The following is a 70,598-nucleotide window of genomic DNA, read 5'->3' as shown; positions in this document are numbered from 1 at the left end:
CCCTAATTCATCGATGATGCCCCTTGGCCAGATCAAGTTGTCAGTCACATTTGGCACGCCCGAAAACTTTCGCATAGAGAAGCTTACCTTCGACGTTGCGGATTTTGAGATATCATACAGTGTGATCCTAGGCCACCCAACGTTGGGTAAGTTCATGACTGTCGTGCACTATGCATACCAGGCAATTAAGATCCTGGACCCTAAAGGGGTCATCTGTCAAAGGACATCAACGAGCAGTAGTCAAGTGTGACAAGCAGAGCCTGAATATGGTCAAACACTTCAATCGATCGTCAATTACTTCAAAAGGTGTGGAGTTCAAGCGCCAGATGCATCAAGCCGCCTGTGACTCTAGGCTCGTAAGCCTTTGTAAAGAACCGTCCAAATAATATTCTAATTAATTATCAGGATGATTATTTACTTAATCACGATAACAATGATTAACCAGACTACCATCCCAGTAGTCCCGGAAAGTGTTTCGTGCCCAAAATTGGAACAGATGTATTTCCAACATATAGCATCACAACAAAGCTTAAGAAAGAGTGAGTAATTAAATTATATTACAAGTTCTTAAGCATTCAACTATTTACAATAATTTACAATGAAAGATTAGAGAAAGTACGTAGCGAAAAAGTAACACCTATCAACACCAAAAACTAGGTGAAGCCATATGCCCTTAGACTCCATCCAAAAGCACACCACATGAGTGTTTTGCACTACTCATTCGCGCCACCGATATCAGCCAGTGTGAAGTAGCCAAACACGAGTTTCTCCTCACTAGTAGAACCTGAAAGAGCAGCTTGAGTACGAAGGTACTCATAAGATTTAATCTATAATAGGTACATATAATAACCCGACTACAAGTATTATGCATTTAAGTCATTAGCAAAGAGTAGGCCACAAGGCTCCGGCGAGGCCTTTGACCATGAAGGGTATGAAAAATACTCTATGGAACTAGTGGAGTACTTCTAAAGTGATTTGGACAGAATTCATGGAGCTAAACTCAAAATACCATATGGATAAGCCCTAGGCTAGGTTGAACTTGGGTCTAAACGGTATGGGGATCGACTCGAGCTTGAGAATGATGAGAAAAGGGTAGAGGATCCCTCACCTTAGTGTAGGAAAACTTTCTATTGGAGGGGATCACTCAGGGGAAGCTTCGATTTGGAGATCAGGCTCCAGGGTGCTTTAAGGCTTGAGGTGGATAAACTCACGTGGAAACTTCACCGATGATGAGGGTGAAGGGGATGAGCTTGAGAAAGCCTTCGAGGAGCTTAAGGAAATCCTCTCCATCAATCTTTGGTCCTCGTGGATGTCGAGGTGGTCTCTCCCTCTCTCTTGGTGTGGGTGAAAGAGTGAGTGAGAGTGAGAGTGTGTGAGAGAGTGAGTGTGATAGAGTTGACCAATTTCCTTAAGTGGAGCCTCTGTACCGTGGCAGTTAGACCACGAGAAGTGTCGGTCAGACCACAGAAAGCTCACATGGAATCCTACATGGTTGCCCCTGGCGGACAGACCGTGGAGAATCTCGATCAGACCGCGAGGGCAGTCTTATGCTGAAAACTTGATTCTATTCCCCTTTTCTATTCTTCTTCATCTCCAAGGCATTTAGGGTTTTCCTAAAGGGTTCTAAACTATCTCCAAGTACTTTTGAAACAAGTTTAAACTCAAATTATCAAACGAATACGCATAAACATAGTGTCATGATGCTTATAAATGCTTAATCATATGATTAGCATTTTGGGACGTGACAACCTTGCTAGCACATCCTAGTCCGACGATGCCGCAAAGGAAGAGACCAATGACGGTGCCAAGGACAAAAGAACTAATGGTAGTGTCAAGGCAGTGCCCCTCGACCCATCTGAACCAGCCAAGATGGTGAAGGTCAGGGTTGGTCTCAACCCCAAATAGGAACTCAAGCTTGTTGCTTTTCTCCGGGCAAACCAAGATGTGTTTGCATAGCAACCGTCCGATATGTCCGAGGTCTCTAGGAAAATAATCGAGCACCGATTAGCTGTTAAATCCGACACCAAACATAAGGCGGGGACCAGACCTCCGAAAATAGACTCTTTTTCCAAAGGAACACAACTCATCTACAACTCGACGCAAGCACTAGAGCCATAGTAGATACTCGGCGACTTTGTTATTAGTCTAATTTAGATTTCAAATCTATTCTTTATAATAGAACTAGACATATTGTCTGTACTCGAGTAAATACAGATACATCATCAACCACGCAGAACATATGATATTACTCCAATTGAAGCTCTAAACTTGTATATATTGCGTGTGGTTCGTCTCTTATTCTATTCATGAATAACAAAGGTTATTTTTATTAGCATATTATCAGGAAAAAATCCTCGACAAAATTCACAAACTACCATGTCACTACGTTAGCATCATTTGTAAGAGGGACTCCGTTATCTTGAGGTTGTTAGATAGTACGGTTTCGTGTTGTCTGGCCATAGGACTGGAGTTGGTTTTTGGAATTTTGCAGTAACTGATCGAGCGTGTAATGTGGAGAGTTGAGACGGGGCTGCTTGCCGCCCCGTCCCCAAGAACTTGTCACTGCCGGCCGGCCGGCCGGCTAGGCTATCCCAGACCCTTCTTCGGCCACTCATTGCGGTGGCCAAGCGACGAAACCCAATGGCGCGGTGGGCGGCATCGACTAATTCCAGGCCAGAAATGCGGCGTGGCCGTGGTCCGTGGACCACGCATGTGATCAAAGGGCCAGTGACCCCCCCAGTGAGCTCCATGAACCTGGAGGGAAGATACCATTGCGGGCTAGAAAGCTTGGGGAAAGACGCGGCACGCGCAACGGCCTAGGCCCGCGACGCCGACGCCGATCCCCTGGCCCATCTCGTCACGGTCCGCGTTTGGCATCGCATGTGCACGCATGGGCCAAATAGAGCAGCTACAGTTCAGGGTTACAACTTTGCACCATCGTGCGCTAAGCTTGAGCTACGACCTTGGAGTGACACCCTTTAAGCCTCAGCTTTTGTTGTAGTACTTGGCAGAAGAGGAAGCAGGAAGGAAAGATGGCTGGGGCCCTGGGGGCAATCCTAGATGGCTGCTGCAAGAGGAGTAGCTCGGTGGTGGATTGGTGGTGTCATTTCTTGTCGCTTTTTGTCGGCAAAAAACTGGCGACCTACACAGCCATGCACGACGCGAAGGTCCCCCGAGGCAAAGCTTTACGAAAGCAGGAGCTGACCTCGAACCCATTGGCTCCGGTGCTGACTGTTAGCAGTCTTCCAAGACCCATTCTTCCTCAACTGCTACGACCTACGCATGGATCACAACTACCCTCGTGCACGTAGGATCTCCAACAGCTTCACCGTTGTACATAGCGCTACGTCGCTCATGTATAACACACACACACATATATAGATATATTTTTTTCATCAATGAATACGCAGCACGGTTGAATTCTTCACACTTTCACTGCCAATCGCCTTCCAGATCGCATAATCACCCATCATCATCCCTGTAAGCAGGACCAACGGACCCGTACGCTCAGGGTTTCGCTCTGATATAGTACACTCGCCACATGAGGAGACCAAATCGAGGGCTTTTTGTTGCAGGAGCAGGCCTGAGGAAATCTTGCGATCGGGGAACAAAATCTCCTTTTGTATGTTCGTGACGTCCAATCGTAGGTGAAGGCCACCCACGACAGGATGCGTACGGCCGGCCTCCTTTGTGCAGCGGCGTCAGGGGCGGCAGCAGAGGCAGAAAGAGTGCAAAAGACGGAGGAGGGGAGGGGCCCGGCCGCGTTGAGCCAACGCCACGCCGGTAGGGATGCAGGAGGGGTGGGTTGCGGTGGCTCGCCCCACATCTGCACTGACAAAGCGGGCTGCTGCAAGCCTATTTAAACTTCCCGTTGATATTTGGCGGGTTCCACTAAACTTATATACTGAATCTGGTCCGCTTCACCACCTCGTTCTCCGTGCATGGTGGTCGCCAGTGACTCCGCGCGCCTGGACGGCTGCCGCCTCCCTCCACGATGAGGCACTACAACAATTCCTCATGAGCAATCAAGAAAATGCATGGGAGACGGCTGTGGCGGAGGCAGCAGGAAGAGGACCGGGCAGAGGAGGCAGATGCGGTGGGGAAGACGCCGATTCAGGCAAGGAGTAGCATAATATGGTGCAAGGACACTGATTTGGGTGAGAAGGAGCTCGACTCCGGCAGCAAGCATGCCGATTTGGGCGTTAAATTCGTTTTTGACGAGGAACTCGATTGCAGGCTTGCGGCGCCGCTGGCTGATGCAGGTTACCCATGTACAACAGCTTCAGTTTTGTGGGTTGACTTGTGGCGCTATGTGGGCTTGCGACGCGGTCCTGCCCGGTGGTTTAGCGGCGTAGCCTGCGCGGTCCTGCCCGGTCACTTTGCATCCTTACACGCCGGGATGGAATATATATATATAGACACACACACACAAAACTATACATCAATTTCAAAAATTTGTAAGAATAGACTATCATCACTTGTTTATCAGGCGAGAGCAAGATCTAGCCTATTTAGAGCAAAATCTCATCTAATGAATGAGCGAGGCCTTATGGACCCTGGCGGTCAGGTAATTAAAAAACTGATGATTGTAATATGTCATTCATTCATTAGGCGATATCTTGCTATCGTCAGGTGAACGGGTGACACCTTTATCTCGCCCTTCAACGGGCGATAGCAAGGTGTCACCCTAGCTGTCGCCCGAGACAAATGTGTCACTCATTCACCCATCCGAAATAATTAAATTTGTGGTAGAATAGGTGCATGTGCGCTACAATTTATTTGTGTTGTTGAATTGGTGAGTGCTATTAGATTTTTGTGCAATATTTTGGATATCCAGATTTGACGAAAATGGAAATTTTAACACGGTGATTTTAATGGGAACACGACATCATACGCGGGCATTAGCATGTACGGTACATGATCATTATGACGTAAATAAGTATTGTGTCTAAACCTAACATGCATTAGGAAATTTAAACAACATGGTTAAAACATGTGGTCTACTTAGTGCGAAGTGGGTACTTCCATTCTTTGCCGCTTTGGGTCCTACGTCACGCGCGCGATGTGCCCTCTCATTCTTCCTTTCCCACTCCACCTCACGGACCTCTACCATCATACGGTTATTCTCCTCCCTCATCTTCTGCTGCTCCTCCTAAATACGCTTTTGAGTAGCCTCCCTCCTCTTGTAAGACGTCATAGAAGCGTCTCTAAGCAGCGCGGTGCTTAGTGTGAAGGAGGAATATATCTGCTTCCGACTGCTCAGTGTCCAACCACTGTAAGAAGTCACATAATGGTGGCAGCGACTGCAATGATGATCAAAATATTAAGTGGTAAATCTTAGTTATTTTTTAGTAGTTTGACAAAAAGTTATTACCAGGAGGCGAAAGCCAACATTGATGGTTTCCTAGGCTGGATCAAACTCGTAGTTGCGGCACATGAAGAACCTCTTTTCGTGCGTGTAGGAGAACTAAAAGGACTTCACCACCCTACAAATATCTCCACACTAACACATGGGTAATTCAACCTCATCAGGCGGAGTATTCGCCATGTATTTTTTTTTAGAAAGGATCGGACGCCATTTTCATTAGAATAGTGGAGGTTGAGGCTAGTGGTTTGATTCTAGATGTAAGCAGGAGATTATGTATTTATACAGTGGAATCGTGCTGATGCATGGACTAAGTTCACGGAAATTGGTCATGGAAAGCAGTTGATTCTGTGGTAAGGTGTGGTCATATCATCTAAAAAGGCTACTCCTGAAAATCCTACTTTTGAAAAGGCTACTTCTGAAAAGACTACTTTTGCAAAGCCTAAGTCTAAAAAAGGTTGCTGTGAAAAGACTACTAATGAGAAGACTAATTATGAAAATGCTAGTTTCAAAAAGAGTAGGTCTGAAAATGGAGTACATACTTACTAATGGGAAAAGTTGTAGTAGAAGCCGTCAATTTTGTTTTCACGATTGAATGTGCATGAGTAACGCAAAGTTGACGATAATATTACATTGATGCAGATAGGAAAAGACTTATACTGGGTGGACCGGGGATGTCTTCCCCTTCGTTAACATGCCGCTTCGCGCTCACCCTCTTCTTGTTGGCGCAAGAGTGCGTCACGCATTTGTAAGTGTTCCTCAGGCCTTTGAAGGTCGGCCTCCTGCCTCCTTAGAATATCATGTCGGAGACGATGTTCCTCCTCATGCCTCTGAAATTCCTCGCTTGTCGCTTTTGATCTTGTCCTCGGCATTGACGTGCCTGTTGGCACTCATGCCTTGCCTCCTACCGCAGTCGTGCTTCCTCCATCCTTTGTACTCACGTTTTAGCCTCTCTAATGTATCCCCCAGAGTATGGTGGTATAACATGGTCGATCCATTCCTTGAAATGATATGGCTTAGCCTAATAAACCTGGAGTTATAAGTGATATAGTCCAGGTATAATTAGGAGGTGGGGACGAATGCAAAGAAAGAGACACACCATGAAATCATCGTCAAGCTCCGGACACATAAAGAACCATGTACCAAAAGTCTAGACCTTGAAGGACATCAACATTCGAGTTCGATCACCACACCTGCAGAATGAACGCTCGTGCCATTGTGGCAGTCCCATAGGGTGGTTCCTCCAAGAATCCATGATGACCTATTTCGAGGTGGCAAGAAAAGATAATTGCTATCACGGTCTGAAAAGGCTAGGTCTGAAAATAGAGTATATGTTGTATTATCATGGTTGCATGTGTGTGGGTAGCATAAATTTGACAGTAATATTACGTTGTGGTAAAAGTATGTATGCTAGTACAACACATCTATAAAAGGCTCGTGTATCTAGAAACTGAAGCCACAGTGATCAATGGAGGGTAGGGCGGGAGGGGGCGAGGAAGAAGGGGGGCGGGGAGGCCAGCAGTGAGATGGGAGGGTTCGTTTGGTCCAATTGAGTATGAGGAGCCTCTCTACAACTTCCCTTTGCAGGATATGAGTGAATTTCGTCCTTCAAGTCACATAAGGATTTACAAGCACCCGAATGAGCCCTAGCCCAAGTGCTCCCGTGTCTACGATTGTGTCGTTCAGATGTACAATGAGAGCATTCATGGGGGGCGTCAATTCGTCTAATGTACTCTTGGTAGAGTGAGAACTATATCACCATGACTATCTATATCATTTTTTGAAAACATTATACATTGTGACCTTCACATTTCTGTAGGCCTCCGACAATGACCCCAACAACTACAAGTACATGAGATAGATCGATCCTCCTATTCTACAGCATATCCAAATTACGTCCACCACCTACAAGGCCAAATCTTCGACTTGCAGAGAGAGATGGAGAATATGCTAAGTCCTCATGTAATACACCTGGAGGACTCTTTTGTATGCATCGATCCATGGTGCACCTGCCCGTGCCACAATAGGGATCCTCCTCCTCCACCTCGTGCTCCTTATCCTCCTCCATCAACACAATATAGTGTTGGAGATTATTGGAACTCAGGAGCCTCTTCACAGTTCATTCTAAGTCGGTACTATTAGAACCACATGGGAGGTGAATTGTGTGCGTCTTGGGACACCACCTATTGACAAGGGCTGCAAGCAGGGTCCTATCGTAGTTAAACTGTGTGGCAGCCTCTGATCCCCCTACCAACGTGTCCACCTCAACCAGCCGACACAGTGGAAGTAACCCAACAGCACGCAACCTACAAACATAATACAGTTAGCAAGCAACACCAATAACAAGCCGTATAAAACATTATATTAAAATGGTACAAACCTTAGGATCCAGCGCACGTCAAGCCTAATGAGCTCATCTGGCACACGGGACCGTAGTACCAGAAGCTCCTCAGCCTGCACGGAGATGAGGTATGAATGGTGCCTAATGTCGAATTGAGGGTCTAGGAGATCTAGTTGCACCATACCTATATTTTCACAAGTTATTTACAATTACATAAGCAAAACATACAAAGAGTAACAAGTAATCGTGCAATATATAACATGAGAAAATAGATTATTCAAAGCGTGCACAAATATGAGATAATAGATTGTTTAAAGCGTCCACAAATATGTTAACAAATCACATCTTAGCACGGAACAACCTTGAACATAGTCACAGACTTAGTACGACAACAACAAACTACAATGTTGTGCACATGAATATCCATGATAGTACGAATTACAACATTAATCGAACACAATGAGTCAACGAAGCTGATGATTGACAAGGATGAGGATGTCTCCCTTCTGTAAAAGACCTAGAAGGACCTGCTTCTGTGGGGTTCACACTTGGAACACCAACGGAAAATTTCTTGTAAGTGTGCCATATTTCATTATATTGCTACGCCATTTCATGCGATGACCGGCTCCTACTTTGTCTATGTCATCACCGAGCCTCGTAGTCCTTCGTTGTTGCTTCTTCTGCTTCATCTTGTCGGGATCAAGGATGAACAAATAATTGGGCACAAGTTCCTTCATGAAAGAACCATAAAACCCAAAATCATAGACATCATGGTTCTAGGTGTTAAATAAAGCTTCCTTCTTGAAGTAGTTGGAGACATACCTCTGAGTCCTCATCCTCGCCACGCGACACATGACAATCATATGTGAGCATGGCTTGTGCAGCAGCATTGGCTTGTAGCAGATGCAAATGTAACTATCATCGAAGAGGGTGCACTCATGGATAACACTCTCACATTTGCCGCCCCCTCCATCCTTTGTCCATGCATAGAACTTCATATATGTGTTGTGCAGTTCCCATCTCCTTCACCTGGTGTATCTTTTACTTCTTTGTCTTGCCTTTTATGTACTTAGTCATCTTCGTCTCATAAATCAGATGAGCATTGTTTAGTGCCGGGTGCCCTATTGCATAGCACTCCCTAAAATACTTGTAGGTCCCTTAAAGTATGAACTCTACAATCCCCACCAGTGGTAACCCCTTCACATATTTCATCACTCAGTTGTAAACCCCTATTAAAATTGTAGGCATAATACCATACCTAGGCCCATTTGTCTCGTAGAGTAGAGCCCACTTTTCTTTTAGCTCATTCTCAATCCACTCGGTAAATGACCTATTAGATGATCCGGTCTTCCGTGTTATGCTAGCTTCATTGTCTGTTGGCAGGGACTCATGAGGTACTAGTTCGTCCTCTAGTTCCTTCACGGGCCTCCATGCACACTCATGTGTTTACTTCTTCTTAAGCTCATCTAGTGTCTTCCAAAGAGCATCAAACTTTCATTGTTGGTTTGACGGTACAACCTTTTAAACATGTTAATGAGGTTTTTATTCTTGAATTGGCAAAAGAAGTTTGCACCCAAATGACTCATGCACCACCTACTCATCCCTACATGTCGGTCATGTATAAGGAACATGTTCAGTCGAGCACCCACAATTATCATCCTGGCATAGTACAGGAACCAATACCAACTAATGGTGTTCTCACTCTCCTAAAATGCAAAGGCCAATAGTAGCACTTTGTTGTTACCATCAACCTCAATAGTAGTCAAGATATGTCCCTTGTACATGCCAGTAAGGTAAGTGTCGTCGATGCAGAGGATAGGGCAACGCTGCTTGAAAACTTTGATACATGGTCTTAATGCAAAGAAGCATCGCTTTAGGATATACTTGCCAGGTTGGGCAATAATAGGTACTTATAAATGTCGTAATATGTTATCGGGTTCCTTCGAGCAATGGTCTGTAGCAACTGTGAAAGATTATCCTACGACACTTCGTAGGCCCCGAACCTCATCTCAATTTCCTTCCTCTTCGCCCTCCATAACTTGTTGTAGTTGATAGTGTACTTGTAGTCCTCCTCAATTTGCCTGATTATGGACCCTGGTTTGTAGTTTCGGTTGTTCACAATCTGAGCATACATCACATTGGTTACCAATACTGAGGTAATGTTCCTATGGTTGGGCTCAAGTTTGTACATCGTGCAAGTGTGATCCACTACAATCGACACCTCCCAATACTCAACTCACTTCCTCTTGAAGCCGTGCACACACCATGGGCAACCCTTCTTCACATACTTCATATAATATTCCTTCTTACTTGACTTGACAACATAAAACTGTCGTCGAAGTGATGTCATCTATTGAGTCACAACATCCTTCATGTCCTGACTAGTAGGATACGTATCACACTCGATCACCTTATTCTACGTATACTCACAAGGCACTTGATTCCTTTCATTTTACCACATGGTTGTTAAAGTTGTAATTGTTTTAGTCCGTGGGAATAGGAGCATCGTTCTCATTATTTGATATGTCATACTCAGAAGATTCGTCAGCTTCAAGATTATTCCGCTCCATCTATTTAATTAGAGAATGGATTCGTTCCTCCTTGTCTGCCTCACTGGTCAGTTCAGTCGGATAATCCGATGAATGTGCACCATCTAGATCAATATCCTCATCATACTCTTCCTCATCACCCTCCTCCATCATGTACCCCCATCCTACATCTCTCTAACTGCATTCTTATTCTTTCATTGCACAAGCAACATAGGAGGCCAACCTCTTTGCACAACATCTATAGGTACATCATCCAGACTTGATCTTCACTGAGCGGGTACACCTCCTAGTATATACCATCTCTCAGTTGATTGTCTACAATACTAATAGTCATCTCTTGAACCTCGGGGTCTATTTTGAAACCCTGCATCAACCAGATGTGCGAGTGTCTGACACTTTTATTCATAGATCTGGAGTTACCCTTGTCCATTGACTTAAATACAGACAGTACTACCCCTTCAAAACCATATAATATTTCACGGTCCCATAAAAAATCTTATACTTCCACTGATCCGATATACCTGACAACTATCAACAAAAAATCCTAACATTATTGCAACTGAACATGCAAAATTACATAAAACTACATCTACAATAATGAAAAATTCATTAAAAACATGACCCAACAAGTAATCTATACTGTAACAAAATATTCCCAGGTCACTACATCAAACAATTCTAAATCCTATATCTAATATGTAACATATGTCTAAATACTATATCTAATTGCTAAAATATGTGTACAAACATGATCTAGTTCATAAACTATGTCTAACGCTAATTCTAAACCTATATCTACATTCTAACCTAAATCTAGTGACTATCCTATTATGTTTGTAAAAATATCCTATACTAACCTCTAACGTATGTCAAAATCTAGCATTAATGGCTATCCTACCAGGTTTGTAAAAAAACAGATAAAAAACATACATCTTCCGTTTGATAGGGCTTCACCTCCAATTTCTCCTCACTCCCTTCCCCTCTCCTCTCCTCCCTCTCCTCCCTCTCTCTCGGCTGGGTTGGAAGAAAATGACCGTCTGACCACTACTACAGAAATGAATTAGCGGGACGCCTCTGTACAGATGTCTATTCGGAGTCATCTGTGCAAATGATATCACAGACGGTTCCAAACTAGAACCGTTTGAAAAAATAATGAGAGTAGTTTCCGCATGGTGGAATGCTTTAGTTCAGATGGTTCTCATTTAGAAACCTTATGTACTAATAATACAGACGGTTTCAAATAAGAACCGTCTGAACTAATAATGCAGTACAAACATGTCTTAACTGGAGCGTCCCACACCACAATGGCCGATGCAATGCCCATGCCTTAGCTGTATATACCCAGAACCTTCTCCAACCACTGCAAACTCAGATTGAGGACCCCACTACCTCTCCGCCCCCTCCCTCCCCATCTCTGGCGGCCTCGCCATCAGGAGGGAGTGGGGGCCTCATCGCCAAGGGCATACCCCGTCGTCCCCCGTCACCCCCAATCTCCGCGATGGACCAAGGGAAAGGTCACCGACACTGGCGCCTTCGATCGGTCTCCGTCCACCTTTCGAAGCTCGGTGTCCACGATGCCTCTGGCCGGTTCCCCGTCGTGCCGAGGAGGTACCACCTCTACATCTCCTACGTGTGCCCCTGGCGTCCCTGTGCCTCGCTTTCCTAAAGTTCAAGGGGCTAGACAACACCATCGACGTCACGATAACTCACACTATCAGATGCCCTCTTATGTCTCATTTCATGGGTTTAGCCATCGATGGATTTCAATTTCTTGCTCGATTGCCTATTTGGTGTGTAGGAATCGTAGGCGGTGAAGCCCATCTTTGAGAGGACCAAGGAGACTGACGACCATCTGATGGCGCCAAGAGCGTCAAGGAGCTCTACAAAATTGCTAGCACAAATTATGCCAGGAAGCCAAGTGTTCCTGTGAGTCTGAACTCTGAAGACCCTCTTTTCATTTCCTCTACAACAATTGGGCTGATCAGATCTTGTTTCCAATCTCACTACAGGTCATGTGCGACAAGCATCTCAAGACCATGGTGAACAACGAGAGCTCGGAGATCATCCGGATGCTCAACACCGAGTTCAATGACATCGCCGGGAACCCCAGGCAGGATCTCTACCCGACTCATCTCCAAGCCTCTATCGATGAGATCAATGAGATGGTTTATGAAGGGGTAGAAATTTTTATCAATTTCAAGGGATTGATCTGCTGGACCTGCTCACAGGCTTGTTCGTGTTCTCGTGGGAGAATCGTTGCTTGCCGTGCTATCTTGTAATGCTCTGGTTGTGTTTTTTCTTGCAAGATTTACTGTCTACTCTATGCTACTTGATATGTTCTTAGTTCTTACTATTAAGCATGTGATTGTTAATGCAAAAGAAGTGTAGCAAGTAGCCGCGATGGGTGCTGAACCTGCAGCATGGAACAATTTTTTGTATTTTGTATTTTTTATTAGTGTAGACGGTTCTAAACTACGAGCTATATGTACTATTTCAAGTTCACAAATGGCTCAAAGTTTGGAGCCGTATGTGATTTTCCTTAGTACATACGGATTTATTTATGAGGCGTCTATATAAATATGTACAAACGGTTCAAAATCAGTCTGAACAAATCTGATTTGTATAGACTTTTTTTTTACAAACGGTTCAAAAAAGAGTCTCACACCAAGGTTACAAACCCTCTGTACAAATATATTCTCTAGTAGTGGACGTCGACAGAAACAATGTGGTCAATTTAAATATTCAAAATGTCTCACCCACTGTTTGGGCAACACATTTTTGGTGGGCTGCCCGACGTCGTTGCGAGCAAGATCTCGCCCGTATAATATTGTCTGATAGCCGGGGTGACATCCCACGACATCGTATTTAATACTGTTTGATAGCCAGGGCTCACAAGGACTTGCTCGTTTGAGATCTTGCTCTCGTTCGATAAACGTGCGATGATAATCTATTATTGTAATTTTTTGAAAGGGCTATATAATTTTATAAATATTAGATATGTATAAATAAATCCCGATCCATCTTGGAACCCTCTCGATCTGCACGCTGTGCTGCCCCCCAATCCCTATGCGGCTTCTCCCCGGCGTAGACACTGATGGCGTCGGGAGACCGGTTCGCTCGTCTCTACATGTGAGCACGTGGACAGTGGTGCAAGCGCCCCCACAGTCACTGCAGCATGTTGGGACGCTGGACAAACTGAAAGCGAGAGATAATTCACGCGATGATTGATTGATTTACCAGAGGTTACATATATAGGCCAAACCCTTCCATATCTTAACAACCGGCTTATGGAAACAATAACCGGGAAGATTAGGAGAGTGATCATGTCTAAATATAGTCTAACACCCCCCCCCCCCCCCCCCGCAGTCTGAGCGTCGAACCTAGCCACAGAGACGGACGTTCAGACTGGAGCGAAACTCGGTGAAGACGGATGAAGGCAATCCCTTGGTGAAGATGTCGGCGTACTGAGATGACGTCGGCACGTGAAGAACGCGGATGGCTCCGGCGGCGACCTTGTCACGGACGAAGTGCAGATCAATCTCAATATGCTTCGTGCGCTGATGCTGCACAGGATTGGAAGAGAGGTAGACTGCACTGATATTGTCATAATAGACAACTGTAGCACGCCGAACAGGATGATGAAGCTCCCCCAGTAACTGGTGCAACCATGTAGTCTCAGCAACAGCGTTGGCGACAGCCCGATACTCAGCCTCAGCACTAGAGCGAGAAACTGTGGCCTAACGTTTGGAGGACCAGGAGACAAGATTATTACCCAGAAAAACTGCATAGCCTGAAGTGGAGCGTCGAGTCTCAGGACAGCCGGCCCAGTCAGCATCAGAGTAAGCCACAAGATCAGCCGAAGGAGAGCGATGAATCCGAAGCCCATAATTTAGAGTGCCTTTGACATAGCGTAGAATGCGCTTGATCACGGCCAAATGCGGCTCGCGCGGATCGTGCATGAACAGACAGACCTGCTGGACGGTATAAGCAATGTCGGGACGGGTGAACGTGAGGTACTGCAAAGCACCAGCCAGGCCACGAAAATGAGTCGCATCAGCCACTGGAGTACCATCTGGAGACAACTTGGCACTAGTGTCAACAGGAGTCGTGCATGGTTTGCAGTTAGACATGCCGGCACGGTCAAGGATCTCAAGCATGTAGTGGCGCTGAGACTACTGTAAACCCTCTGCACTGCGTGTCACAGACATTCCTAGAAAATGATGTAAGGGTCCCAAGTCCTTCATAGAGAATTCAGCTGTGAGAGCTGCAATGATCTTCTGAAGAAGTGCTGTAGAAGAGGCAGTGAGAATAATATCATCCACATACAGCAATAAATAAACTGTGTCGGAGCCACGACGGAAGACAAATAGAGAAGTGTCAGACTTGGCACCAATGAAGCCCAGAGACTGAATATAAGTAGCAAACCGACTGTACCAAGCACACAGAGACTGCTTCAGACCATATAAAGATTTGTTCAGCCGACAAACATGATCAGGGCGAGAAGAGTCCACAAATCCAGATGGCTGTGCACAATAAACTGTCTCCGATAGGGTCCTGTGGAGAAACGCATTCTTCACATCAAGCTGGTGTATGGGCCAGTCCTGTGAAACAGCAAGCGACAGCACGGTACGAATAGTAGCTGGTTTGACAACTAGACTGAAAGTCTCACTGAAATCAATACCGGGTCGTTGTGTAAAACCACGAAGAACCCAGCGTGCTTTGTAGCGATCAAGAGTGCCGTCTGGGTGAAGCTTATGGCGATAGACCCATTTACCAGAGACAATATTGACACTAGGTGGAGGAGGCACAAGATCCCAAGTGTGATTTGCTTGAAGAGCGGAGAATTCCTCAATCATAGCGTCGCGCCAATTGGGATCCGAGAGGGCACCACGATATGTCTTCGGTATGGGCGACAGGGAGGTCGCCTGAAGATCAAACGCCTTTTTCGGCTGCCGGAAGCCATCTTTGCCGCGGGTGCACATCGAATGCGCATTGTCCACAGGAGGGACACGGACAGTACCAGCAGGGGGCACTGCAGCGCCCGTGGGTGGCGCGGAGAAGCCAGGTGGTGGTCCACGGGCCGCAGCCGATGGGGCCGCACCAGGCCCACATGGGGGTGAGGTGGCCGTGGGAGATGTCAGCCCAGCGACAGAGGACGAGGGAGCGACGCCAGGCTCAGGGGCCGGCGAGGCCGCCGGAGGTGCGGCGGGAAATGGTGGCCCGATGCTGGCAACAACCCGGGGCGAGCCGAGGGCAGCATCAGGCGTGGCGTCACCGGTGGCCGCTCGAGCCTCTCTGGCAGCAACCTGCGGGGAGGTAGGGGCAGCGGGGCTGACATGGGGAGGACCTGCAGGTGTACCTGAAGAAAAAGGGTGGCCAACTGGAGGAGGCCCGTTAGTTTCATCAGAATCGAGAAACTCAAAGGGGGTCCCTCCGGATCCCCGCTTGAGGAGTTCACCCTCCAACAGATGGCACGCCAGGTAGAGGGGTTGCATCCCTGAATCTGTTTTGTTTTCCTGTAGAAAAGATGGTAGATGGACATCGTCTCCAATGCACCGGCTCCAGCTCCAACGAAGAAGTGGAGCCCGTCGCTCAGGAGGCCCCGTTTTTTGCTGCTCCTCAACAGCAGCAGCCATGGTTCGCCCGTACGGCGCTCCCCTCTCATGGGGACAATGGCGCTGGGCCCAGCAGGGCTGCCGCCACTGTTGCAGGTGAGCCACATAACCCTCAGCAGGTGGCAGACACTCCTGCAGCGAGATCCACGTCCGGACAGCGCCAGGCACCGTTACAGCGCAGGCTCGCCTTCTGCGACGCCAGTCCTGGGAGCGCGCTGCTTGCAACGCAAGCGCTCCTCAGGCACCCGCCTGTCCGGGCGGCGGGGGAAACCTCAGAAGGCCGCTGGCTTCAGGAGGTGGATGCTCTGGTGGGCACAGCTCACAAGCAGGTGCTGGCCGAAAGCTCCCGTGCTACCTCCCATCGCGGCGCCACCAAGCCCCGCCCATCCTCAGGTTGCGACCGAACCGGTCAGAGGGCCTCCAGGCGGAGCGCTGCCCCCCCTAGCCACAACCGGAGCTCAGGACCTCCGCTTGCACCTAAACGAGCGGAGGGCTACCGAAGATGTGCGCGTCACCCTCGAGCGCCATCGGGAGTCCCAGCACGAGGCCGAGGCAGAGGACCAGGCTTCCTCTATGCCAGCCCATGACCGCCGGGGTTCCCCAGCGCGTCAGGGTTCACCTCCCAAGTTCGCTGCCTGCGCTGCAGGGTACGGCACAGGCTGCCGCGTCTTCACCAGCGAGCTCCGCTGGGTCAACTGGCCCACGAAGTTCAGGCCAGAATTGCCGGAGAAGTACGACGGGTCCATCGACCCCGTCGAATTCCTCCAGATTTACACCACCGCTGTCCAAGCGGCGGGCGACAGTGAAAAGGTGATGGCCAATTATTTCCATATAGCCTTGAGGAGCTCTGCCCGTTCTTGGCTTATGAACTTACCCCCAGGATCTATTAGTTCCTAGAATGATCTCTTCCACCAGTTCGTGGCTAACTTTCAGGGCACGTTCACGCACCCTGACCTGGAGTGCGACCTCCACGCCGAAAAGCACCAGGAGGGGGAGACGCTGTGGTGCTTCATACAGCATTTTAGTCAGGTCTGTAACACCATCCCGTGGATAACCCCCCATGCCATCATCCTCACATTCCGCAGAGCATCCGCGATGAGCGGATGCTCGAGAAGCTAGGGACGCACGAGGTCGAAACCACCGCGGAGCTTTTCGCGTTGGCCGACAAGTGCGCAAAGGCGGCGGAGGCTCGAGCGTGGCATGTCCCGCGCCCTGAGCAACCCGCTGCCGACCAACCAGGTTGTTCCCGCTTTGATAGGCGGGAAAAGAAAAAGAGAAGAAGGCGCGATGCTGCCCCGGTGGTGCCGGCTGAGGCCCCTGCCCGTAGGCCGGCGAGGGCCCTGACCGCAGGCCGGCGCGCCGGGTGGCCACCGACATAAGGCCCGCGCCCGCAAGGGCTCTCGCTCCCGCAAGGCCCGATCCAGGAAAGTGGTGTGAGATCCACCAGACTGAGTGGCACGACCTCACAGAGTGCCGCTCGGTCAAAGGACTGGTCGAGCGACGCCAGAAGGAGCGTGAGGAGCGCCACAGGGGCAGCGACGACAGAGCCACCCCCAAAAACCAAGAGCTCGGGTTCCAAGAGCCTGAGCACACCGTCACCTTCATCGATGGTGGCGCGTACACGCCCTCCTCCCGCCGCTGCATCAAAACCATGCGGCGCGAGGTCTACTCGGCGACGCCGAGCACTGAGGCCGCGAGGCCCCTGAAGCAGTCGGACACTCCGATCACGTTTAGCCTGGCGGACCACCCCGCGAGTACTGCAGGCATGGGGCGACTACCCCTAGTAGTGTCCCCCACCATCTGCAACGTAAAAGTCAGCAGAGTGCTGATCGACGGGGGTGCAAGCCTAAACCTCCTCTCCCAGGAGGCCTTCGAGAAGCAGCAGGTGCCTTCCAGGCGCCTAAAGCCGTCGCTCCCCTTCTACGGGGTGACACCAGGGCACACCCTGCCCCTCGGGCAGGTCGAGCTGCCCGTAACATTCGGGAGCCGGGACAATTTCCGGACGGAGAATGTCATCTTCGATGTCGCGAAAGTCTCTCTCCCCTACAACGCCATCCTCGGGCGCCCAGTGCTCGCTCGGTTCATGGTGGTCACGCACTATGCCGACCTCACGGTTAAGATGCCGGGCCCTGCCGGGCCCATCTCCGTGCCCACCGAGATCAGCAGCGCCGTCTCCTGCGCCGAGCAACTCTACTCGGCCTTGGTCTCTGCTCGGCCGAGGTCGAAGGACACCCAGAGGCCCCGGGACCCTCTTCATCCAAACCCCGACTCACTGCCAACGCCTCCGTTCCTACGAAGGAGGTCGTGGTGGGCGAAGACGCTTCCCAGGTCATCCGGATCGGTGGTGACCTGGGCGGCAAATAGGAAAGCGCGCTCGTCGCCTTCCGTCGGGCTAACGTCGACGTGTTTGCATGGCAGCCATCCGATATACCCGGGATCCCTAGGGTGGTGATCGAGCACCACCTTGCTGTGCGCCCCGACGCACGGCCGGTGAGGCAGAAGGTTCGGCGGCAGGCACCTGAGCACCAGGAATTCATCCGGGAGCAAGTCAGCAAGCTCCTTGACGCCAACTTCATCCAAGAGGTCTTCCACCCAGAGTGGCTGGCAAAACCAATCATCATCCCGAAGGCCAATGGCAAGCTCCGCATGTGTGTCGATTACACCGACTTAAACAACGCTTGTCCGAAAGACCCTTTTCCTTTACCCCGCATAGATCAAATTGTAGATTCTACTGCGGGGTGCGATCTTTTATGTTTTTTAGATGCAAATTCGGGTTACCACCAAATCCGCATGGCCAGACAGGACGAGGAAAAAACATCTTTTACCACTCCGGTGGTGACTTATTGTTATGTGTCATTACCATTTGGTTTGCGCAATGCTGGGTCATCTTTCCAGCGCACCGTGCGCATTACCCTTGATTCGCAGGTTGGCCGCAACATCGAGGCTTACATCGACGATCTCGTGGTCAAGTTCCGAGATCACGCCACCTTGCTGGAAGATTTGGCTGAGACTTTCAACAGTCTCCGCACTACCCGCTTAAAGCTCAACCCTGAGAGTGCATCTTCGGGGTGCCCGCGGGCAAGCTCCTCGGTTTCTTGATCTCTAGCCGAGGAATCGAGGTCAACCCAGAGAAGATCTGGGCCATCAAACAGATGCGTCCCCTGGCTTGACTCAAGGAAGTTCAGCGTCTCGCTGGCTGCATGGAGGCCCTGGGGTGCTTTATCTTCAAGCTCGGGGAGCGAGGGCTCCCTCTCTTCAAACTCCTGAAGAAGACCGGTCACTTTGACTGAACACCAGACGCCGAGCAGGCCTTCCAAGACTTGAAGAAGTACCTCACCTCGCCACCCGTACTAGTGGCCCCCTCCGAGGGCAAGCCTTTATTGCTCTACGTCTCGGCCACTCCCCAGGTCATGAGCATGGTGCTGGTGGCGGAGCGTGACAAGTGCTCGGGGCAAGGTGCTGGGTCCCAGCTCCCGGCCGCCCCCGAGCAGCCTTCAGTTCTCGGGGCTCCTCCCGAGTAGGGAGTCGAGCCCGAGCACGCAGTTCCTCCCGACCAGGGAGTCGAGCCCGCGCACTCGGTTCCTCCCGACCAGGGAGTCGAGCCCAAGCACTCGGCTGGCCCCAACCACTACGCCGAGCTCAGGGGCTGTGACAAGCCCTCGGGTGAAGCCACTGTCCGGGCCCGCCGCTTACAGCGACCAGTGTACTTCATCAGTGAAGTTCTTCGAGAAGCCAAAACAAGGTATCCCCAAGCCCAGAAGCTTCTCTATACCGTGCTCGTCGCTTCCAGGAAGCTGGGCCACTACTTCCAGGCGCATAAGGTGATGAGGACATCCCAACCATGCAGACCTCGGCGACCTCCTCGCAGACCTCACCGACCTCTACTCCGACATCACCGACCTCCACACCGACCATGCCGAGCACAACTACACCAGCCCAAGTCTTTAAAGGACCAATTACACGTAGTCAGGCAAAGGAACTACAACAAGAGGTGAACGCGCTACTTTGTGAAGCTCATTTAAATATTAATGAGAATTATATACTGCCTAAGTCGAGTACATTGCTATTACTCAGGTTTACCAAGGAGGATGATAAGAACACACAAGGCGATGAATACAAAGAAGAACCACGTTCGAATTCGTCCAGTCCTGCAGAACAGTCTGAAAGAAATAATCATAACTTTTGATTCCCAAAAGCTATGAAGGCCAATGGGTACTTGTTGGAAAGCTCTTGAAGTCTAGTTTCCAATGACACCAACCCCGACCAGTTTGGAGAAACCGTTATGGCGCCCGACCAGTTTTAGTGCATACTGGTCAGAAGCTCAACAGTCTGCATGAAGCTAAAGTTGCCGTGTAAAACTGTATCATTATACAAAGTTCCGAGATGCATACTATACATGGTGTGAAAGCTTATCAAGTTAGCTTTCCAACGCATCCAGCCGCACGTCATTTGAAGCTTCCAAGGTAGAGTTATTGCCTAAACACTGAAGACTGCGCCGAAGACCAACAGCTACGCGGAAACTCTCCAGAAGCTGATTTCGTAGAGACCCTTTCACATAGTCTATCTTTTCATTTCCATTTCGTGTTTTCACTTATCAAGGAGGGTTGTTCCTTGTATAAATACTTTATTGCTTCATAGCAATGATAGACTTTTGATAATCGAAATACAAACCCCTTTGTTCAGCTGTGTGCTAACAAATCTAGAGAGAGATCTCTACCCCTTAGCTCTTGTGTTTTCCTTCGCGGAGATTACAGAAGCGGCCGCGTCATCGGTACCCAATCCGTGCTCTTGGTCCATCGATTCCAGGTTGCGTAGGTTGGTTTCTTTGAGAGTGTGGTTGGGCGAATCCTTGGTTCAGGCTGCCGTATAGAGACGGTGGTTGGCTCCTTGTGCACGTCGTCAGGTTGCACTAGTTATCGCTGCTTGCAGCAAGTTATCGGCCGTTCTTCGGCTAGTTATCAAGACCGGGATCCTACGTCGTGAAGATCGGGACCAAGACTCCATCATCTGGTATCAGAGCCTCAGTTGCCACGGTATGATTTTTTACCCTTAGCTACATATATTTCGTGTTCATACTATCCACCAAAAAGCCACAAAAATATTTTGTTATAGCCCGTTGTTTCAATCTGTTATCCTAGTGAGTTTTGTTAAGTTTCAGTCCATTAGAGTCCTTGTTTTAGTTGCTGATCATATTATCCTTTGCGTGTCCTTTGTGCCTCTTTTGTCTATCTGAAATCCTTACACAAAAATCTGAAACTGGTATCATCCTTTGCGTTAACTTTGTTCCTATCAAGTTATTGCTGACGGTTGTGTCTTGTTTAAAAAAAAAAGTATGTGCAAGTGTTATATCTGATCTTGTTCCTAGTTCTATATATAAAAAAAAAAGTGTCCAAAAAAAAAGAAGAAAGAAAAGAGTTGAGAAAAGTTGTGAAAGAAAAAGTAGAAAGATCAGTTTGTTTATGTGCACAAGTTCTGAATTTTTTTTAAGTTGCACAACCAGATTGCTATCCATCTTTTGGTGCAAAATTTTGCTTGGGTTTGATTGCAACACTTGCATCCTAAGCATACTCCTTGTTTGTATCAAATCTGAAATTATCTTTGCGCGTGTGTTTGATCCATTTACATCATTCATATCTTGTGGTCAGCACTAGACTTTGATCTTCTAGTTTGGACTGTGATTTAGCTTTACAATATCTAGAATTCAGATTGCATTCCTTGTGAATCATTCCCCACCAAGCTCCACTTAAAAGCCACCGTCATAGGAACGCTGATCTTGTATTCGCTTAACCATCACTTTCGTGTTACCACCGCGCTTTGGCCCTTCTGTAATCCGCAGGAATTCATAAGAGCTTCGGTTGGTAAGAGAGGTGAGGTTGTGAGTTTCCACATATAATTTCCTATTCCACATATATTTGTTGCTTTGCTGTCACTAATTTCACAGGAAGATGAGTGACGAAGTTCAGATTGATGATTGTGTCACCATGGCACAATTCAACGAGTTGAAGCAAAGCATGGAAGAGCTAACGAACAATTTTCAAGCACTTATGGCCCGTTTGCAGGATCCACCTCGTGATAACACAAATGGAAGTCATCATGAAGATGAAGTTGATGAAACGAAAGAAGAAGCTGCTGCTCGACGTGCAAGAGAACAGCGAAGACGTAGAGAGCGAGCTGCTGCAAATGCAAGAAGACCTCCACTTCCAGGACGTGGAAATGGTGGTAGAGGTGCTGGTCGTGACCATGAGAGAGGTCTTGGACTAGAGGAAAGTGGGAGTGAAGAGGAAGAAGACAATGAGGTTGATCAGCCCCATCATGATGACCGTCGACGTCACCGCGGGAATCGTGGGCGTAATCAGCCCAACGAGGAGAGGTTTGGCAAGTTAAAATTCACCATGCCCAAGTTTGATGAAGGGTCTGATCCTGAAGCATATCTTACATGGGAGTTGAAGGTGGATAAAATTTTTCGCTTGCACAACTATTCTGAGCAGAAGAAGATGGCCATGGCTGCTCTTGAGTTCGATGGCTATGCTCTAATCTGGTGGGAGCAAATGCTAAATGATAGAGAAGAAGCTGGCCAAGGTGATGTCCGTTCATGGGCTGAAATGAAGAGAGAAATGAGGGCAAGATTTGTCCCCAAACATTATCGTCGTGATCTTTTTGACAAGCTACAGAATCTGAAGCAAGGAAGCCTTAGTGTTGATGTGTATTATAAAGAAATGGAGAAGGCAATGATTAGAGCCAATGTATATGAAGATGAAGAGCAATCAATTGCACGTTTTATGTCAGGGCTGCATCGTAATATTCAGCGTATTGTTGAATTTCAGCAGTACCGCAATCTTATTGAGTTGGTCCATCAAGCAAGCAAAGCTGAATGACAGTTGCAGCAGGACATGAAGTCCAATAGAGGAGTATCTTTCAGCTCGAGAAGTGCCTCAAGTGGAAGCAAATTCACACCACGAGGTAGTGCAAGTAGAGGTTCAATTTCCAACTCAAGTGGTGGTGCACGCTCAAGCAATTTTGGTGCTTCTAGTGGTAAAGAGTTGGCTGCTCCAAATGAGAGGAACAAATCAGCAAACTCATCATCTACTTCAGTGGGTTCTTCCACCAAGAGTAGTGGGATTCAATGCTTCAAGTGTGGTGGTCGTGGTCATGTTATAAAGGAGTGTCCAAATAATCGGACCATTATTGTAAATGACCAAGGAGAGTATGAATCTGCTAGTGATGAAGAACATGAAGAGATTGAAGAGGAAGGTAATCTGGAGCAGGACATCTGTGAATTTGAAACTGGAGCTGCTCTTGTTGTAACTCAAATTTTGAGTGTGCAAATGAGTGAAGCTGAAAATGGACAGCGACACAATCTTTTCCAAACCAGAGCCAAGGTTAAAGACAAGGTGTGTAAAGTAATCATTGATGGTGGAAGCTGCCACAATCTTGCTAGCAAGGAAATGGTTGAAAAGCTTGGTTTAAAGCTGCTGAAACATCCTCATCCTTATCATGTGCAATGGCTAAATAATTCAGGTTCAATTAAGATTGCACATAGAGTGAAAATTCCTTTCAAGATTGGTGAATATATTGACACCGTGGAGTGTGATGTGGCACCCATGACAGTGTGTCATATGCTGCTAGGAAGACCATGGCAATATGATCGGTCCTCTCTACATTGTGGTCGGACCAATCAATACACCATCAAGTGGAAGGGCAAGGAGTTGATTCTTAAACCCATGACACCGCAGCAAATCCTCGCTGAGCACTTACAAAAGAGCTCCAATGTGAGGAATGAGAGTGGAAAAGAAGGAGAGAAAAAGAATTCGAGTGCCCTCCACAAATCGGTGAGTGAGAGCCACAAGCTAAACATGAGAGAAAACAAGAAACGAGAGGGAGAGAATTTAGTGATGATGGCCACCAAATCTGAAATGAGAGATGTGAGGAAAAATCCAGACCAAGTATTGATCATACTTGTGTGCAAGGACACATTGCTTTCAGCTAACGACTTAACATCTGTCCCTAGTGTTGTTGCACGTGTGTTACAGGAATATGAAGATGTTTTTCCAGAGGAGACACCTGCTGGACTTCCTCCCTTGCGTGGCATTGAACATCAAATTGATCTCATCCCTGGAGCTGCACTTCCGAACCGTCCAGCATACCGCACCAACCCTGAAGAAACAAAGGAAATTCAAAGGCAAGTACAAGCACTTTTAGATAAAGGTTATGTGCGTGAAAGTTTAAGTCCTTGTGCTGTACCTGTGATTTTGGTGCCAAAGAAAGATGGTTCCTGGAGGATGTGTGTGGACTGTAGAGCCATAAATAACATCACTGTTCGATATCGTCATCCTATTCCTAGGCTAGATAATATGTTAGATGAATTGAGTGGATCTATGATATTTTCTAAAATTGATTTAAGAAGTGGTTACCATCAAATTAGAATGAAACTTGGAGATGAATGGAAAACTGCTTTCAAAACAAAGTTTGGGTTGTATGAGTGGTTAGTTATGTCTTTCGGATTGACTAATGCACCTAGTACATTCATGAGATTAATGAACCATGTCTTGCGAGCATTTATTGGAAAATTTGTTGTTGTTTACTTTGATGATATCCTAATTTACAGCAAGACATTGGAGGAACATGTTGCTCATATTCAGCAAGTTTTGGATGTGCTAAGAAAGGAAAAATTATTTGCTAACCTTGAGAAGTGCACATTTTGTACATATCAGGTTGTGTTTCTTGGTTTTGTAGTTTCAGGTTCAGGAATTCAAGTTGATGAATCAAAGGTGAAAGCAATCAAGGATTGGCCGACTCCTGAAAATGTAAGTCAGGTGAGAAGTTTCCATGGACTTGCTGGTTTTTACAGGAGATTTGTGAGAGATTTCAGCACCATAGCTGCTCCATTAAATGAGTTGACAAAGAAAGGTGTTGCCTTCCAATGGGGTGAACCACAAGAGAAAGCTTTCCAAGAATTGAAGAAAAGATTATCCGAAGCCCCCTTGCTTGTGTTGCCGAATTTCACTAAAACCTTTGAGGTTGAATGTGATGCAAGTGGGATTGGGATTGGAGGCGTTCTCATGCAAAACGGACAGCCCGTTGCATACTTCAGTGAGAAGTTGGGAGGAGCACAACTGAACTATTCGGTATATGACAAGGAGTTGTATGTTTTGGTAAGAGCACTTGAGACTTGGCAATATTACTTATGGCCAAAAGAATTTATTATTCATTCAGATCATGAGGCTTTGAAGTATTTAAAGGGCCAAGCAAAACTGAACCGTAGACATACCAAATGGATTGAATTCATAGAAACTTTTCCATATGTTGTGAAATACAAGAAAGGTAAAGAAAACATTGTTGCTGATGCTTTGTCCCGTAAAAATGTTTTGTTAAATCAACTTGAAGTAAAGGTGCCGGGACTTGAAAACATAAAAGAATTATACCCCACTGACCATGAATTTTCAGAACCTTATGCCAAATGTACAACTGGAAAAGGATGGGAAAAATATCATATTCATGATGGATTTTTGTTTAGAGCTAACAAATTGTGTGTTCCAAGTTGCTCTGTTAGACTCTTGTTGTTACAGGAAACACATTCAGGTGGTCTGATGGGTCACTTTGGATGGAAAAAGACATATGAGATGCTTGCTGACCATTTCTATTGGCCGAAGATGAGAAGAGATGTTCAGCGACTTGTGCAAAGAGGCGTCACCTGTCACAAAGCTAAGTCAAAACTAAACCCCCATGGAGTATATACTCCCTTGCCTGTTCCTAATGCTCCTTGGAAGATATTAGCATGGATTTTGTTTTAGGATTACCTAGGACAAAGAGGGGGAGGGATTCAATATTTGTTGTTGTTGATCGATTCTCTAAAATGGCACATTTTATACCTTGTCATAAAAGCGATGATGCTTCCCACACAGCCTCTCTATTTTTCAGGGATATTGTGAGATTACATGGCATGCCCAAAACGATTGTTTCCGACCGCGACACCAAGTTTTTGAGCTACTTCTGGAAGACATTGTGGGCCAAGCTAGGGACAAGGCTGCTGTTTTCCACCACATGCCACCCTCAAACGGATGGACAAACTGAAGTAGTGAATAAAACACTTTCTATGCTGCTGCGAGCCTTGATCAAGAAGAACTTGAAAGAATGGGAAGAGTGCTTACCACATGTGGAATTCGCGTACAACAGGGCAGTACACTCTACAACTAATATGTGTCCCTTTGAAGTTGTATATGGTTTCAAACCACTCGCTCCTGTCGATTTGTTGCCTCTACCATTGCAGGAAAGGAGTAACATGAAAGCATCCAAGCGCGCGTCTTATGTCAAGAAGATTCATGAGAAGACCAAAGAAGCAATAGCGAAAAGGTCCAAGTACTATGCTGCATGGGCAAACAAGCATCGCAAGAAGGTGACATTTGAGCCTGGAGATTTAGTGTGGGTACACCTTCGCAAAGACCGCTTTTCATAGAAGCGCAAATCCAAATTGATTCCACGAGGAGATGGTCCATTCAGAATGCTGTCCAAGATCAATGATAATGCTTATAAGATTGAGCTCCCTGAAGATTATGGTGTTAGCAGATCCTTCAATGTTGCTGACTTAACACCATTCTTCGGACTAGAAGGATCAGAGTTGAGGACGACTCCTATTCAAGAGGGGGGGATGATGAGGACATCCCAACCATGCAGACCTCGGCGACCTCCTCGCAAACCTCACCGACCTCTACTCCGACATCGCCGACCTCCACACCGACCATGCCGAGCACAACTACACCAGCCCAAGTCTTTAAAGGACCAATTACACGTAGTCAGGCAAAGGAACTACAACAAGAGGTGAACGCGCTACTTTGTGAAGCTCATTTAAATATTAATGAGAATTATATACTACCTAAGTCGAGTACATTGCTATTACTCAGGTTTAACAAGGAGGATAATAAGAACACACAAGGCGATGAATACAAAGAAGAACCACGTTCGAATTCGTCCAGTCCTGCAGAACAGTCTGAAAGAAATAATCATAACTTTTGATTCCCAAAAGCTATGAAGACCAATGGGTACTTGTTGGAAAGCTCTTGAAGTCTAGTTTCCAATGACACCAACCCCGACCAGTTTGGAGAAACCGTTATGGCGCTCGACCAGTTTTAGTGCATACTGGTCAGAAGCTCAACAGTCTGCATGAAGCTAAAGTTGCCGTGTAAAACTGTATCATTCTACAAAGTTCCGAGATGCATACTATACATGGTGTGAAAGCTTATCAAGTTAGCTTTCCAACGCATCCAGCCGCACGTCATTTGAAGCTTCCAAGGTGGAGTTATTGCCTAAACACTGAAGACTGCGCCGAAGACCAACAGCTACGCGAAAACTCTCCAGAAGCTGATTTCGTAGAGACCCTTTCACATAGTTTATCTTTTCATTTCCATTTCGTGTTTTCACTTATCAAGGAGGGTTGTTCCTTGTATAAATACTCATTGCTTCATAGCAATGATAGACTTTTGATAATCAAAATACAAACCCCTTTGTTCAGATGTGTGCTAACAAATTCAGAGAGAGATCTCTACCCCTTAGCTCTTGTGTTTTCCTTCGCGGAGATTACAGAAGCGGCCGCGTCATCGGCACCCAATCCGTGCTCCTGTTCCATCGATTCCAGGTTGCGTAGGTTGGTTTCTTTGAGAGTGTGGTTGGGCGAATCCTTGGTTCAGGCTGCCGTATAGAGACGGTGGTTGGCTCCTTGTGCACGTCGTCAGGTTGCACTAGTTATTGCTGCTTGCAGCAAGTTATCGGCCGTTCTTCGGCTAGTTATCAAGACCGGGATCCTACGTCGTGAAGATCGGGATCAAGACTCCATCATAAGGTCTCGGTGGTTACTACGTATCCACTGGGGCCGATCCTTCAGAACCGAGAAGGCACTGAGCGCATCGTCAAGTGGGCAGTGGAGCTGAAGGAGTTCGATCTGCACTTCGTCAGCCGCCGGGCAATCAAAAGCCAGGCCCTATATGACTTTGTGGCAAAGTGGGCCCCCGTCCCCGAGATCAACCATGAAGAAATTTCCGCATATCCCGGGCACGATGCGCCCGGGTACTGGGTTGTGCACTTTGACGACTCTCTCACGCTGAAAGGCGCGGGGGCTGGAGTGGTTCTCACCTCCCCAACGGGTGAAGTACTCCAGTACGTCGTACAGCTGCATTTCCGAGCAACCAACAACATGGCGGAGTATGAGTGCCTCAACGCTGGCCTCCGGGCAGCGGTGGGCCTTGGAATTCGTCGCCTGCTGGTCTAGGGAGACTCCCAGCTGGTGGTCAACCAGGTATCCAAAGAGTACCAGTGCACGGATCCTCATATGGCAGTGTACGTGGCGGAAGTCAAGAGGCTGGAGAGGCACTTCAAAGGCCTGGAGCTGCGGTACATACTCATCGCGACAACGCTCTTGCCGATGACCTCTCTCGCATGACCTCTTCTCGGGCGCTCGTCCCTGTCGGAGCCTTTGAAGAAAGGCTCACACATATTTCCGTCCTAACTGTCGAACAGGACGAAGGGGAACCCTCGAGCCTAGTTGAGGGAACCCAGGCGGCGCCCTCAGTGGGAAATCCCGTCAGGGTGCCACCGCCCGGTGAGTGCGCTGCGATTGCCGGCGGTTCTCAAGATACCTCGTGGATCGACGAGATCTGAGGGTACTTGAAAGAAAATATCCTCCCCGGGGATGATGCCTCTGCCGAGAGGATTACACGGCAGTCCAAACTCTATGCCATAGTAGATGGGGATCTCTATCGGCGCAGCACGGACGGTGTCCTCTTGAAATGCATCACCCGGGCAGAAGGCGGTGAGCTTCTCGCTGAGATCCATGAGGGCGAGTGCGGTGGCCATGCATCGTTCCGCACGCTGGTCGGGAAGGCCTTCCGGCAAGGTTTCTACTAGCCTACAGCTCTCCAGGACGCTTCCGAGTTGGTTCGGCGCTGCAGGGCGTGCCAGTTCCACGCAAAGAAAATTCACCAGCCAGATCAGACTCTCCATACCATCCCCCTGTCATGGCCTTTCGCGGTCTGGGGGCTGGACATCCAGGGTACATTTTCCTGAGCAATCGGGGGCTATGAGTACCTCTACGTCGCCATCGACAAGTTCACCAAGTGACCAGAGGCGGTCCCAACTATCAAGGTAACCAAGAACACGGCGCTTCAATTCATCCGCGGTATCACAAGTCACTTCGGCGTCCTGAACAGAATCATCACCGATAATGGCACTCAGTTCACAAGTGCCCTGTTCGGAGACTACTGCGAGGACCTCAGCATCAAGCTCTGCTTCGCCTCTGTCGCTGATCCTCGGAGCAATGAGTAGGTCGAGTGTGCAAATGCTAAGAAACTGAAGGGCCTCAAAACCCGGACCTATGACGTGCTCCCAAAGCACGGGAAAGAGTGGATTGACGAGCTACCTGCTGTGTTATGGGCCAACCGGACCACACCAAGTCGCGCCACCGGGGAGACTCCATTCTTCCTTGTGTACGGCACTGAGGTGGTCCTCCCCTCCGAGCTTACTCTTGGCTCCCCTCGGGTGAATGCCTACTCCGAAGGCGAACAGGAACAGCGAAGACACGACGACGTGGACTACTTGGAGGAACACCGGTGTCGAGCCACCGTCCGAGCAGCTAGATACAAGCAGAGCTTGCGGCGTTATCATCAGCGTCACATCCGGGCACGATCACTCGAGGTTGAGGATCTAGTTCTGACGCGCTCAATCGCGCGAAGGAAAGAATAAACTGTCCCCTATGTGGGAAGGTCCCTTTACCGTGATCGGTGTCCCGCGACAAGGCTCATTTCGGCTGGCTGCGGGGGATGTGCAGCCACTCTCAAATGTGTGAAACATTGAGCATCTACGCAAGTTCTATCCATAAGCAGACATGTTTGTGCTCGGGCCGGGGGTCCCCCGCCCAAGTTGGCCGGGGGCTGCCACCAACCATGTAAGTTACCACTTCTATACAAAATTATCAATATACACTCTTATTCTCGAGTTCCTTTCTCTGGGATCCATATGTTTAATCTGTTTGGTGAGATGCTCGATTGTGCGAGAAAAACATGCTCTCTCATTTTTTCCATTGATAAAAACGAATCTCGGTCGGTATGCGCGCGAGCAGTTACTGCTGACCTAAGTCTGTTGTGGTAGGCTGTGGTGTCTGGTTGCATGACAGTGCCCCAAGCACCACCGAGCCTCTGGGGTTCTCGGGTAATCCTACCACTTGAGCAAAGAGTGGTCGGGACCGCCTAGACCCCAGGGGCGAGCTGTCAGTGCTCGGTCTGGCCAGTCCTACCCTAGGCGCCACCGAACCATTAGACCTCTTGGTTATGCCTCTATCTGTACACTTCGCCGGTCCAGGTATTCGAGAGGTCTCGGGTCAAAAATGAGAGCATTCTATAATGGGTACCACACTGGCAGAGCGCACCAAACAAAGAGTATTTTCCTTTTTTTTCTTAAGCTTACAGATCAATAATCTAGAATAAAGCAGCCTGACCGCAAGGGCCTCAGTGCCCAGGGCGCTGCTCGAGCCTACGGGGTCCTCGGGTAATCCTACTACTCGGGCACGAGTGGTCGGGACCGTCTAGGCCCTGGCTCTCTTACCTTCTTTCCAGTGCTCAGGCATTCCGTACGAGGGAACCAAATTCACGGGTACTCCGAGCTCGGTCGAAAAAGGCTGACAGCTGTCCGGTGAGTGACTAAAGTCATATGAATTTCCATTATTACATACGCAGAAAACTATTGTTCCCGAGTTATCCTCGGGACCCTCGCATTCTAATATATTCGGCAAGATGGTCTCCTCGCGCACAAAACCCTGCCCACGTGCTCGCTTTTTCCGGAACGACAGAAACATACAGTAGTCAGGTGTACCATACAGACGGCAATGTCTGACCGAAGTCCTTTATGGTGGCCATGGTGTTCGGTCGGCTTGGTAGTACCCCGGGCACTACCAAGTCTCTGGGGTTCTCGGGCAATCCTACCACTTGAGCAAAGAGTGGTCGGGACCGCCTAGACCCCAGGGGCGGGCTGTCGGTGCTCGGTCTGGTTAGTCCTACCCTGAACACCACCAAACCGTGGGAACTCTTGGTTGCATTTCTGCCCGTACGTGTCTTCGGCCTGCTTGTTTGAGAGGTCGCAGAGTGGAAAAGTGTTCACTGGTCGTGGCGTGCTCCGTGCTGGATTGACTTATCTCCCGAGCAAGGAAGTTTGTGCCTTTATCTCTTGACTTAGCAGCTGCGGACTCGCGAGGGCTCGGGGGCTGAACACTCAGTTGGTCCCACTACTTGGGCGATGAGTGGTCGGGGCGACTTCACTCTTAGGGAAGGAAGGTCGGGCTCGGTCCGGCTAAGTACTTCTCTGGACATCAAGTGAAAAGTGAAAAGCATCAAGACAAGCACAATGGAGTTTCAATCCTGAATAAATGCTTCTATTATATTTCAAAAAAGAAGAACCATTCTGGAGGGGATCACTCCCATATTTACAACATTAAAAAAAATAAAAAATCTAATAATCGGCAGGCTATGAAGGGGGCGAAGACGCTTCACTGCTACTGCCGCTTCTCGGTTCCTGCGGCGGCTCCCACGTAAAGCACGCCACCACCTCGGTGGCGACGTCCCGAACAGCTTCCCAGGCAGCCGCTTCCTCGGCCTCAACAACTCCCTGCCAGACCGGCTCCAACGAGAAGACAGGGTCTCGGCTGTGGTAGCAGGCGAGGACGTGCTCTGCCACTGCCTGGGCCAGAGCATGCCCCGCCCGAGACGCCAACTCCTACAAGGCCCTCGGGAGAGCCTTGAGGCACCGGGCGATCTCCTTGAAGCCGAGGGCGAGGTGGCCAATTGTCTCTTTGTCCAGCCCTTGCTCGCCCACGTAGACGCGCTCGAGCCCGGCCAGCCTCATGGACTTCCGCGCCTGATGAAGGATATCTCGCATCATCAGCTTCACGTTGGTCCGCTCGGCCATGACGGTCTCGAGCTCGTCCTTCGCGATCTGCAGCCGCTCCTCAAGGCTGATCTCCTTGGCTGCGCTAGTCGGGACGCCCTTGGTGACCGGGGCCTCGGCTTGTGCCCGCTTCACCTGCTCGACCAAGGCAGCGATGGCCTGTTCCCGGGCGGCCAACTCAGCCTCCCACTTGGTGGCCTGCTCCTCCCGAGCAGTGAGGGCCAACGATGCCAGGGCGGCCTCCGCCTCGCACAGCATAATCTGCTCCTCCTGGGCATCCTGAGCCGTCGCCATGATCTCGATGTCTGTCTCGCAGATCGCGACCTCCTCCTCCCGACGAAGGACTTCGGCGTGGCTCTGCTCGAACTCGTCGTGCCGGCGGGCTAAGTCCGCCTGGCGGACTGCACAGACTTCTCGCGCTTAACGACCACCTCTTCCCGAGCAAGGAGCAGCCGCTCCCGAGCGAGCAGCTCCGCAGCCCGTCTCCGTGAGGCCTGGTCGTGCTCAGTCGCCTGTTGCTCCATGCGAGTGGCCTTCTCCTACGCGGCGATAGCCTCGTCGTGCACCTCCTCCAACGCCTCTCCCTCCTTGGCCACCGCGCGCATCGACCTCTTGTGGGTTGCGCAGGCTGAGGCGATACGGGCCTCCAGGGGCCTACCGACCTCTTCCAGCCGGCCCCTCACTTCAATGAGGACGGCGCGGTCCCTGTCGAGCTCGGCTCGCTCCGCCGCCACGGCTGCTTCCAGCCGCTCGATAACCTTCGGGCGCTTCCGAGCACATCCGGGAGGGGTTCTGGTGCCTGGCTTGACAGCGGCCGGGTGCTGGGTCCCCTGCGAGCCCTCTTTGCAGAGGCGCTTAGGGTCCTCGACGACTGTCACGCCGGCGTCGCCCTCGCCGCGACCACCTCCACTGCGGCAACTTGCTCCACCCTCGAAGTGCTCGGGGCGGGCTCGGACGACGCTGGCTGCTCGGGTGTGGCCGCTGCCCTTGGCTCAGGGAAGGGCGGCGCTTGAGGCTCTAGTGCAGACCTCAGCTCCTCGGCCCGGGAGCCGGCCTCAGCTGATCTGGCTGCCTCCGGCCTCCGGCGAGGTCCTTGGGCGGCCTGAAAATAAAAAAGGTTAGTACCCCAAACTAGCATCCGGGCAAACACGCTCAGGACAAGGAAAGAAATTACGTGGACTTCGGTCCGAGGTACTACCACTGGGACTCGGGGATTCTAAAGTCCGGGCCCTGCAGCTTCGGCCCAGGATCCGCCTTTCTCCTCTTCGGTGGGGGGCTCTGGCCCCCGGGCCGTTGAGGGGCCGCCGTGGAGCCTGCCTCCAGTAACAGGTCAGCTCGGGCGCCCGCTGTTGCGCCGCCAGCCCGGCCCTGGTCCTCAGGCTCTCGCGGCCTGGACCTGGCCTCTGTCCTGGACGCCGCGCCCGATGATTGGCCGCCCTGGCCTCCTTCCTTCGTGCCGCCCACCGCCGGCCATTATCGCGGAGGCAACAGCGATGATGAGGAGGACGGCTGGGGCACGAACGACCGAGGGCATTTCCCCTTGTCCCCCGGGGCCTCCGCTCCGCTGCCGGCGGCGCCCCTGCCACCGACCTGATGGCTGCTGCATGCGGCGTCTCTCCGGCTGGTCCGCAGCCTGCCGCCTGCGGCGCCCCTACCGCTGGTCTGCAGCCTGCTGCCCGTGGCGTCCCCGGCGGGGTCCTTGGGCGGCCTGAAAATAAAAAAGGTTAGTACCCCAAACTAGCATCCGGGCAAACACGCTCAGGACAAGGAAAGAACTTACGTGGACTTCGGTCCGAGGTACTACCACCGGGACTCGGGGATTCTAAAGTCCGGGCCCTACGGCTTCGGCCTAGGATCCGCCTTTCTCCTCTTCGGTGGGGGGCTCTGGCCCCCGGGCCATTGAGGGGCCACCGTGGAGCCTGCCTCCAGTAACGGGTCGGCTCGGGCGCCCGCTGTTGCGCCGCCAGCCCGGCCCTGGTCCTCAGGCTCTCGCGGCCTGGACCTTGCCTCTGTCCTGGACGCCGCGCCCGATGATTGGCCGCCCTGGCCTCCTTCCTTCGTGCCGCCCACCGTCGGCCATTGTCGCGGAGGCAACGGCGATGACGAGGAGGACGGCTGGGGCACGAACGACCGGGGGCATTTCCCCTTGTCCCCCGGGGCCTCCACTCCGCTGCCGGTGGCGCCCCTGCCACCGACCTGATGGCTGCTTCCTGCGACGTCTCTCCGGCTGGTCCGCAGCCTGCCGCCTGCAGCGCCCCTACCGCTGGTCTGCGGCCTGCCGCCCGTGGTGTCCCTGCCGTCGGCCTGCTGCGTGCCGCCTGCCTCTTCGTTCATTCTGGGGATTTGAATAGTCCTGGGGTTCCGGCGCCCCGGACAGTCCACTAAACCCTGGCCATCGAATTCCAGCTGCTCTCGGGGCAGAACCGCTTGGGCGGGGTTCTCGACGCCGGCGCTCCCTCCTCCAGGTCCCCTTCGGCGCTGATATGGGTCCCCGTGATGTCGTTCGGACCCGTGTACATCCAGGAGGGGCGGGCCCACTCCCGCAGGGGGGCCAGGCGGCGGCGCAAGTACTCGGCCACCACCATCACCGAGGTCAGTCCTGCCCGGTGTAGATCGTCGATGCGGTTCAGCACCGGGCGCATGCGCTCATCCTCCGTCGGGGCCACCTCCCAGGTCAGCCTGTGGGGCTCCGCTGCCGTCTCCGGCAGCGTGAGGCGATCATGGGGTTGACGTCGACGTAGACCCAGTCGCGGCGCCAGTCCTCCCACTTGCTCCGCAGCACTTGCGGAATGTACAGCTTGTCGAGCCCGTCCCGCAGCCGGAAGTTGCAGCAGCCGGCGACATCCACGCCGGAGGATCCTCTCTTCTTCCCGGCTGGTCACATAACGAAGAAATGCCAGAATAAGGCCACCGACGGTGGCACTCCCACGAACATCCCACAGAAGTGCGCGAAGATGGCCAGGATGACCACCGAGTTTGGACTCAAGTGGATGAGCTGGATGCCGAAGGTGTCTAGCACCTGCAGGAAGAAGGTGGAGAACGGCAGCACCAGCCCGGCGGCGACGAAGGAGACGAAGATGATGATGCGCTCCGGTCGGTCTGTGGTGGGCGGAAAGCTCACCCGCGACACCACCGATGCCTCCCGCTGGCCGTCAGGCACCATGAGCTTGCGGACCTTCTCCGCCCCCTCCTTGTTGACAATCCGCGACTCCGGCAGCACGCTGTCGGGGCCCTTGTCTTGGCGGCTGCTTCCTATCCTCGTCATTTTTCGGGGGTGGGGAGTGTGCCGAAAAGGGTGGGGGAGAGAATACGCTACAGGCCGAAGGAAGGACGAGAGCTCTCGAGCGCAAGGAAGAAGAAAGCAGAAGCGATGATCGCGAAAATGGCGTAAGGGGGCAACGGTTCGCTCCCCTCTCCTTTTTATATCCTAGGGATTTCAAACGGCGCTTTCCGTGGCGCGTTCGAAGAGGCACATTTTCCTCATTCGGCGTGGGTGCCAGGCGAATCTCCCTCGATCCGTGCGGTGGCCAGGAGCACTATCCTCGATCTGCGCAGTTGCCACCCGCGCCGCCCACCTCGTTATCACGTGCCTCGGAAGCCAGAAGGACACGCATCCCTTCGGTTCCCCGCTGGGCCGTACCAAAAGCCTGGGCCAGAGAGACTAGCGCCTAAGAACAGGCCACATGGCATCGGTGCTGGGATCTGCCTCGATGAAGACGAGGGCCCCATTCGCAGTCTCTGGGCCATCGCCTACCAAGTGGCCCGGGGGCTGATGTCGGTGACACAGGAACCAGGGGCCCCCGAGTCTCGAGGCCAGAACAGCAGAGTGCCATGTGGCGCCCTCCCTCGGGGGATATCTCCCTGAGGTCCAAGAAGACCAAGTTCCGGGAGAGGGTGCTCGGGGCCATGAACAGTGGTCCCCGAGTACCCGAGTTCCCCGATGACCTGAGAAGACCTAGTGCCGGGAAGAGGGTGCTCAGGGCTGCGAACAGTGGCACCCGAGCACCCAAGTTCCCAGATGATAAGAAAAGCCAAGTTCCGGGAGAGAGTGCTCGGAGCCGCGAACAGTGGCCCCCGAGCACTCGGTTAACCGAGGACCCAAACAGTAAGTTCTGGGAGAGAGTGCTTTGGGCCGTGAACAGTGGCCCCGAGCACTCGGTTCCCCGAGGACCAAGAAAGGGCATATCTGGGAGAGAGTGCTCGGGGCTGCGAACAATGGCCCCTAAGCACTCAGTTCCCCGAGGGCCTGAGAAGTCATTCGCCGGTGGTCCCCACAAGGGCTCAGCGGTGAGGTGTCAACTGGTAAGAGGCCCGATGCTGCATTTAAGAAGGCGCGTGGCCTGTCACTTCCAGCTGCTCCCCCCATGCATGCTGTCAGTCCCTGCCACAGACCAGCAGGGAGGCATGAGGGGCATTTAATGCACGGGTCCCATCGCGCGTCATCCGGCGTGCCTCGGGATAACGTCGCAAAGCTCGAGGCACCCCGCCTGCAGCACTGCTGTGTCAGACCTGCTCTGATCGGGCGGGCGCGCCGGGCTGCTAGTGGCTGCCCGGTGGGCCCTCCCCACGGCGCCCGTTGAAAAGCGGCATGATGATGAACAAGACCGAACGGGGGCGCGTTTTCAACCCTCCCCGTCACCTCGCGCAGCAGCTCATGATGGTTGCTTTCCATTTATGGCGCCTTGGAACTCGCGCCATCCTTTCTGGACACGCTACCAACCCGGCGGGTATATAAGCGGGGCGGGCTCCCAGAAGAAAAAAGAGGTTGAGATCGAGACAATAGAGGACAAGTCTAGGAGCCTTGACGAACACCGAAGCACAGAAGATAGATCAACTGAAGAACAAGGAGCACGAAGCTCTAGACTTAGACAAATATTCTTGTAGCCCAGCAGATACTCAGAGAGACATTCTCAGAGCATTTATAGCATATACACAGGAGTAGGGTGTTACACTCAGTGCGGCCCGAACGTGTCTAAAAATCCCCTGAGCATTTACTCCTTCCTGCATCCGATCATTCCACCTCCACTTGCATCTCATTTACTCCCATTTATTTCACCTACGAAACAGATTCAGAATCATCCCCCCGGCCAAATCTCAAAGGGGGTCCCTTCGAATCCCTGCTTGAGGAGGTCACCCTCCGATAGGCCCAATGCTGCATTTAAGAGGGCGCGTGGCCTGTCACTTCCAACCACTCCCCCCACGCCTGCTGTCAATCTCTGCCACTCCCTGGCAGGGAGACGTGGGGACATTTAATGCGCGGGTCCCATCGCGCGTCATCCGGCGCGCCTCGGGATAACGTCGCAAGGCTCGAGGCATATCGCCTGCCGCTCTGCTGTGTCAGGCTCGCTCTGACCGGGCGGGCACGCGGGGTGCTCGGTGGCTGCCCGGTGGGCCCTCCCCGCAACACCCGCCGAAAAGCAGGATGATGACGATAAGACCGGACGGGGGCGTGTTTTCAACCCTCCCCGTAACATCAAGCTGCAATCCATGATGGTTGCTTTCCATTTATAGCACCTTGAAACTCGCGTCATCCTTTCTGGGCACGCTACCCGCCCCGACAGGTGTAAAAGGAGGGCGAGCTCCCCAGAGAGAAGGGATCGGACAACTCTGGAACTCGGAGAAGATCAAGACACACAGAAGACAAGCCGACGAAGAACAAGAAGCACGAAGCTCTAGACTTAGACAAATATCCTTGTAACACGAGAGATCCTCAAAGAGGTATTCCCTGAGCATTTATAGCATACGCACAGGAGTAGGGTATTACGCTCCGTGCGGCCCGAACCTGTCTAAAATCCTCTGAGCATTTATTCCCTCTGCATCCGATCATCCACCACCTACATCTCATTTACTTCCATTTATTTCACTTACGAGGTAAATTCATAATCATCTCCCCGGCTGAATCTCAAAGGGATCCCTCCGAGTCCCCGCTTGTGGAGTTCATCCTCCGACAGTGACCCTTTCTCCCATATAAGCAAATTTTCTTTCTGGTTTACTTGAAAACTGGAGTGATCTTAACCAAAGATAATCTAGTAAAAAAGTAATGGAATGGTTCTATTAGGTGTAGCTTTTGTAATGCTAATGAATTAATACAACGTCTCTTTTTTAGTATCAATTTGCTAAATTTATTTTGCATATGTTTAAATAGCTTTTGGCTTTCCACCTATAACTAACATCTCTAATAGGTTAGGAATGTGGTTATACGGGGTGAAACCAAAAATAAAGAGTTAGATTTTAGTTGGTGCAAGTACTATATATTAGGCCATTTGGATAAATCGTAACAATGTGGTTTTTAATAAAAAAAATACTCTTATATGCAGGTAATTTTCAAAATTACTTATTGGACTCGTTTCTAGACTTTGTTGTAGAGAAAGGAGAAATGCCACCATACGGGAAATACTTGCCGTCTTTTGAAGACTACAGTGACGAAAATCTTTTCTATGTACGGATGGAAGTTCTGTAATCGCATATGTGTTTGAGAGTACTATTTTTATGTTTTGATTTCCTATAAACTCTTTGCTTTTCTATGTTGTGGTGTTATTTAGTTTTAAGTTTGTAATAATAAATGACTATATATATCGTGTGATGCAGAGACCGAAATAATGTTTATTTCATCAGTAAAAAAACGCGCGCTGCATGGCGCGCTCATGGGCGCCGGCCGTGGGCACGCGGCGCCGGGGATCACCGGGCCCGCGCACCCCCGCGGTAGGCAGCGGCCCACGTGCGCAGCAGCGCCAAGCCATCCATCCCCACCACCAACGCCTTCGCGAGCCGGCAGCCTCTGCATCAGAGAGCAATGCAACAGCATGCAACGGCTTCAATTCCCAGCGCATCCGTTGTCGCTGCCCCCGCTGCCGCGCCATCCACGCGCGTTCGACAGCAAACGGCGGTGCAGTCACACGTACGTACGCGCAGCGGTGCAGGAGATAACGTCAGGAACGAGGCGCATGCAGGGCACGGCGCGGCAGGCGGGTCGCGGTCGTGGACGGAGGCGCGCAGTGGAACAGCGGCGAACCGTCCCGGTCTCCCCAGCGCGCGCTGCGCAGACCGCTGCACGGGCGCCAGCGCGTACGTGACGGTGATCGGTCGATGTGGGCGCACACGCCATGGTCCTCTGCGATCCGGACGACCCGTTTACGGGAAGTAAATTTATAGGATTAGATTTAATGACAGATTTTTTTTATGATGATATGTATTTTATCTTTCTATTTTTTATCTAGTTATTAGATCAGAGGATGTGTGGTTGAATTAGAATCTTACGAAGATCTTTTGTAGGAAGATTTTATAGAATTTATTTCTGTTTATGTGGGCATGCATGCATTTAGTGTTGGATAACAAGTCAGTTTAGTCTGGTTTAATATAACGAGTAGAAAAACTAGCTCGACTTAGCTCGTTTGTCTCACGAATAGCTTGTTACTTTTTCTAAGAGAGCAGTTTGTTATTGGGATGAAAAAAATATAAATATTCACTGAAAAATACATCGTAAAATTATACAACAATAGTAATAACAACTATAAGTAAAGTACTTCTTTGCATGGTTTAATCAGAGATATAATTTATGTAAGCTGACTCACTTCTAAATGTTTTTAAATCTACATACAGCACAACAGCAGATAGATACACCTATATATATTCTGCTACTGAAACAAAGCATTCCTCAAAAAATATATAAAACAATATTCCCTAGACATCCGTCTATACATGCAAAGCTTGAAGGAATGATCGATAGGAGAAGAAAAAAGATAAGAGCCGTATCGTAACGAGAAGCTGACCAATAGAAAGCCAAGTATGCTGTCTAGGAGCCTCTTTATCGAAGATAAAGATGACCAATGAGCAAATCGATAATCGTAGTGAAAGAGAGCGATATGATGCAGACGATGACCTTAACTCGTTTGGCTCGTGAGCGAACTCTTTATCTAAATGAGCTAAAACTTTGACCCATCTCATTAGATTTTATAATAAGTCGAGCCAAACCAGATACGAGGTTTTGGCCCAGCCCTACATGCAGTTGAGAGGAACAACGGTGGATGGGCCGCGCGTCTTGGCACGCTTCACCGTGGTACTCGTCGCCAGTGCAACCATGGTGTTGTCATCCCTCCTCGTCGTCCTCGGCCTGCTGCACGCACAGGAGTTATGAGCCACGGCGGCAGAGCTCGCGTGTACGATGGCACTAGACTTACCCTCCCTGACACGATCAACCGAGATCCTCTGATTTAAAAGAGAATCTGAAGTCACGATAATTTTAAAATATTATAAGTCGTTCGATCTTAAACAGACAAGATATAATGTTACAATGTTTTAAACAATAGAGTTTACTATAGCGTTTGACTTCGTATTGCTATATCGTCTCTCATAAAGTAAAGTCACACAATCTGGATCCACCGACGTGGTACCACCAAAGTTGCTGAAGTGTTCACATTCCACTAGCTGCAGAGGATTGCTTTGCTGACTCAATTCCTGCAAGACACCAACTATTTTATGCCTGAAATTCTTGCAATGTCCCTATAAGTTTCGTGCTTTTGCAGTTTTCAAGTAGGCCTGAACACCATAAGCTGCACATGCAACCCTCTAGTGACCGTTACCCTCGATCCGCGAAGGACCGCGGCGTTCTGAGAGAATCCTCTGTCTGCAATCAGGGAATAATTTCGTCGTCTTCATGACGTTTGATTTTAAGGGCGGTGATGAACTTGACTTTTCCTGCCACATTTCTGTCACCAACCATAGTGGGGTTCTTCTACCGGTATTCTGTTCATCACATGCAACGCCAGTCCAGCTAGCTCTTGAGCTTTGTAGCAACAGTTGAACAAAAACAGATTAATTATTGCATCCTGTTTCTTTGATTCAAACACCTTCACATAACCCACGAAGTTCAAAGGTTGAGCTTGACAGGTGCTCCCTCTTGTCAAAAATGTATGCCGTTTTAGACAGTGACACGATCTCTAAAATGCAATTTTGAGCACTAACTCTATGGTAGTACCTTTCAAGATAAATCAGGATGTATGATTTACATGTTTTGAGTCTTAATATTTAACTACATGGCATCTGTGACCGGAAGGGAGTAGTAAGCTGGTACCTCACCGGTCGTCCCTTGGCTTTAACCATCAACAGGCACATGCGATGCAGGATTTGTTGTTTGTCTGTGTGCATCCGTGCAAGCAGGTTCGTGGTGAAAGCTCAGTACATACAGGGTGCTGATTACAGATGCCAAGATTGCCGTGTGCTAAACAAGGAAATCTATCCACGGCGCAGTTGTCCCGAGCATCCTGGTTCGGTTCCTAGCTAGATCTGCCGGTACACCAAGTCCTAGTTTATTGCTTCCATTTTTCCTCCATTGCTGCTGCTCGTGCTCAGCACCATTCATTCCATTCTTCCTGTGGTGTGGACCGTATGGCCCCTCTACCTTTTAGTTTATGCGTACTTCTTTTCGGATCAAAGTATATTTATACTACTTGTCCCTGAGAGAATCATGCAATGCACCGCGCACAAGAGCCTGCCTGCATGCATGCATGCATATGTGTCCTACCTTTGTTCATACCTTGCTCGAGCTGTCGTATATAAAAAAAATTGCTTTTTAATTATATTTTCCTTCAGAATAAACAGTTGACTCAAATATCTGTGTTATTTTACCGATTTACATTAATGTTATTCTTTTTTAGAGGACAATAATGTTATTCTATATCTAAACTGTTGAAAATGGCATTGCCGTGAAACACTTTAAAATTGATTAGGAGTCGAGGATAAGGCGGTCGAAGAAAATGGAGTTGTATGATAGGCATACAAAAAGAAATAAGATCAATTCGAAATTGTATTTCAAGAATGCAGTAAACTCTTGAGCCGAAAAGTACATTTTGTATTATAAAAAGGGTACTAAATATAGAAAATGATAAGAGTCAACTACCTTAAATATTACATAGACAGTTTCAGAAATATCCTTACAAAAATGAAACAGAAAGAACCATGACAGTACTCTTTCCATGTGTTTATGGTTTTAATGTTTCTTTAAATTATCATGCATTTGTTTACGTTCAAATTCAACTTGCTATATAAAACTTACGCATACTTTCTTCCCAAATTAATCCATTTAAAAACGATCAAGAATACCAATTGTAGTATGAAGTTATGCATAACACCACCTTACGGGTGCTCCTAAATTGGCGGATTGGTTTCCTTCTTTTAAACTTTATGTTTGCCTTTTGTAGAAATAGCCTCACACGAGTGTTGCTTGGGGACTCTTAACATTGCGACAAGTCTATTAAGGGTCTGTTTCAAACGCAAGAATTTCACAAAAAATTACAATAATTTTTTTAAAAACAGTACAAACTCGACTCAAATAACCCTGCTACACGGGGTATAGTATTCAAAATATCTCCTTCCATGTCTCAGATGCTTTTCCTCCCTGGCTCCTGCTTTATTCCAAGGTAGGCTTTCTTCTAGTTGTTGCCTTCTTGTTTTGTACCATGAGGTAAGGTTTCAGTGCAGATTCCAAGGGGTAAATGGAAGTAGCAGTACCAGTGGAGAGTGAGGTGAGAGCAAGAAGCTCAAAACCCCATACCAACCAAAAGGTGGGCTTCAAAAGATTCTAAAGATTCTACGTCAATAGGAGGAATCCATCAAGGCATCGGCTCGAGCTCGACCACAGGATGGCTAAAAAAAGGGAGGAGCCATCTTGTCAAACTCAAAAGCGAATAGGCCAAAGGCAGACATACCCCCACCACAGACTGGCTGCAATAACCTCTCCTTTGGGCTGTGTTTAAACTATGGTACCGTTTGAATTGTGTTCCAGCGAAGGGCGTAAATATGAAGCTAAAATTTTGCATATGAAAACTAAGCCTCTAATTTGCTGTCTGAGCTTTGGCAAAACTTGACTCCTGAAATGAACAAGAGTGCCAAACAAAGGGGCCGTCTCACCATGATTTAGCACAAATCAAACGGTAGCCAAAGCTGACCAAAGTTGCCAAATTTTGCCTTGACAAGTTTCTTTTTTTTTTTATCTCCCTTTGGCATCAAAAGAAGGTAAAAAAACATATATAGTCTACAAGTGTTGTATCACCCTTCAAAATTTGAAGCTGAAGCTCAAATAATTAGGAAGAAACAAGAATAGGAGCATTTCTCCTCCTTTCCTTTTGTTTTTGATGTATCATTGTTGATAAATTTCTCATTTTGGTTGCTCTCAACTGGTAATGAATAAACTTGAACTTCAAATTTCATATGTAAGTAGAGAAGCTTAAGAAGTAAATCTACAATTTTACAAAAAAAAAACGCTAAATTATACACAAACTAAAAGTTTGTACATATGTGCACCAAATGAGCTATAGAGAGTACCTTCTTCTAGAAGGAGTATATTACATAGAAAAACTGCTACTGGAAGTAAATAAGCAAATATCCTACAAAATAGTAGAATAAGGCATTCTGTGACCCTTTTTTCGATCAATCAAAGATTTGTACTCTGCCATGCCCTTTTGCCCACAAGAAACGGAACAATAAACTCATGTAGAGGCAAAGCTGGTAGAGCTACAACAACCCAATCCTCCCTGAAAAAGGCACTTGTAAGTTGAAAGGCCCCAACTCGGAGGCTTGTTACTACAAAAGGGCAAATGAAAAGCCCTATCCAGCCCACACGCTACAGTACCGTATTGCCCACTTTTAACCCTGTGGCTGTGGTAACTCCTCCCTCCTCCTCGCAACCCCTTTTTTTTTGTCAGCAAAACAACAGCCGTCATCAATACTCACCTATCATTGCTGCCAGCCACAGGCTACGACCAAATGCATGGCCCCACATCCAACTTTTGCTCCACATGTCAGTGGCACGCCATGAGGAGCAGTGCTATGACATGCCGCTTGGATTTGATACCAGATGCCTTCCCTGTGTTGGTGTGTGGCAGGAGGAAGAGAGAGAGGGTGATAGGAGCATGTACTGTAGCAGGCAGCTAGGCCTCTGCTGCAGCGGCCCTGGCCCGTCACTGCCAACACAGCCGTGCTGTTCATTCATGACCTGTGTTTGCTTCGCTCGCTCTCGTCCTCCTCGCACAGTGTTCAGCGTGAAAATTAAAATTTCTCTCTGTGTGATTTGATAACTGGGGGCAGGGCAGGCGGGGCTGGCACTGTGCCAAAGATGGCATTGGCATGCCGTTGGCTGCCACAAACACAGCCTTTTTCTTACGCCAGCGCGCGACTGCCGGCAGCGGGCGCCTAGGGGGCAGCAGCAGGTACGGCAGGGCACGGCGGCCGTCTTACCAAGCATAGCAACCGCGCAGCCGATGGAAATGGCGAAAGCAAAAGGTGGCGCGGGTTGCTAGGCCAGCTCGTGTGCGCGAAGTGCGTGCGTATGAAAACGTGAGGGAGGAGAGGAGGTGAGAGGAGAGAGGGGAGAGGAGGTGAGAGGAGAGAGGGGGGAGGGGAGGCAAGCATCACACGCTGTCACTCTGATGGGTGAGAGAGAGAGCACAGGAGTGTTATTTTAAGGGGAAAGCTACCCCTCTTGCCCCTCTCCATCGCCACCTCCCTCTCTTTCCTCCTCTCTCTCCTGGAGGAGAGAGGAGAAGGGGGGGCCAAGAGCCAGCCTCCCACCACCACCACTGTAGTCTCGTCGTCACGAGCTGAGCATTCATCGCTCCTCACCGACCCACCGCGGGGAACCAAGAAAGGCCGCAATGGAGATTGGCAGTACCGGCGCCGGTGGCGGCGGCGGCGGGGACGACCAGCTCCACGGGCTCAAGTTCGGCAAGAAGATCTACTTCGAGGACGCGGGCGGCAGTAGCAGTGGCAGCGCGAGCGCGCCGCCGCCACCGTCCTCTTCGCCTAAGCCGGCCTCGGGAGCGCCCAGCGGAGGCAAGAAGGGGAAGGGCGCGGCCGGCGGGGCGTTGGCCTCGTCGGCACCGGCGCGGTGCCAGGTGGAGGGGTGCAACTTGGATCTGAGCGGTGCCAAAGCGTACTACTGCAGGCACAAGGTGTGCGCCATGCACTCCAAGGCGCCCCGCGTCGTCGTCAACGGCCTCGAGCAGCGCTTCTGCCAGCAGTGCAGCAGGTCACCCACCATTGCCCCTCCACTTCCGCCTTGCACCGGCACTGCTCGCTGCTGCTTCTTCGCCTCCTTTGCAGCTGCATTTTGCAACACTCGCTCTGTTGCTTATTTTAAGTTGACATTTCGTTGCATTTGCAATATTGTTTATTTTTTAGTTAAGCTTGTGTTTTTGAATTCTTTTGTTGTTTAGGGTTTATGGTGACTACATTAAGAAAAGGTTTATGGCACAATAGATGTGATACCTAGGAGTACTATAGCTCAGCTTGATGGAGCAGCTTTCATCTTAGGAAATTGTTTCGTGATATATGTTTTTTTAATTCTTTGCTGTATACTTTTATATTTGATTTCAATGGTGCTTATGAGAACTTTAAAGTTGGTAGGTTGATGGATGCTCCTATATATGTTAAGAGTGATGTGACTCAGCTTGCCTGCCTGCCTGTCTGTTGCTTTGCATAAAATTCCTCTGTGTTAGTATCTCAATGATGCCAGGCATTAGTCTATGAAATTTCCATTGGGCATGATCAGTTTGTCAGTGGTCCCCAAGTAAGAACAGGGAGAAAGAACTAGCCTTTGCCTTTGCACTGTATCTTCTGTGTTACAACTTACAAGTCGGTAGTATTAAAATCCAGAGATTCCCTAAGAAAATGTGTTAAATGTTATTTAACTTATGTCACTTAACCAGTTAAATTTATTTAGTTCAAGCTCTGGGAATTTACTAGTCGTTTCAGGTGCTACACGGCTGCTGTAGATTTAACAAATGGATAGTTTCTGGGAATAGCCTATCTCATGAGCATACACCTAGCATAACTGCATAACCCTTCTCATTTTCGGCCCTGATACCTTATAATAGCTAATGGAAAGCTATCACTGTTTGGCACCTTAATGGTTTGAACGACGCTGAGGGAAAGAAAGAACTAGTAGAATATAAGCATGGATTCTTTTTTTTTATTTGCAAATTGCAACATATAGCATGCAGCCATGGGTAATCTCATTGTCGTCTGATATTTCGTATTAATTACAATTTCAGACCAAAACAATATGCACTATGTGTTCCCCTCTAGAGATTCTTTTTGCTAGTCCTTTCAGTTATGATGAAGATTTCATCATTTTCTTTGCTATCTAAGTTGCCAACAGTAGGATAAGAAAAACGAGAACAAAACCGAGGAGCTGCATATGTTTGATTTTGATAAGATGAGTCGGACTTGAACCTAAGACCTTAATGACCAAAACCTGCTAGACTACATGGATGTCCTCAAGTTACCAGCAATAGAAATATGTCAGAATTTTGCATTAGCTGTGCTGATTCATTATGCCGCACACTTAGTTGATTATAGCAACTAGTGGCACAATACATCATCAGAAGGCTATGTTTGACTGTGTACTACGATATGTGATGGGCATCTGCCTCCACATTAGAGTAACTCACTGGTGAGTGTGTATTGTCACGTGAAGACCGACATCTCACATCTCTGTATGATTACTGTCTTGTTTAACGTACACATGATTACTTTCTCTTTTCCTTTCTTAGTTTGGATGTGCGGATGTAATTATGAACGACAATAAGATAGAGGTTAATCTTTATAGGAATCTGCAGTACTACATTAGCCTAGGATGAAGAGAAATGTTACTCTTGAATGGACTAGCATTGCCACTGGCTTTGACCTGAGTGTGGTTTTCAATATTCATGCTGCACTATGCATGTTGTAATCAAGATAAGCTGCCTTTAGAAGGTAGTACTTGAACTTACTATATCCGGTCTTTAAGCTGTGCTATAACTTTTGTAAGAGTCATGATGGTGTTGATGAACTTCATGCAGCCTTCTTGGTTTGTATTCCTACACACACAAAAAAAAACAATTTACTATGATACATTGTGAGATTCAGATAATGCAACTTGTGTTCCTTACAAAATTCTGTTACTGTGCCTCACCTGTAAATTTGATCAAGAAAGCTTTTACCATCATTTCTCTGTTCACATAAATCGCAGGTTCCACCTGTTGCCTGAATTTGACCAAGGAAAACGCAGCTGCCGCAGACGCCTTGCAGGCCACAATGAACGCCGGAGGAAGCCGCCCCCTGGACCTCTTGCATCACGCTATGGTCGCCTTGCTGCATCCTTTGGTGGTAACAAAGCCTCTTGTTTTTTTCTCAACCTTGTTATATGCTGGCCATTTTCAATTCGATTGTAATTGCTAATGTGTTCTTCCAATGCTCATTCCAGAAGAGCCCGGCCGGTTCAGAAGCTTTCTGTTGGATTTCTCATACCCAAGGGTTCCAAGCAGCATGAGGGATGGGTGGTCAGCAGTTCGACCTGGTGAAAGGGTGCCTGGTAGTATCCAGTGGCAAGTGAACTTAGATCCTCATCATCATCACAGTGCAGTCACGGGATACGGCGCCCACTCATATGGTAGCCAGGGTAGCTCCACCACAGGGCCACCGGTGTTCCCTGCGCCGGAGCTCCCTCCGGGCGGATGTCTCGCAGGAGTCTCCGCTGACTCAAGCTGTGCTCTCTCTCTTCTGTCAACTCAGCCATGGGATACTACCCACAGCACCAGCCACAACCGTGCCGCGACATTGTCCGCAACAGCAGGCTTTGATGGCAGTCCTGTGGCACCCTCCCTCATGGCGAGCAACTACATTGCGCCGAACCCCTGGACTGGCTCTCGGGGCCATGAAGGCGCGCGGAATGTGCCATCTCAGTTGCCACCTGAAGTCCCTCTCAATGGGTTGCAATCTGGCTCTAGCCATCACGGTCACTTCTCAGGTGAGCTCGAGCTTGCCCTGCAGGGAAACAGGCCAGCGCCAGCGCCACGCATGGACCAAGGCTCCACAGGCACATTCGACCAGGGCGGCAGCACAGCGGGCTGGTCCCTGTAGGGACCAAATAGCCTGCTGTTGGTGCTCTCTATCATAGTCGCACAAAGAGATATGGAACTAAAAGCCTGATGCTGCCTGCCCTTTGCTTGCTGTCGGTTTTGCAGTATGGGAAGGGATTCCTGAAATATCAGGCAACTAATTTCTTTTGTGATCCATAATGTGTCCATGAACTCATCTGTTGCGTCTATGTAAACCTCCGTTATTTGAAGTTATCAGTATGCATGTTGAGGACTTTATTCGATGCATTAATCTCTCATTCTGTTTATCGTGAAGGTTGCTCTGTTCATATTCCGGGTATCATCATTGTCAACGGATAACAATATTCAGACTCTTGTCCCTAGGAAAAAAGTTTCAGTAGGCTGATGTTCTTTTTGAGACCACAGTTGGCTGGTGACCTATGTGCTATGTGGTTAATGAGTAGAATCTAGTTCAACTCTGCCATATGGTCCATCCATGCAGCTTGTACTATGACCTTAAAATCTGGAGCAGATACACCTTTCAGACCAAGGACCTGGGGAAAAGCAAGCATGGTTTCATGCATCATCTCCACTGAACATTGTACTTCAGACTGTAAAACGTACATGCTTCTTTACTCTGTCCTCTCCAATGTTCTCTGGCATCGCCAAGAATCAGTTCCAAGGGGGTTTGTGAATGTAAAGTGAGACCACAGGCACAGCGTGGCTTTCAGCATGCTCTCAGCACCAGTGGCGTTCTGTTGATAGGCTAGCTGAGAGAATAAGATCCATGTAGCAAGCTTCTTAAATCTTCAAAAATTTCAGTCAGTGGAGAACAGCGGTATATTCTACAGAAAACATAAGCACTGGCTTTCATGTAAAAGAGATTGACATGGCAAATTTCTTGTAAAGCATCTACATTTTTGTCCATCATTGTTTGATGCGGTGTTGTTTCATTTTCATTCCAGATAGCCTTTTGGTCCTGTTGTAGAAGTTGAAACTGCTGCTGTTGGCAAACGATCTACTTCCAGGTTCAAACAGAATGAGGAGCCTACATTAGAAAGAAGACACAAGAAAAATAACCTCCGGCAGGCTACATACATTACACTGATGCAGTTAAGGACAGTATAGAAATGGGATTAAGCTTCACGCTAAATAATGCTGCAGCATGGTATTATTGTAACCTAATGTGACAGCAAACAGTGATCACGGCACCTTCCAGACATATCATTGGCGATCACGACGACACACAACTGACAGCAATATAAAACCAGCATTGCACTGTACAGAGATTCCAGGGTTGGACGTTCACAACAACAAACTTGAGCAGATGTAAACGAATACAGCCCCCTCACTCAGTTGGAAAGCAGATAGATAGATGCAATCCGCTCATCACAGTTCAAATCACAGCTTGCATGTCTTTTCACCAACTGCTAACTATTATCTTCTAGCTATAATAAAGCGCCTTGATGACAGCCTTCTGAAGAAGAATACTTCTACCATATCCAAACCCTCCTTTGGAGCTTTCCGTCCCAGCTACAAACTGATGAAGAAGGATATACCCTCAGTTTTCATGTTGAGGTATTGCACATGTAGGAGGGCTTCACATGGTAGAAGTCTAATAGATATGGCTTTCGGCACTTGGAGGTTAGTCAATTTCTGTTAACTGTCTACTTAAGAGTTCATCACTCCTATATAAATGGCTGCCAACTATTTAACTAGTACAAGAGTAACCATACAGCCAACAAACAAAGATATCTCTAGTTCTTCTGGTGTCTGTATCGTAAGGACAAGAGGGCATAAGCTTGTGGCACTCCAGTGTCTTATCAGTGCAGTACTCAAATCATGACCGAACATCATTGCAGTTAACAGTGATTACAGAATCATCAACTGTTGGATCAAGGAAAATTCTTTGCCACCCTTCACGCAGCAAATCAATGGTCATCCTCATTAGGGCCTGGGCATTCATTTGCCAGTGCTTCGGCTGATTCATACTGAAAAAGGGGGGAAGGCGTCCAGTTTAAAAAGTGTAAGAGATGCTATATTAAAAACAATATTTCTAATGGCAAAGATAGCATAAATCAAATAAATACTATTATTGCAGTTTTGGATCACATTGCAGTCCAGGGGGTGGAGAAAGGCGCACCAACACTAGTTCCTAATAATATTTCATTTAAGCTTCCAATGATGAAATATTATTACAAGATGGGCATGAAAAATATTTTTTTGTCCAGAATGGAGCTCACCTTGCATCCACAATAAAGACAGTAGTGGTGGTGATTGCGCAACCTAGCCAAAATGATTTGCAAATCCTACAAGACAAAACATGGCATGTTAATCTCATTCCTTCCTTTGTCAACAATTGCACAAAGTTTATACACTTCTGAAACCACAGCTCATAGTTACGAAACTCCCCACTGCCTTTCTCACATCACAATGTGAAGAAACAGGCAAACCATTACTAGGAGCTGATAAGCAGTTATGCTCACCACATTCTTTTCAGTTTTGAGAAACCAAACACGCAAGGTCCCAATTATGCTACACATATCAACGATCATGGTCGTGACATTGATAAAGGACAGTGGTGGCAAAATGTCTGAAAGGCCACACAGCTGATTTACTACCACGATCAACTGAGAGTTAACAAATCCCCTATAATCCCAGCAAGGCGGCAACTCATCCAACTTTTGGAAACTTCAATTAGTTCCAGTTATCTAAGTAAAATGCATAGCAATCACAGTATCATTGCCTTGTAACCCTAAATTCTGTAACCAACAGAACAAACATTGGTTTACATCTGGAAACAAAGAGTAGTTGACTACCTCTTCAGTGATCACCTCCTCTTCCTCCTCTGCTCCCTTCTCCTCCGTCTCTGGCGCCGGCGGCTCCACCTCCTGGTTCTCCAGCTGCGCGAGCGCCGCCTCGGCCTTGCGGTAGTCCCACACCACCCTCCGAGCCCTCCACTGCGTGCTCTTCCTCGCCCTCAGCTCCATCGCCATCTTCCCCTCCCGCTTCCTCTCCTTCTCCGCCGCCTCCCGCGTCCTCACCACCGCTGCCGGCGCCGGCGACGCAGCCACCGCGGGCTCCGCCCCGAGCCCCGCCCGTGAGCGCCGGATCTCGATGCCGACCGGCTGGGCGGCGCCGCGCGCCCCAGGGTCGTACCCCATCTGCTTCAGCATCCTGAACCCGACGTTGCTCTCCGGGATGGCCTCCGCGAGCCCGGCCATCGTGCTGGCGTCCTCCTCCCTCTGCTTCCTCTCGCGCTCCTGCCGCCACCGCTCCTTCCATGGCACTCCCTTCGCGCGCTTCGCCCGCGGCGGCGCCGGCGCATGCGCCTGTTCTGGGGGCTGCTTCCGACGCCCGACGCTCGTCGAGGGGGAGGGAGAGGAGGGGCTCGGCGGGAGGAAGTGGGAGAGATCCCCCATGTAGTCCTCGTCGGCGTCCGGTTCCATGGCGCGCGGCGCGGTGCGGTGGTGGCCGGAGTCGGGGACGGAGGGAGACGGGCCGAGGAAACCGTGTGGTGCGGTGCGGTTGGTCTTCGACGAGGGGCTTGTGGGCTTTGGTCAAGTCGGTTCTCATCTTAACTGGGCTTTGATGAGAATCATATTGACTGGGCTTTAACTTAATGGACTTTTAACAGTCCCCAAATTTTCGGAATTCATGTATGCATCCATGAGAACGGAACGATGGTTGTGCGACGGTATTTGTCCAGCCCATGCAGTTTCGATGCTGGGATGGTGACCCGTGCGTCTCGGAGTTTTTCTCTTGTAGCGTCTAGAATGTGATTGAGTCTATGTTTCGATACGATTAATATCCTTAATAAGTTTTAGATTGTATCAACTCAAATTATAAGAACACGTATACGATAGTTAGATTATCAGATAAACTTGTTTCTCACTGTTCGTGCTTCCTTAATAAATTACTACTAAATTCTTGTGATATTTTATTACTTAGGAACGTAAGAGAAGCACCACAATTTTATTCGGACATCACCTCTCGAAGGTAAGTCTACTCGGACTCGAGGTTGAGCTATAATCGTGGTCGTGGTCGAAGTCGTGGTCGTGGTCGTGGTCGAGTCTCAGGATAGCACATCAGTAAATATAGCATAACTCTCTCATACGAAATCCGTTTTACGCGATTTTAGATATTATGAAAAGCTTACAATGAGCCATTTCCAATATATATGAGCTCGACAAAATATTCCTTATAGTTTAATCAGAGTAAAAAAATAAGGTGTTGCACCACTGTTTTAGACCTAATTGGGTCTTGTAATCGTCTCGGAGTCTGAGTCCAGATTGTGTACATCTTTTTCCACAGTTACACAACCCTAGTTCGACCTCCTCACGTCTCCCCCTACAAATATACAATATCCATCATAGTTTAGTCTCAGGTTTAGCTTAGATTATTCCGTTTTAAACAATTTCGCTGTTTATCGATTTGTTGAACCTTAACTCGAATACTTCATTGGTAATCAGCAATATTCATATTGCATTTACCTATTTTTGCTTGTGTTCTCGATTTGTTGGTAGGAAAAGATTTCTTGGCGATGTCACTGTGTCTTGACACGATTGATAACCACAGAGTAGTGGTGTAGTAGTTGTGAGGATTCTTGATATGTTCTAATCGGAGATTTTAGATCATCAACATCGAAGCACCACCAAATCGACTTATCATATTACCTACGGAAGATCGGGCATCCCCACATCAAGTGTTTATCAGAGCTTCGGTTGCCTATTAGGTAATCTCAGTAATCCCCTTTTGTTTAGTTTTGTTCAATTATCTAGAGTCTAGAAAATTGCCCCCACAGAAAGATTTAAATCATAGTTATTCCAATGTTTAAACCACTTTATGTCATTCGTAATTTTGTTTTCAATTTTCGTGTTGTTTAGTTCAAATCCATCATCGGTATCTTTGTTGTTGGTCAAGTTATTGTGACCTATTTTTCTAGCGTCGAGTCCTTGTTTGTTATAGTCGAGTAGTCACTCCGACCACCCCACTCGGGGTTTGATCAGTCACTCCGACCATCCATTCAGGTTCCGACCAGTCACTCCAACCACCCACTCAGGGTCCGACCATCTAGTCACCGTGAACACTTAGTTAGAGTCGCCCATCTTTTTAGATCCGACAACCATAGCTGAAACAGAGATGGTCAAAGTTTAGAGAGAGAGAGTATCTTTTATTACCTTTTATACCCCTACACTCTGGAAAAAATTTGTGACCCACGTACCTCACTGTTCTTATAAAAGACAGTATACAAGTTTTGAGTTTGTGTCATATTAAAAAAAAAGTAAGAAGCAAAGAGTTTAAAAAGAGAGAGAGAGAATTAAAAAAATCAGTCTATATTGTAAATTTTGTTCAATTGTGCTAGTGTCTGTTATAGTTTTCGGTTTGCTTGAGCTAGTTTTAGAAACATGTTTGAGCCAGCAACTGTGACAAGTACTGTGGACTCTTATTCAGCTCTACTAATCTGATTTTAATTATTACTATTCCTTAATATTAAATATTGTCTGTCTAAGCATTGCAATGCTCAATACACGCTTTGATCGATTGGTTAATCCACCATCGAACAATAGTCGAGTGGATCCTCATGGTGTAGCTCATGAACTAGAGACAATCATAAAGATGATTGTATCACACGTCTATATTCATGTACTACTGAATAATGTATTATTCCAAGAATAACTATCATTTATATTGATTGGTAGGTGTGTGATTTGTTTATGAAACTCTTTGTTTATTTCATGATGTTATTCTTAGTCGATCACTAGTCGCATATCATTGTGATGATACATAAGATCAGCACATGTATTGATTGATGATCACGTTTCATGGATCATAGGTATAGAGGTACCAGGTTAATAATGTGGACATTTATATTAGAGAACATGATATTGGATAGACTCACCTTGAGATATTGTTGGGATTGTTATTTATAATATACCATCAATTGTTATCTTAAATAGTGTACCTACATGATTCTTAGATTTGAGATCATCACTGATCTTTCTTAGTGGACAAGATGAAATACTATCTATCGACTTCGGTGAGATAGGAAGCGGTACAAGATCCCTATATAAAGCAGGAACCTAAACCTCTGAAGGGAGGCTCTCTTGCAACTCATTTGCAACTCATTTGCAACTCAATGCAAGCACTAGGACCACAAGAGATATTTGACGACTTCTTTATTAGTCTAGTTTAGATCCCATCTACTTAGTCTAATAGATTTAGACATATTATTTATACTTAAATGCAACTAGTCTCTTGTTCTATTATTGAATCACAAAGACAACCCTATTATTTTTACGGATATATTATAAGGTATAAACAATCGATAAGACTGTGCCTTTGATATACCGTAAGATCCATTTAACGAGTGACATATGACAATCGCGCGGATCATATTATTCCGGCATCTAATTCCTAGTATTCATTGTTGGATGCTAAGTGGTTCTCGGTGGCGGACACTACAACATGAACAAGCTCAAGAATTAGTGCTTGCACTTCCTATTAACGATCATAGGAATACACACACGTACATCAGCAATAGAGCTACTAAATGTGATCGATTCCTATACTAGTCAAAAACAGAGTTATTGGGATGTGCAGTGTTGGGCGAGAGCCGTGGAGCAGACGCTAAGACCGTTGGAGTGTGCCGAGTATGTCGTTGTTGTTGTCAAAAAGAATGTGACGCTGAACAAATTTTCTAACAGTGTCTAATCTGGTTTAGATTTAGATGTGTGTTAGGACGTATTTACTGTAAGTGCGGTGTGTGCGTAAAAAAAAAAAGAGAATTAATATATTTTTGGTTTTTCCTATAATGCAGGTAGATTTTTCGGTTACATACGTGGTTCAAATAAGAAAATGAATGTTTTTCTACTACTTAAAAAATACGTAATGCTACTTTCATATGGTCTACTTCCATATCTTGCAAATTAGTTTTAAATTTTGTAAAAATTATTCAGCTCATACCACTTAATAAATACTCGATTTTCTTCACCCGTTCGGCCCGCACCCCATCTCCCTGGCCCACCAACGCTGTGTCCTCCTCATCGCCTGGGCCATCACCACGCTCGCCTTTGGGCTGCCATGCAAGAAGATCCACATCGGCGGGCACCATAAGGGGCGGCTAGGACGAGAACACCCAGTAACCTATATTATTTACGGTAAATATTGTACTTCATTACAACGCAAGTGTATTGAACTAGTAATATAAAAAGGTGAAAATGAATCTATTGTAGAGCATTTTAGAAAGTTTGCATCCCTAGTGCTTGAAATCTGGATCTTCCACTGACGATGAATCCTAGGAATTAGATGCAGGAAGCACTCAGATGGACGTGCTGTTAGGGATGCCCTTGCCCGTGACACCGGCCTGAGAGAAGGGCTTCATGAGCTGGTACGGCACGATGCCAGCGCCGCACCGGTTCTTGAGCCTCCGGTCCGTGTTCCTCGCGTCGATGATCCCCTCGATCTCCTTCAGCCGCGCGTTGAACTGCCTGTACGCCGCCTGCACTGCGGCGTCGTCGTTCCACGGCGCGGTCTCCAGCCCGCCGAGGTACTCCTCGTCCGGGGAGTGCGTGGACAGCAGGTCCAGCACAGCCATCACCAGCGTCGCCTGCACCTGCGACGGGAAGCACTCCCGGAGTGCCTGGTCCGGGTTGTCCTGGAATGCCGCGTGCGCGGCGTCGTCCACGGGCTCCTCTATCGGCATGTTGGTGCGCGCGATGGACGGCCGGTTGGGGAAGTAGCCGCCGAAGTCGTACTGCCCGAAGTTGACGGCGGCGTGGTGCGCCGACGCGACCCAGATCATGGTCGTAAGCGCGTGCGCCAGGCTCTCCGGCGAGTCCAGCGTCGGCCACCCTGGCGCGTCCTTTTTGTCGCCGTGGCCCACGGTCCGCACCTCCGTCCAGAACGCCTGCAGCTCCGCGTCGCCGGCCAGGCTGCCGGCGTCCGGGTAGAACCGCGAGACGTACGCCTGCACCCAGCTCTTGATGGCGTCCCATATTAGGAGGCCGTCGTTGGCGAACGGGTAGTCTTTGATCGTGAGCTTCAGGCCGTGCTCTGCCTTGGGATCCTCCTCGGCCATTCCCCTGCGGATGAGGTCGGCGGGGAGGGCCTCCGTGTCGAAGCGCCAGAACTGGTCGTACGCGACGGAGCTGAGCTCCATGGAATACTTCTGCGGCGAGAAGGAGAGCTCGATGATGCCGCCGGCATTGATCAGCGCCGTCCGCGCGAGCGCGTTGATCCGCATGGTGTACCGGAAGTGCGGGTGCATCAGCTGGTAGATGGGGTGCATCTCGCTGAGCTGCCGGTTCGCCGCGATGATGTACGGCTCCACCGCGCAGTGCGTGCGAAGCCAGTGGCTGATGAGTTCGTGGTGGCCGGAGTCGTGCGCGCGGACGTGCGACTTGGCCATCCGCCACAGCCAGGACTCCGTGGTGTCCGTGGACGAGGTGAACACCCGCCTCCACTGCGGCTGCGTCGGCGACGCCGGCCGGGTGAGCTCGATGGCGAGCAGCCGCAGCGTGCAGTCGTCGCTGAGGAAGAAGATGGTGCGGGAGCCGTACATGGTAGTGTGCTCCAGCTCCCGGATCTTGTGCACGTACGGCAGGAACAGGTCGTGGTAGTCAAGCATGAAGAGCCGCTTCTGCTTCACCGCCTCGGCGACCGTCATGCTGTGCCCCATCTGCCTCTCCAGTATCTCGGCGGTGATCGCCGACTCCGCTGGCCCGTACACCGCCGGGTCGAGCTTGCTCTTCAGAGGAAACTCCTGCAAGATTTTTGTGCGGACATAATCATTTACCTGAACTTTTCAACTGCCGTGTGTTTGCGCCAGATAAAATGTTCTCTGATGACTTACCCTGACGAGCTCGATCGCGTACGGATTGATACCGGCAAGCGTCTCCCTGGCAAACTCCTCGTCCCTTAACCATGCAAACTTGTCCTCTGCAGTTCGTGACCGATCAATATCCATCACATATTTGCATGCAAACGTTGAACATTGCTGAATTTTGAAAAGGAATTCGTGTATGTTCTGATGAAATGAGCGAGACGTACTCTGGACATTGGCGGGCGTGTCGAAGAGCAGTACTTGGTCGCCGGGCCCGTCGCGGAGGATCTGGAGCAGGCGCGGCACGACGCCGTGGAGGAAGCCGAGCTGGTCGGCCTTCGGCAGCTTGACCCCGTCCTCGAACAGCTTGTCGACGACGAAGAAGGAGGGGAAGCCCAGGTTGGGGTCGATGAGCGTGGACTGGACGGCCGGCACGGCGGCGTGGAGCACCGACCGCAGCGTCGTCACGGAGAACTGCAGCGTCTTCACCTCCGAGAACGCCTCGTCCCTCGGCACGTAGTTGTCGCCGCTCCTCGTCTCCGTCTTGGGATCTGCATGCGCATGGAAAAGATCGAACGATCGTGAGCAACCGATTCCGACATGCGCCTGCGTGATCGATGCGTTGTTTGAACGACGACGTTTACCTTTGGACGATGGGGGCCGGCCGGTGCGGCAGCGGCGCGGGTAAGGGAACTGTTTGTTGCCGCCGAGGACCGGCCGGGCCTTGCCAGCGTCGTTGTCGGGGTCGGCGAGGTCGTTGTACACGTCGTAGTCGTAGATACGGTCGGTGGCCTTCCTCTGTCCGCGGCCATTGCCACGCTTCTGCTCCAGGTCCTTCTTGCGGTAGCTCTGCAGACCGGCTGGCGTCTGGCTCGGCAGGTAAGGCTTCAAGTACGTTCATGGTCAGAAATTTGGAGAGTGGCCGAAAATCATCTGTCTCGTTGGGTCGTAGCCCACGTCCAGTCGTGCAGCCCAGGTAATTTTCGAATTTTTTAAATATATTTTAATTTTTCAAATTTAGCAAATTTAAGTGCTATTTAAAAAATAGTCCGAATACATGTCGCCCTCTCAATAGCCGATATGTTTTAAAAAATAAACCTATCACCTATTGGAAGGCAACAGGTTAAAAAATATAACATTTCATTATTCTCAAAATTCAAAACACTATGTAAATAATCATGAAAAATTTTGAATTTTTTTATAGTGTAGATGATGCTACCATCCAGTTATTACAAAAAATTTTAGCTAAAAAATTACTTGTACAGTGAGGAAAAAGGGATAAATTTCAGCTAAGTACATATGAATTTCAGCATCCCTGAAATAAACATGTCGTAGTTGCTATTTTTTCAAATGTCCACATAAAATTGCTAAATTTGAAAAAAAAATCGGTAATTTTCGCCTGGGGGAAAGGGCCATGTCTGGCTCGAAAAATCGGGCAGTGGCCCATGTGGCAGCCCAGGTTTTTTTCAGCTTGGGCAAAGGCCGTACCTGGGCCTATGGGCTATGCATGGTAATTTTCGAGTCATCAGTTTGGGCAAGCCCCAGCTCGGCTTTCTGGCCTATTAATTATTTTGTTAATTTCAATCGTCCTGATGAATTGTGAAGTTTCTCAAGAAAAAAAAAGAGATAAACTGTGAAATGCCAATGATAACTTAGCCGATGATTCCAGATCTTTCTCATGTGCCTTGTATCCTTTTCATCTCTTGAAGCTTTTTGTTCAGAGTTTTTTACCATCTTCGTGAGCTATCAAGAACTATAACTTCGGAGGTACAAAATTTCGGTAGCTTGGAAGATATAAGTTGATAGTAATTCATGGTACCTCAGACTGTAAAAGCACTCTTTGCTTGAAGCTCCCGTCAAGATTAACAGCGGAAAGAAGATGAACGAGTGAGGCCACTAATAAATTCTAATTGGGTATATTTCACAAAACTACACTACAATCATCAAAACTATTACAAAACTATACTTTTAGAAAGCTATTTTTAAAGAAATACAGTTTTTCCCTCTTGTATCATAAAACTACACATATTTAAAAAACTACCAGAAAACTATATTTTCATGTGATCTTATTAAAGAACTACAACATTTTTGTTTAACAGTAATGCATAGCTACACTTCTATTTTCCAGATCCATTCTGACGGCTAGATCCCACCTAACATACTTAGTGGCGTGCGACAGTCTATTCGCTGACGTGGCATCCATTACCACGCGAGCTCTAGCAACACACGTAAGCAAGTCAACCTAGACTTGGTGAAACGTGCCTGGGAGCAGTTTGAACGGTAAAATTGTCGTGTTGCCAAAATATGCATTTACGCTTCGGCATAGCACTTCTTAGGTATCTTTTAGTGACCCAACATGTATTCCGGAGCCCATTTTCATACAACACATGCACACAAGCGGTTATAGAGGTGTGTTGCATGAAAATATACCCTGGAGTACGTGTTAGGTCACTAAAAGACACCCAAGAAGTGACATACGGAAGCGTAAAGGCAGATTTTAGCAGTATGACAATTTTACCGTTCAAACTGCTCCAAGTACAGGTCGACTTGCTTATGTGTATTGTCGGAGCCCGTGTGACAAATGATGCCATATCAATGAACGAACTCTGCCATGCGCCACTGAGTGTGCCAGGTGGGGTCTAGTCGTCAGAATGAATCTGAGAAACGGGAATGTAGCTCCGTGATACACAGTTGAGCAAAAATGGTGTAGTTCTTCGATAATGTCGTATAAAGTATAGTTTTCTGATAGTTTTGGTAAAATATGTGTAGTTTTATGATATAAAAGGATAGAAAAATATAGTTACGTGAAATTACATTTTAAAATGTAGTTTTGTGGTAGTTTTGATGATCATGTTGTAGTTTTTGCAAAATTTACTCATTTTAATTTGCCGGGGATGTGGCATCCCCTTCAATCCGGATTAATGACATATTTAATAGAGCTCTTTTGATATAATTTTTTTATGGAAAGTGATTTTGTGAGAAATAATTTTATGGTTGAAAGTGATTCTTTAGCATAAATTCTATGAAGAAAGTGATTATACGAGGAAAGTGAATTAGTAGAAGCTAGATTTTTCGGCTCCTAGCAACTAGTTCATTTTAAAGAATCACTCCCACGAGATCACTTTGAGAACTGAAAACTGCAAATCACCGTTTAACAGAGCTCTCACTAATTTCACTCTGAGAACTGGTCTGAGAGGTCTGTCAAACAGCCCTTAATAACTAGCATGTGTATATCGTCCACCCTAATATTTGACATGCATGACTGAATAACCTAAAGCTAGCTACTTGCCAACGTTATTTAGGGTATGTTTGTTTGGCATGAGGTTTTCAGCTTATGCTATAAGCTAGTTTTTGGCTTTTGGTTATTGTTTTTACGAGAATTTTTTTAAGTTTTTAGCACACCAAAAATTAAAAACAGTCATTCTCGATTAGCTTCTCAATTTTTAGTTTATTTTATAAAAACAGTTTTTTTATTTTTCAAAAGTCAACCTTTTAGAATCTTATTTATTTTAATTTTTGACTTCTGACAAACAAAAACCAGCCAAAAATTGAAACAGACTGTGGCCTTATCTTTCTCGGGGAGCAGCGCCCAAACCAAAGTGTACAGTAACTGTGCTAGTGCTACAGGTAATTAATTAAAAAAAATCGTCCACGTTAACGTACGTATGATATGACTGCAACTGTGGAGATGCGATCGGCATTACAGAACAGTGAACAGACAGCAAATTAAGGCTTTGATTTCCAGGTTTAGTAGGAGTGGCAATTACCTTGTTAGCGAAGAAGACGCGCTTCCCCGGCGCGGCGCCGACGCCGTCGCCACACTTGGGCTGCACGTACGAGTTGCACCGGATGGTGAGGAGCGGGGCGGCGTCGTCGCCGTCATCGTCATCGGCGGCCAACGATGACAGGTTGACGTCCTCGAGTAACATCGCCGTGCGGTGCTCGTTGGTGACCAGCACGGCGCCGACCGCGCCGAAGCCCGCCGGCACGTCGAAGTCGGCCTCGTAGGTCACGACCTCCTCGTCGTTGTCCGCCACCCTGTGGGCGTAGCTCCGGAGCGTTGGTTTCTCCTGCCCCGTCTCTTCAGTAACAAAGCAATTTGGATTGACCGTAAGCATCTATATCTTACATTTTTATATGCACCGAGTAGTTGAAAACATGTTTAAAAGTTTTGATGAATCTAGTTGAAAGCATGCAATTTTGCTTCTAGGTACAGACGTACAGTTAGTACTCTGCTCACGCGGTGCCGGATGCAGAACAACTAGATAGGAGAACTCATCCACCATTCTCTCCCCCTTCTTCGTAGACGTGAGACATGCACGTCACGTTTCTTACTTTCTTCTGCCGCGCGCAAATCCAAAGTAGCTAGTAGCTAATTCCCCTTGCCCTTGCACGTGCGTAAACTTAGCACAATGCATGTTCTACACGGCAGAAAAAGTACAATCACCCAAACATGACCAAATGGGCCGTTCGTACCGGCCCGGTACGGACCCGACTCGGTACGGCTCAAACGGCTCATCTACAGTAACGGGCCGTGCCGTGCCGGCCCGCGTGCCTTCCCCTCGGCCCACGGCACGGCCCGTCGGTGACTGTGCCGTGCCGGGCCGGCCCGAGCACGATTTCGACCCGACGGGCCGAAATAGATAAAAAAATATAAAAAAATGAAAAAATACATAAAAAATATATAGAAAATAGATAAAAATATAAAAAATAGATAAAAAATATTTAAAAATAGATAAAAAAATATTTAAAAATAGCTAAAAAATTAAAATTAAAAATAAAAAATAGAAAGTGCCGGTCCGGGCTGGGTCGTGCCCGTGCCAGCCCGACTTGACCGGGCCGTGCCGCGCGCTCGGCCCAGGCACGACCCGTGGCGTCGTGCCGTACCGGCCCGGCCCATCGGTAATCGGGCCGTGCCTACAGTGCCGTACCTCGTGCCAATCCAGTAGACACGACCTGTTTAGACGTCTTTACAATCACCAAACTAGCTCAGCTATCTCCATATTGTATGACGTGAGGATAGAGAGGCCTTGAAAGAACCGGAACCTTATGCAAATGACGTTTTGATTTTATTAAGGTCCAAGAATCGATGCGAAATTCCTATGAAATAGCTTTTTTTATACGGCGCCCTACGAGGAACCTCATAGAAAATTTACTCGACGTCTCTCTCTCACACGGTGGCCTACAATTCAACCGAACGTAATCTGCAGCCACAAACGTCAAATATCGTGCGTGTGTTTACTAAGAAAAATCCGAGCAACTTTGTCAGGTCGATGCAGTCGCAGTCGAAGGCAGTCTATACAGTGTGTTTGATGCGGTGACCCGGGTACTGACGTTCCAACCTCGCCGACGACGAACTAGCCAAACAAAGGGATCTCGTGCTGTCATGTGTGCTATCGCGGCAGGTTCCGACGACAACGATACATGGATCCGAAAGTTCCGACTGAGATTTGAGAAAAGATCAGGTCACCCCCTGTGCACTCCCTGTCAGAGCCCTCGTAGGGGAAGTCAGGGCACAGTCGTGTTTACCTTCTAACCACACGTCTCAGGAGCGGTGATGGTGGTTAGTGATCGAGAAAGCAGTATAACTTCTTTTACATAACCAAAAAGATAAGGCTGAAGATGACTAGAGCTAGCCCTCGCTTGATTTTGTTGGTCTAGGTAGCCCGGACTTATTGAGACTCTAGGATGCATATAACTGTTGTACTACCTTACCTAAAAGTATTGGAACAAATCGACTTTAGGAGATTGACAGTGTCCTAAAGTTAGGAGCCGTTTGGTAGAGCTTTCAGAGCTGATTCCTGGCTGTAATCAGGGGAGCTCTGCCAAATAGCAGAATCAGGCTTTAGCTCCCCGGTTGGAATCCGTGGGAGTGATTCTCTGATTCTGCTGATTCTGGGGAGCTGAAAAAAGTAGCTTTTTCTGATTCTGATTCTGTTGAGAATCATTTTCTCTAGCAAATTTTTTTTTAGAGAATCACTATAGAATCACTTTCAGCCACAGAATCACTCCCACCACAGAATCACTCCCACCACAGAATCAGGGCTTTGGAGAGCTCTACCAAACAGATCCTTAGGATTGACATTGGTTTCCTCCTCTAAATTAATGTAGCAATAAACATCTTTATTTTTTCTCTCCAGAAAAGTATCTTTTTCCCCTTTTCTTATACGTTACTAGTTGCTATGGTGTTCTTTCGGGGAAAAAAACTAGTTGCTATGGCGTAGCACTAGCAGTGCTACACATTTTAGGACAACAATTAAAATAGAATGGAAGCTCAACCCCCTCTGTGAGACTATAGGGTACAGAGGTACCAAAATACGAACGGCTGCCCTATTCAACCATCCTACAGAACGAAAACGACGAAGCAAACGTGGTAGAACCAAAGCTAGCTAGCACCGATCAATCGATCTTGGCCTACGTGTGTTTGATTTAGAGACAGTTGAGAGTCTCTCTTAATGTGACGATGGAGACGTAAGGGTATAATTTTATCTAATAAAATTTAAATTTTAATATCTAAGATTTGTATATATTTAAATACTTTTAACAGTATTATCTATAGATGTATGATATGGATACATTCTTATGTATGTGGTGTGCGTGCGTGGTGACGGGTGTGGGTGTGTGTCACTTCTAATGGCAAAAAGATTCAGAGACAGTTGCATGTCGCTGTTCTAAACCTGGTCCCCTGCAGCCTCCCGGCCGGGCTTATCGGTTTATATCTCCACGATCGTACGGTCGATGCATGTGAAGGAAATGAAACCGGTGGTTGTCCCGCGTGAGAATTGATCCATCGCTGAGGCCTCCATTTTCGTTGCAGTGCTATGCTTTTCCAAGCACACATAGTCAACTTCTAGACTGGACCTGTTCCGGTCATTCCAAGGCACCAACTAGCTTCTTACTGGTGGTTTTTGTTCCCTGGTTTAATTTACTTATGTGTTTAAATAAATTAAAAATGAAGACTCTAACGAGGGTTTATACTATGTAGAGCACGAAGGTTGCACATATATACACTTTCCTCTCGGATTCGAGTCCTCATCTGTATTAGAATATATCATAGTTGAAAAAGGTTGGGATGTCCTTTCCCAACACTAGTTCAAATTGCTTAAACCATTTTGTCAAACAAATCTCGATTTCCAGACTGAGGTAGTACTAGTACTAGTAGTGCCATGTAAAATTCTTATATGAAGCTTTGGTAAACGACTCCGAATCTTTAGGTTCTAATGTGTATGAGAATATGCATGCCCCGATCGAAAGACAAACTCTCAATCATGTTTATGCATTTGCATGTATGGCTATGCTATCTCTTAGTTAGCCGTCAAGATATTTCATTTTTGAAAAAACTTTAGAAAAAAACATGTGTTCGCATGGACGCCAATACGCATAAATTGAAGGACTTACTCGCGTCAAGCTCTGAGCTGACGAGCTCGAGGTAGAGCGACCTGCCGATCAGGTCCTTGACGTCGTCGATCGCCCTCGATGGCCTCAAGCTGCTGAGGAACCCACCCACGGTGACCTTGATCGTCGCCACCGCCTTCACACGCACCGCCGCCATGGCCGAAGCAGCGGCAACACTGCTACTTCTACCGCTGCTCGGCTCCTCCGACCCGGCTGCTGGCGACGACACACACCTGATGGCGGTCTGCCCTCGCCGCCGAGGCCGGCCGAGTGTGAGGAGCGACGACGGGCGGACCAACGAGGAGGAGGCAGGGAGGAAGAGAAGGCTACGTGTTGTTGTGCTACAACAAGTATGGGCGTGGCTAGGCGGTGGCTTGAGCTGAGGGCGCGACATGCGGCCGCTGGTATATATTTAGCTGTGGGGGTGCAACGAATTCAATGGAGCTAGCTTGAGCTTGTTAATGGCATGGGCGCCATGTGAGCTTTGGACGCGTGGGTATATAACAGTCTCTCCCGGCGATGAGACGATTGTATAGTTTGAAAGTTTCCATTCAATTCTCCCTTGCTTCTGAAGGAAACGGAGACGTGGCACTACTGCAGATAACATTATCAGTGTAAATTCTAAATCGTCATCAGTGGAGGTTTTTAATCGATACTGATTACTCAGCACTGATAGTCACAAACACTGATAGGTATTTTCCACCCTTTTCAAAATATAGCGGTTGCCGTCAATACCGTAGCATTTTTAAATTTTGGTCGTTGCTGGTAATAGTATACGGTATATTTGTAGGCACACATATAAATTTAATTTACTAGACGTCAAGTTTTATCGCAGCATATATATACAAGCACATATAAATTTTATTTCTAAAACATCAAGTCTTGTCACAGTATATATACACCTCGTACATGTGATGTTTCATTACAACAATGAAAAAGAGTTTAAGGTTTCTTGCTAATCGAAGGTTCTTAACTCTGTTTTTTCTTGTTAGATGAAGGTAACGAGAGAGAGGAGTTAAATTCATGGAACTCGCCGATTAGATTGATGACTGGTCATTAATGAACTCGACATGTTGTTCTTTAAATGCGTTGATTTCAATGGCCATGAGTTGATCTCTGGACATTAAGAGGAGCTGCAATTTCAAGAATTGAAGAAATCAATCCTTATAAACACATGTTGGACCTGAAAATTAGTCATTAAGATGTATGTCACATACCTCAGAATCGACCACCTAGTATGACGCATCTCTGTTGAATCCGTGTATGAATTTCATTACATAAAAACCACATAAATTATTACTCGGACCCTACTTCCTACAAGGAAAGTCATGTCGGATAATCCATTCTTTCGTGAATGACCGATGTCTAACACTCTTCTTGATGTATCGTAGGTACACTTTGTATTTGTGTGATTATTACTGTAAGTAAACTTAGATTCAATCAAATCAAATATTACAAGAGCAATAACGAAATGGTCGGATTTTATCTTTATAGCAAGTTAATGACAGGTTGGTAGGTTTCTTTTGGATTATTTTGTGAGTCGAAGACAACGATCTTGTTAATGTCCGCCTGGATGACAAGGAGGATCCAATGATAACTGCACATATGTCACCATAGGTTAGTTGGTCCTAATTTCTAACTATGTATTGCTCAAAAAAAGTAGAACTTTCATGTAGAGAAACACATACCTAAAGTGGCAGGGCAAAAGCATGTATTTCTTCAATTGTAGCTCCAGAATACACTTTAATGCATAGTCCTTGGTTCCTTTTGGATCAGATTGCATCATTGTCGGGTTTACATGATGTGGGTCGATGAATCCCACATGGTCGATGCCATCTGTCATGCATCTTTGTACCTCCATTCTACATATGAAATAAGTTAAGACATTCAATCTAATGGTACATGAGTGTATATTGTAAATTATACGTATATGACACTTACATAGTCTAACAACTCAAGATAGACACGTCGATGCCATCTTGTTGGTACAATCGATACATTTTCTTAAATAATATATAATAGAGCCGTCCCCATGGAGAAAATCTCGATCCTTGTATCTGGCCTCGAACATTTCTCTACCATCCTGCGACTCCTTCATGTACCATGCATGGAATTTCTGAAGTTGATATGTTAGTTTGTCCCACACGTTTGGCATGACCAAGAGTTCGCCTAACTTAAATTGCCATCTCTCGGCTGCTTTTGGTGCCAGGGACTCGTATAGAAATTGCTCTTTTATCATTTTAGCATCTTCAAGAAATCTTTCTAAATTTTGTTCTTGTCGTATCTGTTCGATAGAAGACTCCTTCAAGTATTTCTTGCTTTTGATGCGTGCGTAGTCTGATTTACTCTCACGCTAAATAGGTTTGGCCATCTTCAAGAAAAACTTATGTGTTTCTGTACGAATTTGTATTTTCTTCTCAGGCTCTAGCTTTTGAAAGAATTTCTTGACACTGGCGTCCACTATCGCTCTAGTTTCCTCTTATGTTTGTTCATAAGGCAACTTCTCTGGTGCTGCCACCTTCTTAGATGCCCTTTGCTTCTAGAATGAAGTTGACTTCTGAGATGAACTCAAATTCTTAGACTATGCAACTATTGTCGACTTCGAAGGGGGAGGAGTTGCCTCTCTTGGTGGTGGTGGTGGTGGTGACTTCGGAGGTAGAGGAGTTGGCTCTCTTGGTGGCATTGGTGCTGACTTTTGAGCGGGAGGAGTTGGCTCCCTTGGTAGCGACTTGCGTAAGGGAGGAGTTGGCTCTCTTCTGGGTGACGGTGGCGGTGGCGGCAACCATAGAGGAGTTGGCTTTCTTCTTTATGACAGTGGCAGTGGCAGCGATCGTGGAGGAGTCGAAGAAATTCTGTGTGGTGGGTCCGACTCCGCATCAGATGACTCATCTGTCTCATCTTCAAACACTATGTAGCACTTGAGCCATAGAACGAAGTCACCCATGTTTGGTCCGAGCCTATTGGAACCCGTCTCTCCGGGGTAATCCATGTCAATTTTACGGTACGGCTTTCGCACGGAGTCCACGTGAACATTTTTCATATCCCCGCGGTATCAAAAGATCATTGAAGAGAGCTCCTTCCACGCATTGGTCGACCTACCCCATAGCCACCGTGGTGGTAATGTTCAAGGTGGGCACAAAAATCTTGCACACTTTGCTTTCTGTGATGTCATCCATGGTGTAACATGTCGATTCTTCTTCTGCAAACCCCGCGGACGCACAGCTACTCCAACGACCACCAGGGCTCACAACATTTTCTTCGCCTTGCTGCTGCATGTTTCCTTGTTGAAGCACTTCTTTGATTTTTGCGTCTGTCATCCGATGCTCTTGTACAAGTTCTTGTCGTACTAAAGCCAGAATCTTTTCCAGTTCTTCTCTCCTCTTCTGACTCCTATAACTTTTGGCGACTTCTAGGAATCCCTCTTTCCAATGCATTACACCCTTGCCTCTGGTGCGACATGGGTGCTCCTTGGTTCCCAGTGCCAAGGTTAGCTGGTCTTTCTCCCTTTTTGGCCTGAAAGAGCCCTGGGAAGAATGGGTGTGTGCATCTGTAATTCTTTGCGTCACTTCCTGTTCTCTGTCACTTTTGAAGATTACGCTGCCATCTGCTGACAAAGTCACCCCTCTCGCGTACAGATAGTGCTTCGCTCGTTCAATCCAGTCGGCCGTCTACGGTGTGGCACCATTGCAGGTTACTTGTTCTTCCATCTCTTCCCACTCGTCGTATTTCCTCACGTACCCACGCGAGCCAATTCTATGAGGGTACACGTTCTTCTGGGAGTTAGCCTTGTTTACCTCACTTAGTCGTTGTGCTTCCTTTGACCGTCTATACTCTATGAAATCATTCCAAAATGGTTCCACTGTCGGATAATCATCCTATTTTGGTGTTCGACCCACCAAGTAATAATTTCTCCATAGCTTACTCTTGAAATTCTTTAACGCGATGGCCATTGTTGATAGGACACGACGCTTCACTTTGGCCATGTTGCATCCTTCAGGGTATTCAAACTTTTCCACCAACTTACCCCACACAAGATCCTTGATGTTATCGGGAACCACCCACATGTTATCTCATCTGTCTCTCCAACTTCTATATGTGATTGTAACATGGTCCCTCACTAGACACCCGATTGCTGTTTTGAACGGCCCCAGAACAACTTCGGCCCCTCATCTCATGACCCTCTGGAGCATCAGCATCAGGATCGATCTGACCCTCCGGAGCATCATCTTTGGCCCTGCCCTGCACAGCCTCAGTGGTTGTCTCCAACGCAAACTGATCCATGTTCAGGTATGCACTCGGGCTACCACCTCCCGTCTAGTTCAGCTCCATGTTAGCAGGCTTATCTTGTACTAAGGCTGGAGTCGGATCTGAGGAGGGGCCTTGTATCAAAGTGGGGACGGGACGGGGCCGTGCACGGCAGTTATATTTTGTACATGCCATTCCTACATAAAAATTTTAGACATAAAAGCACTTAATTTAGAGTTAAAATTAATGAGATATGTAATCAAATTATAGCCACAATATATGCATCGATTCACATTTAGAAAAGGGCTAAGTAAAATATGCAGATGATTAGTATGTCGTTGTCTTGCTCATGGACATGTGCTAGCTAGCTAGGTAGCTATATTTATCTACATATTGACATTGATGAAAAATTTGATGGAAGAAGATCCCAATCCCAAAGAAAAGAACACTTCTAATTTTCATATTAAGTTATATGTCATAATAGCTCATGACATATAAAGATGCTAGATATCGAACAATCATGCTATCATGTCTTATAAGTAAAAACATAATATGTACAATGCTACACATAATAGAAACATTGACAATTTGAATCATTGCTACACATAACATGTACATGACTTCACCTTACACAATCCAAACTAATTTAATGAAACAGACAACAACTATATAGCCAAAAAAAATTCAAGTTCACATTCAATTTGTGCTTAGAGATAAATCAAGCATTGTTCAACTCCCCACCTCTCTTAAGCTGTTTTGAGTTTCTGAATGCAAGTGTTCTTTACTCACGAAACTGAATGCAAGTGTTCTTGACTTTTTGAATGCAAGTGTTCTTCACAGAACTGAATGCAAGTGTAGAAACTTCTGCGCGTTGGGAGGAGGTGGCGGTCGGGGAGGATGCAGCCGTCGGGAGGAGGTGACGATCGAGGAGGCGGTAGTCGAGGAGGTGGCGGCCAGAGAGGAGGTAGCGGTCATGGAGGAGGTGTCGGGAGGAGGCGGTGGCCGGGGAGGAGGCGGCGCTCAGGGAGGATGCGGCCGTTGGGGAGGAGCGGCGCTCGGGGATGAGGAGCATTAGAAGGAGGAGGAGCGGGCTGAAATGGTGAATGGAGTGAACGTGGAGAGCGGCTAAGTGTTGGTATATATATATGTACAGAAGCTTCAGTGACGGTTCTAGTTGGTAACCGACACTGATAAACGTATTAGTACCAGTTCTATTTATTAACCGACACTGATATGTAGAGTATCAGTGCCGGTTACTACTTAGAACTAGCACTGATAAATATTTTTTCTCTGAAAATATTCTTCTATTGTTAAATTCGGCTGAAAACTTGAAAAATACATAAAAAATGATTAGAGTTGAGAAAAAAATATAAAACCAAATTTGTTGACTTTGTATTACTGTCGCCTACATGATAAAAATACTTGCATACATGAAATGTGCATTGAATTATATTTATTTCATTAATAAGTCTGTAATTTGTTAATTCCGTAATGAAATTATGAAATATCCATATCCAAAATAATATGTGAAACCAATTATGTGAAACTTAATTTTAACCACTGATTCTTAGTTAACTTTGTGATTTTTAGCTCTTCATTTGATTTTCTCCTTTTAATCCAATTTGAATTCTAACCAATTCACATAGGTCCGATCGTATGGTGCGGCACTCAGATAAGAACTTTCAAAAAGTTACTCTTCACCATACATGTTCTCGGTACAAATACATGAAAGCTGCTTTCATTAAACGATTAATGCTTCATTATGGTCGCGGCGTATGTAGGTAGCTTCCTCAGTGTCATCAATTAGAGGAAGTTCAACATTGTCTCCAAAAGTAGGCAGGTCATCGAATTTGTTGCAGCCTTCTTCGTTGACAACATCCTTAACACCTATAATCTTTCTTTTTCTTTGAAGAACCATGTGACACTCCTCCTTGATAGCTGAGCCCGGATCCTTTACATAGAAGAAGACTTGTGCAAAATCTTTGGTAAGCACGAATGGTTGTTCTCTATATCCAGCGAGTTTGAGGTCCACAGTAGTCATACAATACTAGCCGACCTTGACTCCCCCTGGGAGCCTAACCCATTGGCACCGAAACAAGAGGACCATCAACTCGCCATATTCAAGCTCTCAAATCTCCTCTATGAATCAATAGTAGGTTTCCCTATTGCCAGCGTGGTCATAGGCATCGATACGTACACCGCTATTTTGATTAGTGCTCTTGTTGTCTTGTGCTCTCGTATAAAATGTATAACCATTGATCTCGTATTCTTGGAATGTGCGAATCATAGTTGACGGGCCATTAGCCAGCAGTTCCAATAGAGCATCGTCGGTATCCATACCCATCATGTGTTGATGTAACCAATTACCAAAATTATCTATGTGCTCTTTTGCGATCCAATCAACTGACTTCGTTGGATTTGTGGAGCGTAGCATGCTCACATGCATATTGACATACTGGCTCACTACAAGTGATTGTTGCAGAACTGCAAAG

General features: G+C 47.7%; 4 protein-coding genes across 6 annotated transcripts; 1 reads left to right on the top strand and 3 right to left on the bottom strand.

Moving 5' to 3' along the window:
- Positions 1–32,330: 32,330 nt before the first annotated feature.
- On the bottom strand, positions 32,331–34,125 carry LOC133898635 (uncharacterized). Its single transcript, XM_062339319.1, has 4 exons — positions 33,794–34,125; positions 33,382–33,499; positions 32,820–32,893; positions 32,331–32,700 (listed from the first exon to the last, which is right to left on the bottom strand). The coding sequence occupies exons 1-4, from the start codon at positions 34,123–34,125 to the stop codon at positions 32,331–32,333; spliced, it is 894 nt and encodes a 297-aa protein (XP_062195303.1).
- Positions 34,126–43,745: 9,620 nt separating this feature from the next.
- On the top strand, positions 43,746–47,926 carry LOC133899007 (squamosa promoter-binding-like protein 14). 2 transcript variants are annotated; one of them, XM_062339878.1, is made up of 3 exons: positions 43,746–44,812; positions 46,796–46,929; positions 47,030–47,926. In XM_062339878.1, exons 1-3 carry the CDS (start codon positions 44,439–44,441, stop codon positions 47,683–47,685), a joined length of 1,164 nt encoding a protein of 387 aa, XP_062195862.1. In that variant the 5' UTR covers positions 43,746–44,438; the 3' UTR covers positions 47,686–47,926. The 2 variants fall into 2 exon arrangements, with proteins under 2 accessions (XP_062195862.1, XP_062195861.1); XM_062339877.1 differs by having other exon boundaries at positions 46,796–46,932.
- A 967-nt stretch (positions 47,927–48,893) lies between these two features.
- On the bottom strand, positions 48,894–51,202 carry LOC133899008 (uncharacterized). Its single transcript, XM_062339879.1, has 3 exons — positions 50,462–51,202; positions 49,886–49,951; positions 48,894–49,633 (listed from the first exon to the last, which is right to left on the bottom strand). Exons 1-3 carry the CDS (start codon positions 51,089–51,091, stop codon positions 49,574–49,576), a joined length of 756 nt encoding a protein of 251 aa, XP_062195863.1. The 5' UTR covers positions 51,092–51,202; the 3' UTR covers positions 48,894–49,573.
- A 3,567-nt stretch (positions 51,203–54,769) lies between these two features.
- Positions 54,770–64,358, bottom strand: LOC133898950 (probable lipoxygenase 8, chloroplastic). Of its 2 annotated transcripts, XM_062339786.1 has the most exons (6): positions 63,865–64,358; positions 60,234–60,547; positions 57,111–57,351; positions 56,694–57,017; positions 56,497–56,582; positions 54,770–56,406 (listed from the first exon to the last, which is right to left on the bottom strand). In XM_062339786.1, the coding sequence occupies exons 1-6, from the start codon at positions 64,253–64,255 to the stop codon at positions 54,964–54,966; spliced, it is 2,799 nt and encodes a 932-aa protein (XP_062195770.1). In that variant the 5' UTR covers positions 64,256–64,358; the 3' UTR covers positions 54,770–54,963. The 2 variants fall into 2 exon arrangements, with proteins under 2 accessions (XP_062195770.1, XP_062195769.1); XM_062339785.1 differs by having other exon boundaries at positions 56,694–57,351.
- Positions 64,359–70,598: the final 6,240 nt, after the last annotated feature.

Source organism: Phragmites australis, chromosome 18 (genome assembly GCF_958298935.1).
Source record: "Phragmites australis chromosome 18, lpPhrAust1.1, whole genome shotgun sequence".
In the NCBI taxonomy this organism is placed as follows: domain Eukaryota; kingdom Viridiplantae; phylum Streptophyta; class Magnoliopsida; order Poales; family Poaceae; genus Phragmites; species Phragmites australis.
This window is presented reverse-complemented; position numbering and strand designations above follow the sequence as displayed.

Bases quoted from the DNA above. Each gene is read 5' to 3' on its own strand.
- LOC133898635 (XM_062339319.1), bottom strand. From the start codon at position 34,125: ATGAACGAAGAGGCAGGCGGCACGCAGCAGGCCGACGGCAGGGACACC. The intron at 33,500-33,793 runs GTCCAGGCCGCG...TTTTATTTTCAG, and splicing joins GCGTCCAGGACAGAGGCAAG to GCCGCCCAAGGACCCCGCCG. The intron at 32,701-32,819 runs GTCTGCACTAGA...AAGTTGCCGCAG, and splicing joins TCCCGGGCCGAGGAGCTGAG to TGGAGGTGGTCGCGGCGAGG.
- LOC133898950 (XM_062339785.1), bottom strand. From the start codon at position 64,255: ATGTCGCGCCCTCAGCTCAAGCCACCGCCTAGCCACGCCCATACTTGT. The intron at 60,548-63,864 runs GTAAGTCCTTCA...TTGTTACTGAAG, and splicing joins CAGCTCAGAGCTTGACGCGA to AGACGGGGCAGGAGAAACCA. The intron at 56,407-56,496 runs GTAAGTCATCAG...AAAATCTTGCAG, and splicing joins ACGCGATCGAGCTCGTCAGG to GAGTTTCCTCTGAAGAGCAA.
- LOC133899007 (XM_062339877.1), top strand. From the start codon at position 44,439: ATGGAGATTGGCAGTACCGGCGCCGGTGGCGGCGGCGGCGGGGACGAC. The intron at 44,813-46,795 runs GTCACCCACCAT...CATAAATCGCAG, and splicing joins TTCTGCCAGCAGTGCAGCAG to GTTCCACCTGTTGCCTGAAT. The intron at 46,933-47,029 runs GTAACAAAGCCT...TGCTCATTCCAG, and splicing joins CCTTGCTGCATCCTTTGGTG to AAGAGCCCGGCCGGTTCAGA.
- LOC133899008 (XM_062339879.1), bottom strand. From the start codon at position 51,091: ATGGAACCGGACGCCGACGAGGACTACATGGGGGATCTCTCCCACTTC. The intron at 49,952-50,461 runs GTAGTCAACTAC...TTTGTCTTGTAG, and splicing joins AGGAGGTGATCACTGAAGAG to GATTTGCAAATCATTTTGGC. The intron at 49,634-49,885 runs GTGAGCTCCATT...CCCCTTTTTCAG, and splicing joins GTCTTTATTGTGGATGCAAG to TATGAATCAGCCGAAGCACT.